This window comes from Plectropomus leopardus, chromosome 16 (genome assembly GCF_026936395.1).
Source record: "Plectropomus leopardus strain MGB_pleo_1.0 chromosome 16, ASM2693639v1, whole genome shotgun sequence".
In the NCBI taxonomy this organism is placed as follows: domain Eukaryota; kingdom Metazoa; phylum Chordata; class Actinopteri; order Perciformes; family Serranidae; genus Plectropomus; species Plectropomus leopardus.
Genome location: NC_142191.1, coordinates 245,001 through 297,500, shown reverse-complemented (window position 1 = coordinate 297,500; position 52,500 = coordinate 245,001). Strand labels below are relative to the sequence as shown.

At 45.8% G+C, this 52,500-nt stretch overlaps 1 protein-coding gene and 2 long non-coding RNA genes across 6 annotated transcripts in view; all 3 read right to left on the bottom strand.

The window, feature by feature from the left end:
• LOC121955804 (uncharacterized) overlaps nucleotides 1-1,205 on the bottom strand; it is a 10,135-nt gene extending 8,930 nt beyond the window's left edge. For all 4 annotated transcript variants that reach the window (XM_088089830.1, XM_088089831.1, XM_088089832.1 and 1 more), the window contains exons 1-2: nucleotides 948-1,205; nucleotides 1-85 (exon numbers count right to left, since the gene is read on the bottom strand). The exon at nucleotides 1-85 is cut by the window's left edge. In XM_088089830.1, the coding sequence (XP_087945956.1) occupies nucleotides 1-85; nucleotides 948-1,064 (202 nt within the window). In that variant the 5' untranslated portion in view covers nucleotides 1,065-1,205. The remainder of the gene's footprint in view (nucleotides 86-947) is intronic.
• A 2,825-nt stretch (nucleotides 1,206-4,030) lies between these two features.
• On the bottom strand, nucleotides 4,031-13,161 carry LOC148186774 (uncharacterized). The gene is made up of 2 exons (XR_015779160.1): nucleotides 12,356-13,161; nucleotides 4,031-4,312 (listed from the first exon to the last, which is right to left on the bottom strand). It is a non-coding gene; the product is annotated as an uncharacterized LOC148186774 (long non-coding RNA).
• Nucleotides 13,162-17,833: 4,672 nt separating this feature from the next.
• LOC148186773 (uncharacterized) lies at nucleotides 17,834-42,336 on the bottom strand. The gene is made up of 2 exons (XR_015779159.1): nucleotides 42,185-42,336; nucleotides 17,834-21,479 (listed from the first exon to the last, which is right to left on the bottom strand). It is a non-coding gene; the product is annotated as an uncharacterized LOC148186773 (long non-coding RNA).
• Nucleotides 42,337-52,500: the final 10,164 nt, after the last annotated feature.

The window sequence follows — 52,500 nt, the reverse complement described above, 5'->3', positions numbered from 1 at the left end:
CCTCCGGCAGGAAGTGGTCCTCGCAGATGATGTGCTGCTCCGTGGCGTCCTGCCGGTCCGCCTCCCTCAGCGCGGCCAGCCATACCTGCGCAGAGCGTCAGCGTCACTGATGGACTCATCCGTGATGGAGGTTATCACCGTCTTTAAACCCTGACCGGACACTTGAGTCCCCTGAGCCCGAGGGGACGACTCAACATGTCCCGTTCCATCCAAAACACAAAAGATTCAGTTTGCCAAAAAAAACTCAAAAAACTCGCTGCAACCAGATATATGAAACTACTCTGTTTAACTCCTTACATCCCGAATTCCAGAAACACTGTGTGAAACATAGTAACAATATTATGTAAGTTAAAATAAGCAACAATAAGTAGTAAAGGGGATATTTTAAAAAAGAAAATAAATATACAAAAATAAAAAAGATACAACTGAAAATAAAATTAGGCTTCGTAAGTTCTTCAGGTAAAAATAAGAGCTGAAATCTTTAAAACATGCTTCATTTTGAATTAAATACAACATTAAAAACACATTAAAAAATATAGAACCAAAAAGACTAAATATAAGAAAAATAAATATAGTGAAATAAGTAAAAGATATTGTCGATTTAAAATAAAATGATGTGAAATGGACGGGGGGCACTGATCGACGCTAAGCTAACACCCGCAGGTTACTGATGCTAATGTGTTAGCATCGCTATCTGGCACAAAGACACAAAACACACCAGGGACACAGAGAGACAGACACTGAGACACCAGGGACACAGAGAGACAGACACTGAGACACCAGGGACACAGAGAGACAGACACTGAGACACCAGGGACACAGAGAGACAGACACTGAGACACTGGGGACACAGAGAGACAGACACTGAGACACTGGGGACACAGAGAGACAGGCACCGGGGACACGGAGAGACAGCTCGCTGGCCGGGGAGCTGCTCCGGTCGTTACCTTGACGCGGTCCGGGTCTGCGGGGAAGCTGAAGAACCTCTTCGGTTGTCGGCTAAACGCGCTCCGGTTCCCGCTCACGGCGCGGTTCGGACACCCGGAGACCACACACTTCACCATGGTTACCGGCTGTCCTCCGGTCTCTCTCTCACACACACACACGTTAACAAGCGTCAGGATTCACCGCGAGCACACACAAACACATACCTGGCCGGTCTGTTTTGATCGTGTTTCAAGGTGTGTTCACACCGGAAGTAAATGTTTGCGACCCGGATGTACAACAGTGGAGGGAAGGTTGTTTTTTTTTAAACCCGTTTTTTAAAAAAAAGTATGTACATATATATATATATATATATATATATATATATATATATATATATATATATATATATATATATATATATATATGTGTGTATATATATATATATATAAAGTATAATATAATATAGAATTAAGTTTTTTCCTGTAAATCATATTCATCTCATGATGAACATGCTGAACAGCTCCGTTACATTTTTATGTTTCATGCATTTGACGGCTTTTAAACTGTGAGAGAAAAAACTCAGCGTGTCCCCGTGAGAGCGAGCTGGTCTGGATCTGACCGGGCGGGTTCACATGAAGCACACGTTTGATGCGCTCATCCTCCTCTTCCTCATGTTCAGCTCTGCTGTGGTTCTTCATCCTCCTCTTCCTCATTCTTCATCCTCCTCTTCCTCATGTTCAGCTCTGCTGTGGTTCTTCGTCCTCCTCTTCCTCATTCTTCATCCTCCTCTTCCTCATGTTCAGCTCTGCTGTGGTTCTTCGTCCTCCTCTTCCTCATTCTTCATCCTCCTCTTCCTCATGTTCAGCTCTGCTGTGGTTCTTCGTCCTCCTCTTCCTCATTCTTCATCCTCCTCTTCCTCATGTTCAGCTCTGCTGTGGTTCTTCGTCCTCCTCTTCCTCATTCTTCATCCTCCTCTTCCTCAGTGAAGGGAGGAGGTTAATGCTTTCATCACGTCACGGTCTGAATCACACGTTCCAGTTTTTCACTTCACTTTGGTGCTTTTGGGAAATGTGATTCCAGAGTGAATCACTACCGACCGAATCGATGTCGCCACGTTCTTCCTCTCGGACGATGTCATTGTCTGACACTTTTACAGGAACACGCCTGCATGTCTGACTTCTCGGCTTCTCTTTTAAAGTACTCTGTGGGTCAGACATGCTTGAGACGCTCGCTGTGAGCGGGACGGAGTGAAACTGGAGCGAGAGATAAGGTGATGCTGCATCTTCGAGTTAGTTTTTTATAATTATGCATCTTTTATAATGACTTCATATCTCTGTATCTATCTTCATGGTAAAGTGTTCATGGTAAAGTCTTTATTCTTGCAAGTCATGTTGGACATACGGTAACAATACTGAAGGGACATTTGGCCCCGTGTCCCTGTGCTGTATCTGGAAGGTGCCAAAAAGTCTACGACAACATTTCTCATTACTGGGATTCCTGCTGATGTATTGGTAACTGACGGACACCACATGTGTGATCAGTGAGACGCATATGTAGACCTTTGCTTTAGGTTCGGTCTCTGTCGCGCTTTTCTGTCCATGCTGCTGTGCTGACCCGAGCGCTCGTTTTCAACGTTTCCTGATTGAAGCATCAACCAGTGTCTCAGCGCCCAATGAGAGTCAAACTCATCATTTCACCGCAGCTTTTTATCAAAGCCGCACTAAAGCCAAAATCCTCCTGTTCGCTCTGCTGTTTTCTTTAGTTGCGTAAAAACAGACGTAATTATTTACTGGTTGTTACCTGAAAAAGAAAAAGAAAATGAGTCAGAAAGGAAATCTAAAGTGCTTCTGTCTGCTGTTTCCTGCCGGATCTGTTGCTTGTGGTCAGGAAGAGGAAGAAGTCTCTGAGTCTTCTTCTCTGCCTCAGACGCTTTTTGTCCCAAGCCATCATCACAACTTTATTTCCTCCACAGAGGCTCAAGTATTAAATTAGTTAGGACCTGTCATCATTGGATTGATGTTAACCAGTAAACAATAAAACACTAAACTCTGTGTACTGGCTCACATTGATCATTTCTGTTCCTGAATTGTCTCCGGGGTTAAAAACTGAAGCCAGAGGGCTGCAGGAGGTTTTTCTGCCGGCAAACACGAAGGCATACGTCGCCCTGGTTCCCTCGTCAAAAAGCTGACTGTATTTTTTTGTTGGATTTCTTTCGGATCACTGCAGAAAATAAGCTCTGCGGCTAGGCTGTAAACACACTGAAGCGCAGTCACGTGACTGAAGCACGGCCATGTGACTGAACTGTGGTCACGTGACTGAAGCGCGGTCACGTGACTGAACTGTGGTCACGTGACTGAAGCGCGGTCACGTGACTGAATGTCTCCACCACAGCGAGGCTGTAAAGCGTGTTTGGTGTGATGGCGTTCTGTGGTCTCATTTAGACACGTGTCAGTAATTAATAATTCTCCATTATTATCATCTATAGCTCATTTATGAATTATTCATTTATTTACCAGGTTTAGTCTTGTTGGTTTTTCAGTGAGGTACAGAGTCTCTGGGCTGCTGATAAAAAGTCGTGCCGTGTTGGAGTCCGTCATATTCCATCTATTGTGTGACAGTGATGAAGTTCTGTAATCGGGCCGTGAGTGAGGAGGCAGCTCATTGTGGCGCTGCAGGTGCAGACCGGAGGTTTATTAAAAACTATGAGTGCTCAGCGTGCTTCCCATTGTGTCCGGGTTTTTAAGATTTGGCATAAACAATAGAACAACGAGCCAAACGGCGCAGCCAGCCTGATGGCTGCACTCAGATTTTTAATGAAACACAATCACATCCAGTCAGGCACATTTCCTCTCCGCGCTGTCATCGCAGCCTCCCGCTCCTCCGCTGACTAATGTTCAGAGCTCTCCATCATTGTGACGGATTTCTGAGTGGCAGGTTTGGATATTGTTGCAGAGCGGTGAGGAGGGGGTTAATCCCTCAGAAACATCACCACACTTTTTAACAGCAGCCATGTGAAGCTCTGCCAGCTCCGACAGGCTGCCGACACAGAGATTACAGTGTAAACCGGAGCTCATTTTCCTGTTAAAGACATGAAGACACGCAAGAGCGTACAGATTATTTATTCACATCAATAAAGGAACGGTGTTAGCTGTAAGCTCAGCTTTTTTCATTTGTGCATGTTTGTCAGCAGCCACGGTGACAACACCTCATGCAAAAATGCATGAAAAAAGAAAAACATGGTCTTTGAGTCATTTTTGGTAATTTTCCACGTCTGTCCAGCCTGCTCTCATTCCAAAGTCATCACATACAGCCACTTTCCCAGTGCCTTCGGCGTAAGATGCGGACGATAAAAGCGACCTTTCACGGCTGCATGATATGGCGTTGGCTGAGAAAACAAAAAACAAAAGAGAAATAAGACGTAATCAATTCCATCCACAAACTGCATCCATTTACAGTATAAACCCTTCATTACATCATTAAATTTAATCATCATTAAGTCATCAAAAACACGTAGAAATGCAAGGTTTGTCATACATTTACCGACGTACACATACACTCACCGACAGAGCATCAGAATAATAATAATAATGGATGGATGGGCACTTTCACTCATGTTTTTGTGAAATTTCCATCTGTGTTTGAGCTATAAAACCAGGTATTTTTTAACAAAATGTCACAACATTTTCAGCCATGTCTCCAGCACCACAGCTGTTTTTTTTTTCAATGAGCTGCGCCTGTGCAATAAAACTGGATTTTTTTCAGCCATGATTTTCGAAACAAAATCTGGAATTTTTTACCAAGTGGTTGGGACATTTTTATTCGTTTTCATTCGTGGCAACAAAACTGGATATTTTAGGCCAAAACATGTTGTCCTCGCCCTGAAAAAATGTTTTTGGTGCCTACCCTGTCTGCACGCTGACCACAGCGCTGTTACAACATAAAAATGAAAACTGAAACTTTCAGAATGTAAAGTTTCAACATCTCCGCCTCATGTCAAATGTAGAAATTTAACCCATCATGTAGTGCCAGCAGGTACTGAACAGTTTTCACCTGGTCTGATCTGAAAACTGGACTGCTGAGATGAAGACAAAATGATGATGCAGGCACACACGCACACACACACACACTCACTCCGGGTCAACAGTGTCAGCTCTAATATTGACAGGTGGTGCAGCAGTACAAATAGCCCCTGGAGTCTTTGTTGTGGAGGACAATCTTCTCTCTGATTGGTTTGTCCTCAGCTGCTCTCTGAACGCCTGTTGAAGAGTCTCCAGCAAATGAATCCCCTCAGAGCTTTTTAAAGTGCGGCGTACTGAAGATACGACTCTGAGCCGCAGTGACCCCGACAGACAGACCCACGAGCGCCGAGGTCTCACCGCTCTCAGCAGGTTTTAACCCTCGTAATGTCCTCGCGATTGCCATACACCTTTTGTCCTCTGGGGTCGTTCTGGCCCCACCCTGTTTTGACTGTTATTTGAAGCACATTGTATTAATTGTCAATCAACTCTGTGATACACCTTTAGGGCCGATAGACCTTGTTTACAGAAGTATAAAAAATATATTTTGATAGTAAAGATTTCATTTGGGGTCAGATTGACGTCAAGGACAACACGAGGGTTAAAGCGCCTCACGTCTCGGTGCAGAGACTCTTAGTGGATTTTTGGGCTCATCGGGGTCACTGAGACCCACTGAAACCCACTCGAATCTGTCTTTTGTCTTTAGTTGGAAAAGTTACCGTCTGCGTTCGTTCCCGGGACTCTGCAGAAGTCTCAGGTCTTTATTGGCTCTTCTTCCTATCAGCCCTGATCAGCAGCGATGGAAACATGGCGTCTAGGTGGACACGGGCCACCACGGACTGCGTCCGTCTCTGTCCACGCACCACTCCAACAATGTCCCAAATTAGTCAGCACCAAGTTGGTAGCAGACGCTGAATCAGTTGCAGATATTAAAAATAACTATGGTAGCATTTTAACTGGCCTCCATGCTGCTTTTTGTTCTTCACTGACTGGTTTTCTGGAGCGTTTTAAACCTCAGACACATCAGAAAAAAACAGAAAGGTACACTCGTCTGTTGGCAATGAGAGAGGAGTCTTTTTCTTGCCTCCGAAAACCTGATTTTACTTGGTAATGTTGGTGGAAAAGAGCCTAAAGTGTCTGGAGTCAAATAACAAAAAGTTCATGTGTTCTGAAGCACAATCATAAAACCACAAACAGCAAACTAATGATGGTAAACTGCACTATGTTTTCGACTGGTGCTCGTGTGTTCCCTCTTCTACTGTGCAGGCTGTCATTTATTTTATTGATGAGTAGTGAACAAAGATATGATGGAGTTTTGCCTATAAGGGTTTTAAATATGAACAGAAACCAGTGTGTCTGTGTGCGACAGTGAACCAGGGCGTACAGACCGCGGTGGTGAGCAGTAAAGAGGGCGCCGCTGACAAAACGGATGGCAGCGTGGAACTTAGTGTCCGGTTTATGGAGGAGGGATTTGGAAGCAGATCTGTAAAGTTTGTCACCATAGTCAATAATCGGAAGGACTGTCATTGGGACCAGAAGGTGTTTTGCGAAGTATGTAAATGAAGATTCATCGCGCTAAAAAAATACAATTCTGATTTTAACACACATATGCTCCCACTTTAAATAGCATGTCAACAGGATAGCATACGTGCTTTACTGGCTCGTTTGGTTGAATTCTTTGTGTTGAATTAGCATTTTTTCCCCCTAAATCTCAGACTTTTTTCTGTGAGATTTCTTCGTACGAGTGCTCCAAGTTAAATTCACCAAACACACAAATAATTTCACAAAGTAAACGGCTCATTTCAGTGGTGTTCCCCTTCATTAAATCCCTGGATATCAGTAAAAGTGCGTGTCAGATGTGATTTGTTTCCCTTCAGACTTGCGCGCATGATGAGTCATGTTGTGTGACGTTGCTCTTTTGTTACTGATTTTTTTTCGACATGCACCAATATTCAAATCTCGTATAAGAGCTGATAATGGCGGCGACGACCTCAGCAAGCGTGACGGCTGCGCGCTGACGTATGCACACAAATGAGAAAATGAGGCAGCCGATTTGTGGACGCTGCGCCTGAGAGTGGAGTCTGCAGACAAATCGACCTCGATCTGAGCGTAATGGGGAGAAGATTGATGTGAGCGGTGAGGAGACGGACGCTCGCCTGTTTCTGTGTGAAAATGCTGATGAACTAATGAAAACACAGCAAACGCTGCTGTACCGCGGTTTGTGTATGTGTGTGTGTGTTGAGCTGATTTCGAGTCTGGTTCCAGGTGATCAGGTCAGCGGTCGCACTGATCCATCGACCCAAAGTGAAGGTATTTTCTAACCCGAGAACGAGGCAGCAATCAGCCGTCTTCCTCCAGAGCTGCAGACTGCACCCTCAGCCCTCCACATCGCCGTACGTCAGGATGACGTTCAGCTAATTTCACACATTTTCTAACAGTTCTCCATTAATTTAGGAAGCAGGTATTTCCTGTTTGACACATAAAGTGTGCCCACAAATCACACCCCATACCCCTCACCCCATACCAAAAGCATAAAGAGAGAAAATGCTCATCATTGTCTTCCAAAATGACACAAATGAGCCAGAGGACCATTAAAAAAATTACTCATATCCCCATTTTCCAGTCAATGTCCATTCATCACTCTGCAGCAAAAGGTTGCACAAATAAATGCAAGTTGTAGTTCTTTTCTACACAAGAAATAAAACGCAACTGGAATTACAGTCTCACAGCTGCTCCTGTTATTGACAAAACTTCCCGTCCCTTTATCTGTCTTCAGCTGACCGTTGACACTGAGGACGTGTGAGTGCAGGACGAAGACACTCGGACACAAAGACATTAACCAGCTCACGTTAGCTGGAGGACGTTTGAAGCTTTGACTCTTGGTATCAAAAAAGAGGCTGTTTGTCCTGAATAACGTCCTCATCACTTTGTCTTCATGAGGGGACAACAGCACCAAAGCTTCAGCGCAGACTCGGACTGTAACATCCTCACAGCCAATAAAACGTCTTTATTCTGCCGAGTGAGCAGCAGTTAAACTGATTGATAACCAGTTTTTCGCTGCTGCAGTTAAGTCAAAGTCAGCTGTCGCCTGACTTTATGTCCACCGTATTTAAGGTGATTGAGAATGAATGTTTTTATCTCCAGACCGTCAGAAAGGTGATAAAACAACTCAGTCTGACGCAGTTTCAGCTTTTCTCATTTGACCAAACAGTCACTGATTTTACACGACACAAAGTTTTCATTATCATTTCAGAATCATTTCATTCATCACATTTTCAGCTTCGTTTCTGGGAAACGTCCATCTTTGAATGTTTCTGAGTGAAAAAATAGCTTTACATTCATATTTCAGGTAAAACATAAATGTTAGTAGAAATAGAAATATAAAAACATAAAAAAACAAACATTTTTCAGAAGCATCCAAACATTTCTGCTAAATACAGCCAAAGTGATTCTTTGATTACAGACCTTTTCGCTGTCAGCGTCATCAGAAATAAGCGTGCAGGTTAGCAGGAAACGTGGCGTTCGGCTGCAGCCGTCCGGAGGAGCCACTTCACCCTTCACCTCAGCTCAGTCTGTGTTTTCTGTCCAACAGTGGACTCGTGTCCCATTACGCTCAGATACAATCGTTCTCTTTAAGGTTATCTTTTTCATATCGTATTCATAGTAGTATACTTTCATAAAATCAGCTTTTACACAGTATTCATTCACTTCTGCCTCCTGCAGCCGTCAGTGTGTGTGGCTGTGAACGTCGGCTCATTTCCACAGAGGTGAGAAGACGGCGTTACACCTTTAAAACACAGCTGTGACATCACACTCACACCTGGTCACTTCCTCCGTCTCAGAGGCTCAAAAGCTCACGCCAAGTAAACTCTCGGTCAGTGGCCATATTTGGGTGAGAGGGCGGAGCTGTGGCAGAGCGACGGCGGATCTGAGCGGTGGATGTATTATAAATCTGGATACAGCATGGATGTATTATAAATCTGGATACAGCATGGATGTATTATAAATCTGGATACAGCATGGATGTATTATTGAATCTGGATACAGCATGGATGTATTATAAATCTGGATACAGCATGGATGTATTATTGGATCTGGATACAGCATGGATGTATTATTAATCTGGATACAGCATGGATGTATTATAAATCTGGATACAGCATGGATGTATTATTAATCTGGATACAGCATGGATGTATTATAAATCTGGATACAGCATGGATGTATTATAAATCTGGATACAGCATGGATGTATTATTAATCTGGATACAGCATGGATGTATTATAAATCTGGATACAGCATGGATGTATTATTGAATCTGGATACAGCATGGATGTATTATAAATCTGGATACAGCATAGATGTATTATAAATCTGGATACAGCATGGATGTATTATTAATCTGGATACAGCCGTGGGGGCGGGGCCTCGTTCATTCCTATGAGAGCTGCTCATTGGCGCATGAAGCAAAGAAAACTCTTTTTCGGGGTTTAGAAAAGTGTAAAATACCTGGATCTACTGGCCCATAGAGCAGCGTGGAAGTGATTAAGTGTAACAGGGTCAGTTATACACTAGCAATGTGTGTATTCTAAATGTATTATTGTCATAATTACACAAAAACTGTGTATGTGTAAGTTTGTTTTATTTATGTTTGGTTTTAGTTAATACCTGACCATTTAATCTTCCGGGTCGGTAAGTGGAACCTTTGTTCCAGGTTGTACCCCTACGGGCACATTATGGTGTAACGCCGCCTTTACAAGTAGCGTTTTCGCGCCAATTCGCTTCCCTTTTGTTACCGATCTCCGTGGGAGAGGTAAGCGAATCCGCAGTCCGAGGAAATGTCTTCCTTAACATGTGCTAATTACATTTTCAAGTTCACTGGCTAGCTTGAACACATTGCGAGACACTTACTTTGCACTGAAACATATGTTTGTGTTGTTTGATTCGTGTAGGGGCGTGTTTTGTGGTGATTGACCGGAGGATTTGTGTGTTTTGCGCTGTTTCGTCAGGTATGTTATGTTCTTTTTTTTTAATTATTTAATCTATAATTTGTGTGTCGTGCCCTTTTGTTACCGATCTCCGTGGGAGAGGGGCGTGTTTTGTGGTGATTGACCGGAGGATTTGTGTGTTTTGCGCTGTTTCGTCAGGAGCCATGTAAGAATAAATGGAGACTGCCTCCAAAAAGATCGACGTATGAGTCTTTTCTTCAACACAACGCAGAGTCAGACACGCCGGTCACACTTGGTGCAGTAACCACCGGTTACATAAGGACAGCCGAACGCGGCCGAGTGTACCCGAGTGTACCCGAGTGAACCCGAGCATTGACTGACTCACTCACTCAGATGACCCGAGTGCTCGAAGCGAACAGCGCCGGTGCACGAGCATGTCTCTCGTAGTAGCTTAGCTTATTAGCAACAGCAGCTAATCTGCAGTATAAGGACAGCGCTGTCGGTTTGAATATTTATGTGATTATTATTATATCAGATAATGGTATATTTATCTCTCTCTCTCTACACACACACACACACACACACACACATATATACATACAACTCATCAGGGAATCATATCGTAATCTCAACCGGAGAAATCAAATTAACAGAATCGTTAGGTGTTGTGCTCATAAAAAGGTAATAAAAGGTGCTGCTTGTAATATTGCCCTGTGTTTTATTACACAGCTCAACGTTTAAAAATACTACGTCCAGTACCTCTCAGTAACTGTCTCTAGAGCTCCGCTGCTCACTGATAACCGGTAGTTTGAATACAGACCGTAGACTGTATATACGTCTGACACAGACACGGTAAGACGTCCATATTACAGCTTTACAGCCAGCAGCGTATGGATGTGATGTAAAATGGTAAAAATGATGAATTGTGATTAAAAACTGATGAATTGTGATTAAAAACTGATGAATTACAGCAAAAATATCCGCCACTACAGCTGGTACGAAGCCTGTGCTGTCAGAAACGCTTAGAGTCACATGCGCGTTCACGCGGTAGAGTCCCGCGGGTCCGATGCGCGTTCATGTTATGTCTGGAGAAATGTCCGACTTCAAAATCTTGATTTGGGAAATTTTACGTCTTTAGGCCTAATGTTTTTAATAATGGCTAAAAAAAATGCGTTCTGAAAAGTCAACAGGTCTCAAAAAAATGATGTAGTGATTGAAGGAGGTCTCTTTCCCGATGTTAACAAACGGGGAAAAGTCTCTGTGGGCCTTGACCCTGCTGCAGTCAGGGGTCAGATCAAGTTTCCAAGAGTGATGAGCTCTGAGGGCGTAAAGTGTGAACAACATGAAGCTACAGAGATGAGCTAACTTTTGATGCCGAGAGCATTTAAACACTTTATGTATTAATGTAAATAATGTCTCGCTCTCTGTCTTAGTCTGTCTCTCTGTCTTTCTCTCTGTCTTTGTCTGTCTCTCTCTGTGTCTCTCTTTGCTGTGATCCAGTTTTCCTGTTCCCCGTCTCTCCGTCATCATTAAGCTGACGTCTCTGCAGTAACATTTCATAACAAGCCTTAATGACACAATACAGACCTCGGCCCACACACAGCGCGATATAATGACTGATGGACACTGATGGACACTGATGGACACTGATGGAGCGGGAAACAAGCTTAGAGAAGTTTGAACAGATACGAGATGTCCGCTCGTGTCTCAGTTGTGTCGTTATCTCTAAGAGGTGATGCGGTTTTGTCCTGGAGCTCATTATGATGTGATGGATCTGTGTGTGTGTTCATCCTGGTAATGTGAGGGATAAATGTGAGTTATTAGCAGTTAGTTTAATTATGTGACACTAGCTTTGACTGAAATATAAAGAATTTAAAATATCTTAATGTAACTGCTGTAATAAGGTTATGAGGAAAAGTGCAGGTGGACGTTTTTAACAGTCAGGAGAGAAACTGGTTAGGGCTGACTGATATTAAACATTCAATCACTGCGGTAATTATTGGAAATGTTGTCAGTCTTAAAGCTCTTTGTTGGGGAGGAAAGCCTCCTGCTGACCAGCAGAGAAACATTCAAAAGCTAAAAGCTAACCGTCTTCACTGGGATAGGGACGCGGGTTTGTGTTCCCGCCATCCTCCTCTCTCTGCGGTCGCTCTGCAGCAGAAACACGCGCAGACCGCGGAAACGTTAGTCTGGGATTTACAGCTCCGTCGCTGTCCGGCTCAGCTCTCCACGGTGCTGAAACTGACTCAGTCGAGTTATTTCTGCTATTTTTTATTGACATATAAGTGAAATTATTTCTGTGGTAAAGCATAGATGTTGCTTTTGTGTGCAGGAAGAAAAAGGAGAAGTGAAGCGACAGCTGCTGACCGAGGACGTGCAGAGTCATTCCCCCACACTGGATGAAGACGGACTTTAAAGGCGACAGTGTCACGTCTGCTCCTCTGCCGCCGCACGTCACTCACCTGTCCGTTAATGACGCTGATTTCCCGCCTGTGCTTCCCCGTCTCTCCCTCTGGCTGCAGCCGCATCGGCGGTGATGTCGCGCACCTGTTGCCAGTCCCCGCTCCTGCACTTAACCTGTCCTGTGTCTCATCCTCACTGCCAGATTGTTCTTTGCCATGCGAGACTCTGGTCCTGTCTGCCCTCCTGTTGCCGAATCTGCTCGTCCCGGACCAACCCGCTCTGTCTCCGTCCCGGTGATCTTCTTCTGTCTTCTGTCCCCTGATTCTGAGCTCGTCTGTGTTTTCCTGATCCCTGGTCACAGAAAAGAGGTGGGATTCTGCGAGCCCGCCCGTCTGTGAGATCCGCCACCGCTGGGGTGAGATCGGCCTGTCTCCTGTCTCACCTGCTCCGCTGGCCCGGTGGGTTTCCCGCCTGAGCCTCAGCGTTGGTTCGATTCGGTTCGGGGATCGTTCCGGTGGATCAGCGGCGTTGACATTCAGCTCTGTGGACTTATGGAACTGTGATTTATTCTGCCTTTGTTATTAAAGACTCTGTAAGACTCCTACCGATCTGTGTGTTGCCTTTGGGTCCTGGTACCAGCCGTGACAGACAGATTTAAGAGCTCTGCAGCTCTGCAGTGGTGCAATAAATAACTCAAAAGTATATGTTCCCCCGCACTCCTAATGAGCAATCCAGGACCTTCTGGCCAGAGAAAAAACACAGTTTAGCCCTTTGAAACGGGAAAATTACCTCAAAATTAGTGATTAAAAAAAGAACACTAAAAACATTTTTAAAAAAAAGAAATAAAGAAATTAAAACTTTGAAGTATTAAATAATGAGAGTTCTGAACATGGGTCTTCCCCTAACATGATCTCTAGCTTTATAGAATTCATTTTCTAAATCTGTTCCATGCAGTTGGTGGAACATTTCTTCGTTACTCATTGCTTTTTTTTCTGTGTTTTTGATGAAAAAGCAGAAGTTTGCTCAGGGTTCAAACGATTAAAGACTTGTGCAAGGTGTCTAAAAGCGGCAAAAGTAAAGTGATGTTGCTCCAGGTTTCAAAGGGTTAAGTGACAACATTTTGATAAAACATTCTGCAAAGCCAAACTGGACTGAATACACTGTTTTAGTTGAAATAGCAACAAAGTCCAATAAATCTGGAGACACCTTTGCCTGTAAGCGATTCATTAAACCTTCTGGATGAAAAAAAAAAACGTTTAATTTTCTTAAACTATAAATCCCGCTCCTCCGTGTTGGTAGAATTAAATACAGCTGGATGCTGAGAGATGAGCACGAGACAGCGGCTCATCCATCTGAGTATATATTTCTGCTCTGCAACATTTATAATGTCCTGACTCAGTGAACTAGCTGAGAATAAATCAGCCGCCGTCTCGGAAGTGGAGCGAGCAGAATCCATTTTCATAATTTGAACAAAAAGTGCTTTGGCTTGGAAACAGTTTGAGGGTCAAACTCCCCATCAGTGCTTTCACACAGCGAACGGGCCGGAGCATTTCTCAAGGCTGTTAACTCCCGAGAACAGGACACCACCACTGAGAGGGAGACGGATAAAACGCACCTCCTGATTCATGTCTCTACCACTAACCTCCTCCTCCTCTGAAACCTCTACCGATGAAGGCCCCAAGCCACAGTTTGATCCATCATTACCACAGATTAACTGGCTCTCCCGGTTAGGGATGCTGTCTCTGCAGGCTGACTGCCTCCTGCCTGCAACATGACGCGCGTCTTTTATCTCCGACCACAGACGCAGGAGGTCAAGCGAAACTGAATCTAAAAACAGCCGAGTGCTTTAATTACACGACTAAATGTATGCACAGCGAAAATTAGTGAGGAAAATGAAAATGAACATGGAGGCACTTTAGAGGTTACATAAGACATGATTTGTAATGAATTTGAGTGTTATCCCCCCGAGAATTAATTTTCTGTTTGTAATGAGTGCAGTTAAATCCATTCTGACCCATTTACACAGTGTGGGTAGCTCACTTCAAATACACTAGATGGAAGAAAAAGGACTTGACAACTTTTGTTTTTGCAGGAGGGAATAACGGTACAACTAACAGAATACAAACACAACACGTGTGAACAACCAGCAAACTGTCGGTGAGCACCTTTTGAAAGTGTCATGTTTCACTGATCAAGGAGCCTGCAGCTCCGCGGAAACATGGGAAAGTATTTATTCATCATAACTCATTAAAGATAAGACTAGCAATGACTATCTCCAGACCTCCTTCAAAAGATTTACTAAAACATGTGTGCAGCATCATCCCGCCATGTGCTTGTGTTGATGTCATGGTAGAAGCATCCTAGAACGTTAACCATTGACGCAGACGGATACCGAGAGCGTAACATGTAGACGCAAAAGGATACCGAGAACGTAACATGTAGACGCAGAAGGATACCTAGTGCGTAACATGTAGACGCAGAAGGATACCGAGAACGTAACATGTAGACGCAGAAGGATACCTACTGCGTAACATGTAGACGCAGAAGGATACCTACTGCGTAACATGTAGACGCAGAAGGATGCCTAGAATGTAATAAGCAGACACAGAAGTCCTCTGACAGAGCAGCAACATGTGACAATATGTGATGAGAGCATGTTGGATATGACCCTCTGTATTCTGTTTCGTCACTGCTGGCTTCAACACTCACCCAGCCTTTGAAACAATGTCTGGCCTTCTGTTTTCAGGCTGTGCAGACTCTCTCAGGTCGTGGAGTGGAGGGAAAATGCACCAGCGATGTGAGAGGAGGGAAAAGTTTGCTGAAGTGATGCTGCAGAGGCTGTTGGCTGCACAAGATTTAATCAGAGTAACAACGGTGGATCTTCTCTGCGTGATTGCACATGGACAGTGAGCACTGATTTGATTAGAGGCAGCAGATGGAGCAGGTGCCTGCTGTACTCCCGTCCACATGTTACGGTAATCAGGTAATATGGAAGATGGCCTTTTTAAGGGGGAGCTGCAGTGGATGTGATATTGTGTTAAGAATGCAACATTAATCTTTATTCTGCTTTTCCGGCACGGCTGCCATCACTGTAATGAGATGGCATTTTTATGAGAGTACAAGAATGTCTAATGAGAGTGAATCAGGCAGGTAAACGGTCCATGTGGGTTCATCTCCACCAATTAAAGTCATGAAAATGCCACTGAGCGCTGACCTGGTCATTGACCTGGTCATTAACACGTTTTATTTTCAACATTTTTTAAAACATTGTTTTTGCTAATTTTCAGATAAATTCTTGTAAATATTTCTGATGTCTTGCTCAGTTTGGAGTCACATCTTGTAAAATTGTTCGCTGCCAGTTTTGGCTCAGGTTTTCAGGGGTTAAACACTGATGCACTTCGGTTCGATTTGTAACCTCGAAGCCAGGCTTTGAGGAGGTATTGTTCTGGTGTGAGCAGGTTTTTCAGGTTTTCCGGTAAAATCACAGGAAGATTTGTCTCAGTGTTGCAGCTCTCAGACTCTCCGAGCACTCAGCAGGAGAGGAAACTTGAGCTCACCACACAGGAACTGCACACCGTCCCTGTCTACCTGTGCTGGACTCCGATCAGAAAGGTGTGACGGACTGAATCGGACAGGGAGACGATGAGCGGCTGCAGCTGCTGCAGGAGAAGTGACGGACGGCTGAGGGTCAACACGGGAAAGTCTTCACACTGCCGGGCTGCTGGATTCGAGCTCCAGAGCCTCCCTAACCAAACAAACACTTGTATAAGTATTTTATATACTTTATAAATTTAGATGTATTCATGCTCTTTTAAAAGCACAGTAAACCATGAACTATCAGTCCATGTTGAACTGAAAGCTCTGCTCACTTTCTGACTCACTGGGACGTGAAAACGTCACATTTATTTATAGTGATGTAAATTAATCTGAGTAAATTCTCAAGGCATCTGCACAATCCCCCACTTTTTGATTATTAAACACGCTGAGAAATGTTTTAATTCATCTAAATCTGTATCAACGTTTATTCTGATCAGCCGACGGCCCTCGATCCTGTCTGTAAATTTAAGGTTTAAGATGAGTTGTTCAAAAAAAAAAAAAAAAAAGGCTACTGAGATATTTAAATCAACTGTGACTCTATAGTGAAAATCATATAGCAGTAAGTTATTAAATCTATATCACATAGAGAACAGTGAGGAGTGAACGGTTTAAAACGTAGTTTCTCCGTCGGTTCATCCAGCAAAAGTCGATTCTATGACGAGATGTTTCTCTAAATGAAAAGCGGCGTGTTGACAGTTGACTGATTGCAGCTCTGCTTAAATCCAGTCTGTGATGTAGAAGCTGATGTCTGCGTCCAGTGGATCCGTCTGAAACCTGAATGTCCAGAAACAGCTGAGCGTTCTTCTGGATGTTTTTCTGCTGTTTTTAGACGTGCAGGAAACCTTTGAATCTGTGACCTTGTTGTACCTCCGTCCTGTGAACACGGCAGCAAGGAAGTGTTTTTATTTCCACCTTGTTTTCGAGCAGCTGAGTGACTCTGCGACCCTGCTGCTGCTCCGTGCTCTGCAGAGCAGCTTTGGATTAAAAAGGGTCCAAACTGCTTCAGGCCACTAAGTCACTGCCTGAGTGGAAACCATGAAACCACTGCACTTACTTCTGTCTGTCGTGCTTCTGTCTGTCTGCGACCGCTGCGTCTCTGCAGTAATCACTGAGTTTCTCAGCTCCACCAGGTTATTGCAGTTATTCTGATTTATCCTCCATCCACTCTTTTTTCTTGGCATGGCGTTCATGGCTTCGTCATCATCATCCTCGTTCCTGCCAAAGTAAACTCCTAAAGTGGCGTCGGTCATCTTCTGAACCAGCTTTCATTCCTCTTCCCAGTGTTTGGAGAGGCTCTGTTCTGCTATTTAATGATAGATTCTCTTTTGTATCTATGGACAAAAAGTTGAGACACAAAAGATGAAAGCAGTGGCCAATCGATACCCGTCCATCAGTCCAATAACACACAGGTGCATTATGTGATGATTTAGTAGAAGTTAATTCATGGATCAATAGAAATACTCAGCAACTTTTTTTTACAGAAACAATTCACTGTTTCTTGGTTCAAATAGGATGATTTAGTTTTTTTTTTTGTCATTGAGAAGTTTCATATTTTGGGTTTTGAATTGAAACATATCAAGAATTATGGCGTCACTTTGGGAAACTGTGATGAGCATTTTTCTCAAATTTCTGACATTAAAGTCCACAGGTTCGTTTATAAATCTATACACAGAGTAAACTGACCCTCTGCTCACAAGTCTTAAACCAAACTTTATTTCAGTCGTTTCATCTGAAAGACGTTCCTTTGCATTTTACATCATGTGTAGGATTACTGATAATCATTCTTTGATTGATCTTTGAGAATTTATACACAATCAAAGTTGCTTCATTACAGATGGCCATGTAACTGTGAAAATGTTCCAATATTGGAATGATCAGCTGTTAACTCGTTATAACTGCTTCCAAAGTTTTCTTCTGGTACAGATAAGCCACGCTCCAACTCATGTTTGACCAGCATTTATTCTCCTCTTTGCACAGCAAACACCATGAAAAACTGTGTAAAATAAACAATACAAACACAAGCATTTTGTCAGCACAAATAAATCCTCAACTTAAATAAACCATCTGTTCAAAATAAATTATAAAAACATACCGTGTGCGCCTTCTGACCAAAATTTAGGAGTTGTTACAGTCCTTTAGTGTCCATTTTCTTGTTTTCACCGACCAGCGTCTGTTTCCTGGCAGCACCTTTCCCTTTTTTTTTTGATCATGTGACGCTGCATGCTGACTATTAAGCGCAATACACAATGTGACCAGTAGGAGGTAGTAACACACCAAAGAACTTGTAGACATTTAAACAAGACATTTTCTCTGCAGTAACATGGAACTCTGTACAAAAGAAACATATCTTTCTGTGACAGTTACACTCGTTCTCACGTTGACTCACACAAGTTGCTGCTCTGTCAGTGGACTTCTGCGTCTACATGTTACGCTCTAGGTATCCTTCTGCGTCTACATGTTACGCTCTAGGTATCCTCCTGCATCTGCTGTTGATGTTCCAGGATGCTGCTGCCATGATGTCAACACGAGCACATGGTTGGATGATGCTGCACGTGGTTATGTTTAGGCTACAACAGCACATGGCAACCAACACTGGGACGTCAACAAACACACGTGCTGACACGGATGATTAGGGTTAGAGGAAGGAAGCACGTGGTAAGGTGGAGAAAAAAAAACATCACATTCAGACAGGAAGTGAACACCAGACTGCTGCAGGAAAGTCCAGGGTTTGTTGGATCCATCCACCATCCTATAGGGATGACATTAGTGTTTTAGCCTGATGTTGTCAAGTGGTGTATCATGCAGACATGACAGGTTCAGGCGCATACTAAAGTGATGCACAGTTTTGCACATTAGTATGTGGTGGACTCACTGAAAGTTAACTCTTCAGCAATGCTGTGGTTAACGGGTGGTTAGGTTTAGGCACTAGAACTACTTGGTTATGGTTGGAAAAAAGATTGTGATTTGTCATAATATTCCTGGCTTTGATGACACAATCCCTGCTCGGAAAGCAGTGATATCTCGGTAAAATAACTGTGCCATCTGTAAGCATGATTCCTGTCACCATTCACTAAGAATATACATGTTTGTTGGCTAAAAATCAGAACTACAGCACTTTAGAAACGTGACTGGGATGTGTATGAATATGATGGGTATGAATAGGACGTATCCTTGGAGGGCAGAAAAGTACACCGCCAACATTTAGTTGTGGCGTCTGGGCCGAGCTCAGAGTCTGAAACTGATGAAGCCTCTTGCATGATGAAAGTCTGCGTGACAGATTAATACTAACTAGACTTCCGTCCTTGTGTTGTGCAGAGTCCTTGAAATGCAAATCAGGGTGCAAGTTGGCAAAAAAAACTTTCACCATATTCAAACTGAGTTAAACCTTAAAATCAACACTTCATTTTTACTCTCTGCTTGAATTCTTTCAAGGGCAAAGGAGCAAAGTTACTCTGCAGAGAGCTGCTGAAAATATCAACTTTCTGTCCGTTTTTTCTTGCTGTAACATTGAGTAATCCGTCGTTCTATGGAGACCTGCAGCTCAACAATCAAATGCATTTCAATTACTTCAATATACAAAACACAGAGTTGTTGAGCAGTTGATTAGAGACCAGACTGAGTCCGTTCAACACTGCCGACCATAAAATTTAACCATCTGCTTTCAGCTGACATTTTATGCTCTGATTATGATTTAAATGTTGTTTCAGAGACGTTCTGATCATGAAATTCAGGAGACGGTCGAATGTTGTCCTAGTTCAGTGTGTGCAGTCCAACCACGGGTCAACTTCAGACCACAAAAACAGTTTTTGGTCAAATCAAAGTCAGTTGTTTTTTGTCCAGTGTGTGTGTGTGTGTGTGTGTGTGTGTGTGTGTGTGTGTGTGTGTGTGTGTGTGTGTGTGTGTGTGTGTGTGCATGACACTGTGCGACCTCTCCAGGTTGATGCTGCTCTCCCTCCATCTCTCGGTATATTTTAATAATCCTCACTGTGTTTGCCACCGTCTCCATCTTTTATTCATGCAGCAGATCCTCCACTCGTCCTGAGCCATGTCAGCTGGCTCGCTGCCACACACCTCCTGTCAGAGACACCAGGAGCTGGAGAGGGAGATGACTTTACAAAGTTAGGTGGAGAGAGGAGAGAGGAGAAGAGAGACAGAGGGAGGATGATAAGAAAGGACAGAGTGGCAGAATATTTGAGGGCTCAGTGACAGAAAACCAACCGAATATGGACCCGTTTAACCAAAAGTCCCCGACAGACTGAACAGAGTCACTAAGTCTGTTTCCATCATGCTTGAAAAAGTGAAATTATTGTGTCAGTCCGACTAAAAAATAACTGACGTTTCTTTAAAAAGTACCCAGGTTTGTTGCTGGAAACAAGGCTGAAAATGCCTTCACATTTCTTTAAAACTCATCTGGTTTTACAGCTCAAACACAGCTGGAAATGTCCCAGTGTCTCGTTAAAAATGTCCCAGCTTTGTTGCTACAAACAAAGCTGGAAACGTCCGGGCATTTTGTTTCAAATACCTCAGCTGATATACATCTAATCTAAACTGCACTATTTTAATAATGTTGTTATGATGAATATATGATGAATGAAAGATACAAATGAAACACAGCAGGGATTTGCAGAGCTGTATAATGCCAACATTGGATTGTGTTGAGCTGCAGGGGCTGTGTGTTTTTACAGTCTTGGATCAGGTTTTATCTCCCTGGTCTGTTTTGTTGTTTTGCTGCTCGTCTCTCAGCGGCCTGTTTTTGAGGAAATGTCACTGCAGTAATTCTCAATGTGCCAATTTGAGTGTCCAACAAACAGCCGCCTGCAGCTTTCATCTCTTCTATCACAGGTACTTTTCGCTGATTTACCTCCAGTGTTACCTCATACCTGTTGGTTTCTGTTTTGTGGCTGTACGTGGGCTCAGCGACGTTATTCAAAAACTAATTTGCAACAAACAGAAAAGCTGAAATGAGAAACTTGACACTTGTTGATACTGAAGTAGTACATGTTTCTCTGCTTTGCTGTGTAACCACTACTGCAGTTGTGCCTCCTTTATTTCAGTGAAAGTTGCTCTCACTGGGCACATGAGCCACAATATTTTACGGTGACAGGTCTCTCTGTCACTGATACTCCATGAAAAGGTTGCTTCTGTTACCATTTGTAGTAATATAGTAATAATATTGACAGGAGGGTTTGACGCTGGCAAAATCTTGACCACAAGGAAAAAAGCTGCGTTAGAAAACCTACATGATCACATGTGGAAACATACTCAGCTGCTGGAATAGTCAGCATCAGTTGCTGCCAGTTGCATGCCTATGATACGCTGTTGGACAGCGTCAGCTTGAAACGCTGCCGGTAAACGAAGTAACGGGAACATGAAGGTCCGGCGTTCTCTCACAGTCTGCATGTGACGTTTTGTTCTTTTTTTCTCCACCTTACCATGTGCCTCCTTCCTCTAACCCTAATCATCCGTGTCAGCATGTATGTTTGTTGACGTCCCAGTGTTGGTTGCCATGTCCTGTTGTAGCCCAAACATAACCACGTGCAGCATCATCCAACCATGTGCTCGTGTTGACATCATGGCAGCATCATCCTGGAGCAAAAACGCAGAAGAATACTTAGAGTGTAATATGTAGACGCAGATTGTCCTTGACAGAGCTGCTGTATGTGACAACTTGGGATGACAACGTGTTGCCATGTCTGGACATATTTGATGTACAAATGAATAAATATATGTTTCAGGGCTCTATGAGTACAAAAGCAACCGGGTGAATATTTCTTTGTTGGACACAATAACAGAAAACAATATTATCCCAAAGTTGTTTCCCTCCTGCCTGAGAGATGATTAATTTCCCCTCTCTCCAAGGTCTTCTCGGTAACGCTGATTTCAGATCCTATCTGGAGTTTTTGATGAATCCAAAAGGTGTGAAATTTCATTTGACATGCAGAGCTTCATCAGCCCTGCTCCGCTCTGTCTGATGAATGCATATTAGCCTGAGAGAGGCGGAGAGATGTGTCCCTCACCGCCTGAGGACAGGGTCAGCGCAGAAAGAGACGGAGAGCGAGTCTCCAGACAAACACAACAACACTTTAACGGTGTTTGTAGGCGCCGTTAACTGCATGTGTCCCAACTGGACGAGCAGTGACAAAGAGGAGTGGCTGTTATTCTGTCGGCCATCACAATCACCTGTTGTGACTAATAACAATAATGCATGAAGCCCAGGTGGAGAACACAGTTGTGCTTATTTCCACGTGAGCAGTCTCTCTGGGGGTGCTGCTCGGTCCAGCTTTGGCACAGTGTGAAATATCCACTACTGTTAAAAATGACAATGACATTTGGTGCAGACATTCATGTCCTGCCATTACTGCATCAATTTCTAGTCACTGAATGGTATCATATTGTATTGCTCTAAATGAGCCCATGTCATTATTAGTAATATAATAGTAACGTCTAGCCAACCATGAATTGTAAGACGCACAGTGTCGTTATTAAAACATTTCATGAGTACAAACAGGACAAACTGGCTTCAGACACTGATGGTGAGACACAGCAGATCTGTCCTCACTGTGAGGTTCATCTTTTTGGGTTTTATTTAAAAAATTCTGTTTTCACCCAACAGTTTTAGTTGTCCTCACATGTAGAACTGAACACACACACACACACACACACACACACACACACACACACACACACACGCGCGTGCTCTTCACACAGTCAGGTAAAAACATCACTAATGGACCTGAGAGAGTTCCTGTGGCTGGTCACAGTTTTTCAACAGCAGCAGATAAAGTGAAGTATTTCTCACTTCAGCTAGACTTCTGGGGACATTGTGGACACTGTGGACACTGGGAACAATAAGGACAACTGAGGACATGTCAGCTTATTGCCTGTAAAGCCCTACAGGTGACCATGGTGACAGAAACATGATAATGTGTTTGGTTGTGGCTCTAAAACAAATGTTAGGTTTTGGTTTTGTTGGACCTCAAAGCGGAGCCTGATGCTGGTCTGAAGACAAAGAGTTTATTGTACAAAATTAAAAAACAAAGGAGCAGGTGGGGGATGCAGGGAGCTGTGGTGAAGGCTGAGCATGTGGAAAAAACGTAGGCACGGAAGACTAAGGCTTGAGCGACGCATCAACGTAATCAACGTAATTGATTACGTGAATACGTTGATTCACGTAACGTGCGTCGACACGTTGCACCTTTTAACACAGCGTGAGAGCATGAGAGGAATCTGTGCTTATAAAAATGAAAAAACAGCTCTCATATTGGCAGGCAGCGGCATGCCTTAAGGCCCAGTTAAGACTGGGCTATTTTTTGTTGGGGAATAATGCCCTGCAGTGTATGACAAGTTTTAAAATGTTATTTTCAGTAAATTCATGTTATATTTATTGAGTAATAAAAAAATGATAGTTAGATCAATTTAAAAAATAATCGATGTGAAGCTTATAGCAGAGTTTCAGGAGCAGGACCACAGCTCTACTGCACCTCAACTGCGCCTCTTCCGGCTTAAATATCCTCCTAACCCTATCTCCTCCTTTGGTCTCGTTATTCTGCACGAGCGCGTACCGACACACCTCGTGGCGTTCCGCTCTCGTTCCACTGCGATTCGCTCACTCACCCGTTCCATAACATGGATTCCATCTCTCTGTCCCCGTTGGATGATGATCTGTTCGGTCATAGCCGTGATGATCGCCCTCACCTTCTCCATCTGGCGCCGTTGGCGTACTTGGGGTCCGACGCCGACAACTTCTCCGCCGCATCCGTGCCGGAGACGCCAGCCTCGGCGGTGCAGCCGGCCGCCGGCCCCTCGGTTCCCTCCATGGTCCACGTTCCGCCTGGCTCTTCTCTGCTCACCATCCAAGCGTACTGCTCGGCCGACGATTCCTCTGCTTCGCCTGGTCCGCCTCCCTCGTCAGAAAGGAGAGGACGCGGCCGCCCCCCGTGCCGCCCAGCGATGCCGCGGTTCTCCCACCCCAGCGCCGGGGAGGATGGCGACGGCCTCCCGCCGTTGTCCCGACTTGGCCGGCTCGGCGGCTCACCGTCGGTCGCAGTGTCACCACGCTCCGGCGAGGGTTCCCGATGGCTATCTGCCTTCGAAGATGTCCGACTGGACGGTGGCCACCCTTCAATGGGCTCTGAGGGACCGGGGACTTCCGTTTCACAGAACTGACAACAAAGCAAGACTTTTTGACATTCTGACGTCCGAGTGCACTGGCCGCTCAGTCGACGCCGGCGCGCTTCCGGATGACGTCATCGCGGCGGCTCCCGCCGTGCGCTTTGACGTCAGCACCTCTGTTAAAGGGCCAGTCCGTCCTCAACCTCCCTCGCGCGATCTGCGGACCGTGCTTGATGGGAGGCAGGAACGAGCTGCCTCGGGCGCTTCGAGGAGCGCGGGGGCCGCGGCGGTCGCTTCACCCCGGCCCCGCCGGCCATGGCGGTCGGGTTTGCCTGGGGCTTCGGCGCCCTCCCACTCCCTCCACCTCGCCTCTCCCAGGATTCTCGACGCAGCGTTGCCTGCGCCCTCGACCACTCTCCCTCCTCAACGCGTGCAGCCCCCTCACGTCGGTCTACCCGGCTCCGGGGTGCTGGCGCCCTTTCCTGATCTTTCGGGCCTTCCGCAGCAGCCCCGTCCCCCAGGGGTTTCCGGCATCGGGCTGCCGGCGCTCTCTACTGCTCAGCCTCAACAACTGCAGCATTTATTTCGAGATGGGGTCTACGGCACCGGGACGTCGGCGTCCCCGGCCGCGCATGCTCGGCAACCGCACCCCTTCGCGTTCACTGGGGCACCCTGCACCGAGATGCCGTTGTCCTCAGTCGTGCATCCGCAGCTTCCCTGTCAGTCGGCCCTCGTCGGGGCGCCTGACACCGGGATGTCGGCGCCCCCAGCCATGCCATCCCAGCCGCTGCACCCGTTTGTTCCCGCCGGGGCACCTGGCACCGGGATGTTGGTGCCCCCCACTATTCCTCCGCACGACCTGCAGCAGCCAGCCTCAGTTGAGACTCCCGCCTACGCCTCTCACTCTTTCTCGGTCGGGGTCGTTGGCACCGGGTTGCCGCCGACTTTTCCCTCCCATCCCGTGCACCACGTCGTTCCATCCCTCAGTTCTGGTCTCCCTCCTGATCGTTTTCCGTCGCTGCGGGCTCCGCCCGCTTTCACCCTGGCCACGGCTAATCCTCCCGTCCGTCCTCCTGGCGCTTTCATCTCCCGTCCGTCCCTGGTTCCCTCAAATCTTCGTACCCAGATTCTAGACGGTAATTACGTTGATCTGGCTCTTCTTTTGTTGCCTTCTCTCCGTCAGCCTCCCGGGGACCGCTTTCTCGAAAGCCATGAGGAGCTCCCCCTATGGCGCAGGCGGTCGACCGCCCGTTCCAGGGAGCTTACACCCACAGAATTCGCGTACGCCTTCTCTCTCTTTCGGGACGTTCTGTGTTCCTGTTATCCCAGCCGTCGGCAGGAGTTCGACAGCTATTTAGCCGTTATTCTCAATCTGGCGCTCTGCTTTGGTGGCAATGGTTTCTACCAGTATCATGTTCACTTTGCCCGTCTTCAGCAGTTCAATGAGGACACTTACTGGGGCGGTCTGGACAACGAGATATACTGCCGCATTTTTGCAGCTCGCGTGGCTCTGCAGTGCTCCCTCTCACCCAGCCTCCTCTTATTCGATTCCCGCCCACGCCGCGCCTTGCACTCCCTCAGCACGACCCGCGTCCTTCTCCCGTTCGTCGGCTGCGGCCCCCCCGGTGCCCGTCCGTCCGAAGTCGGTGTCGGCCTCTCCTGCTATCTTTCCTGCATCCAATGGTGTGGACAAGAAGGGCAGGCCTGTTATGCACCTAGGGGGTCATGCCATTTGCAACAACTTCAATGATGCCGGTTGCAACATGTCCCAGTGCCGCTTCGTCCACGTCTGCTCCTTCTGTGGAGGTGCCCACGCCCACAACCCTCACAACCCTACTTTGCCGGCTCTTGGTGAGTACCTCTCAACGCCCGTTAATGTTCCAGCCTTAGCGGCCGCGCTCAAGGGCCACCCCGACGCCGATTTCGTGCAGTTCCTCGTTAAGGGCTTCACGGATGGTTTCCATCCCGGCCTTTTGGTCTCTCCGTCTTCGTCGTTCGAATGCCGGAACCTCCGGTCTGCGATCGACGACCCTGGCTCTGTCGATGACCTGCTTGCTAAGGAAGTAAGGGACGGCTTCATGATTGGTCCGTTTGCCCGTCCCCCTTTTCCGACGTTCCGCGTCAGCCCGCTTGGCGTAGCTACTCGAAAATATTCTAGCAAGAAACGCATTATCATGGCTCTCTCTGCCCCGCATGGTTGCGCCGTCCCTAGCATTAATAGCTTGATCCCCAGCGAGGAGTTTTCCCTCCACTACGCTACCGTCAACCATGCCATGGCCCTCATCAAACGTGCTGGGAAAGGTTCCTGGCTCTCTAAAGCGGACATCACCAGCGCTTTCAAGGTTCTCCCCCTGTGCCCTGACTTCTGGCGTTTCTTTGGTGTCCGCTGGCGTGGTGCTTATTACTTTGCTGTCAGGCTTACGTTCGGGTGTAAGAGTAGTCCGAAACTCTTTGACACCTTAGCAGAAAGCTTTGCTGGATCCTGTCGAACAATCATAGCCTTCCATTCCTGGTTCATCTTTTGGATGACTTCCTTGTCATCACCCCTCCCACTTCGCCGCCGGCTTCTGGTCTCGCTGCTCTCACGGCGGTTTTCTCGGACCTCGGCGTCCCTTTGTCCGCCGAAAAGACGCTGGGCCCTGCCACCTCCCTTGAATTCCTCGGTATCACCCTTGATACCGAACTGTTTCAAGCCTCGCTTCCGGCTGAGAAGCTCGGCCGTGTATGCCTCTTGATCTCTAATTTTCTCCGCTCTCTTTGAGATCCACCCCATCATTGCCGCCGATATGCTATGGGGCCATGAATGGAGTCGCAAATCCGTCCTCATTCACTCAGACAATTTCGCAGTAGTCGATATCATAAATAAAGATCGCTCCAACTCCCCATCTATCATGCCTTTCCTGCGTCGTTTAACCTGGCACTCTTTCAATCACCACTACATCCTCCGTGCTGCTCACGTCCCAGGCCATTTCAACGCCATAGCTGACTCACTGTCTCGTTTCTCTTTTCAGAAGTTCAGAAGCTTGGCTCCTCACGCAGACACACACCCGACTCCGGTTCCTCCATATTCGGCATTGACTTTCAACATCTAAACCCAGCTTTCATACCCCTGATCTTAGAATCCCAGAAAACCATCATCAATAGCCTGTCCCCCTCAACTTTGTCGTCATATTGGTCTGCTTGGAATTGTTTCCACAACTTTCATGCTATGCATAACATACTTTTTCCTTCCTTCGATCTCATCACTTTAACCTGCTTCATCACCCACGCCCATTCCGTCTTGGGAATTAAAACCCAGACAATCAAAGTCTATCTCAGCGGCATTTCATTCTTTTCTAAACTCCTAACTGGTAGTCCCGGCCCTGCTCATGGTCATCCCCAGATCACCTCACTGCTCAGAGGCCTCTCACGCCAAGAACCAGCACAAAATCCTCGTAGACTCCCATTAACCACAGATCTTCTGTCACGCTGCATCCACACCATCCGCTCCGGATATAGTATACCCCAAGTCAATCAAACACTAGAGGCCATGTTCATTCTCGCTTTCTTCGGTTTCCTCAGATGCTCTGAATTCACTGCTTCGACTCTTCAATACGATCCACGTCAGCATGCCTGCCTCTCAGACCTTTCGTTTTTCTCGAACAACACCATAGTCTATTATTTAAAAAGAACCAAAACCGACCAATCTACCCAACCCACTCCCGTCTTCTACTTCAACATCCAATCAGATCTAAACCCCTTCCTCATTCTCTCTAACTACTTACATTTCCGGACATCACAAAGCAAATCCCAATATGACCCCCTGTTTGCATCCGAATCCGGCCAGGTGGTTACACGTTTCTGGTTCCACCAACACTTCCGTCAGGTCCCGTCATTGTCAGGCATCTCTCCCATGCATTACTCCGGACATTCCTTCAGAATCGGAGCCGCCACCTCGGCTTCCCGCAGCGGCATACCAGAACACCTCATTCAGATCATGGGCAGATGGTCCTCCCAAGCATATCACCGTTACATCCGTTCCGACCTAAGGGATCTCAAATCAGCTTTTTCCTCTCTCATATAGCATACTGTTTTTGGGGGTCCGTCGTGCCCGGGAGCCACGGCAAATTCCCACCGAAGCTTCCCCACACCGCACTCAACCATCCATTCCAATATTCAGAATCTATGTTTATACCAAATTTACATTCATGTCAATAAATTGTCAAAATCAATTCACGTTGAGGTGTGGTCCTTGCTAGTGAAGTGAAGCTTATAGCAGAGTTTCAGGAGCAGGACCACACCTCTACTGCACCTCAACCGCGCCTCTTCCGGCTTAAATATCCTCCTAACCCGATCTCCCCCTTTCGTCTCGTTATTCTGCACCCCTCCCCCCCTCCCTCGATCTCTTTCTTTTTCTTCCTTCTCTCCGTAGGGTCCTAGGGGTCCGTCGTGCCCAGGAGCCACGGCGAATTCCCACCGAAGCTTCCCCACACCGCACTCAACCATTCATTCCAATATTCAGAATCTATGTTTATACCAAATTTACATTCATGTCAATAAATTGTCAAAATCAATTCACGTTGAGGTGTGGTCCTTGCTAGTGAAACATTCATTGATAAAAACATAATCGTTAGGTGCAGCACTACTGAGCACAAAGGCTGGCCACACAGTGAGGCACGCAGAAAAAACTAAGAAGAAACCCTGCAAAACTATAAAGGCCACCAGAACATAAACCACCCAAAAAATCCCTGATGGAACACTTGAAAGAGCAGCAAGCGCTACAGAAATATGTATGTGGCGGCGCAGTGGAGTGAAGACAAAGCTTTTGCAGGCAAGACGATGAGCTGAGAGGACACAGGTGTGTCTCGTCTGCTGCTGGAGGAGGAGCCTCCACTCTCAGTGAACAGCTCTGCATCTCTGAAAGTCAACAGCCTCAGATTTCATGAATCTTCAAAGAGTTTGGATTTCACACACAAACAGAAGTGAGACTCCCCGTTGTCACAGCGTCATCACAGATGGTGCTCGATTATTTCTGACGGAGACTGAGCTCAGTCACAACACCACCGAACATACTCTCTCCCTCTGTACCTGTGACCGGTCCAACATTATTTTCCTTTCCTAAACTCAAGGAAGCTGCCGACTCCAAAACCAAACAGCAATCAGTGGACGTCAGTCTGCCAAAAACAAGATCATTTAGGAGGAAATGACTCCTGAAAATGTGTCTCCTGCTGTTCATCATGACCTCTCTGTCAGAGTCTATTTCCTCTGATTCAAGCTGACAAAAATGAGTTCAAGAGAAGATTCTGTGTGCACAGTGATGCTCATCGTCAAGCAGACTGAGATTCTGTTTATCACAAGACACACACACACACACACACACACACACACACACACACCTCAATTCCTACAAAATAATGATTTTGTAAGATTTATTAGTAAAACAACTGCCACAATAAATGTTGGCATTGCACATTTCTGCAAACCTTAGATATTTAAAATTTGCACATTTCGTACAGCATGATGTGAAAATATTTATCATTGAATATTTAGTCTGCTGCCGTTCGCCTCACGCTCCTTAAATCACGTCATTACAGAGAGCTTTTCAGCCTGACACTGTCCTGCCATGTTTCATGCTGAGGCGACAGGTTCTTCCTTTACGTTCTCATGTGACGCGGCAGGTGCCCTCTGGTGGAAAACAACACTGTTACCAGATCTGTCGGACCTCGTTCTCGACTGAGGCGATTCAGCAGCATTTCATGCAGATGCAGATGGTGGCTTTTGGCACTGCAGTCTTGCGCTAAAAGTGCGCTGTCAAAGCGGCAGTATTTGACGAGTTCAGAATGAAATAGCTGAAGTTGTCCCCGCTGGTGTGAAGAGGTCTGATCTGTGAAAAGCTGGCGGTTAAATCTGCTGCTGTTTGACCCTTCAGTGCTCTGATGCTGCTTGTGTTCGCAGCTCTGTTTGTCCTCAATATTCCTTCAGTGTAAATAGCTTCACTGCTCCTGATATGTTGAATTAACTTATAGATTTATGTAGTGTTGCATTTCCAGTTCAAGAAAGTAAAAAATAACCAGCCGAAGAAACGTCCTGTCTGCTTCACTTCATAGCTTCATTCTTCTTCTCCCTCTCTTACTGAAACCACCTGTGTATCACCTTAACATGCTCAGTAGCGCCTTCTGGCGACAGCCTAATATAATTACAGGACACAACATTTTCCCCTTTTCTTGAAGGCATCATCCTGTACACTGATCAGTAAAATGAAGCATTTTGTTTGAAACAGCATCTTGTAACACCAACACATGTAAAATAACCATGTCAGTCAGGAATAACATCATGTAGCAGAATTTGCATGAAATAACTATTACAACTCAACTGAATCCCATATCAGGTAGTAACTATTTGAAACTCAAATATGGCATAAATCCTGTAATATGATGTAAACATTGCACTATGTACTGAAATATGAAGTCACATTCTCCTTGTATCTTTCGTTTTATCTCACAAAACCTGTCAGCCACTGAGGTGGGTTTCTCACTCTCAGGGTCCTTCTTGGGCCTGGGTTAGGTACATTATGTTGCACAATTTCAGGTACTGTTAGTTCATCAAACACATTCTCGTTGTCTTTAATGATGGAAGCTTGAGCCTCTTTTGGGAAGTGTGCGTGCTTGGATGCATTCCATTTTCGACCATCACTGAGCAGATAAGTGCTCGGTCCTAACTTCTTAACAACAGTCCGAGGTTCTGTGAATCTGGATGATCCCTTTGGAACATGTTCAGGTCTCCGGACCCGTACAGTGTCGTTTACTTTGAACATGGGAACTTTTGCCCTTGTCTTCATGTCTGTATACTCCTTGCTCCTCTGTTGTCTTTGTCTCGCAGTCTCTTTCACTTGTTTGTGTGTCTTGGTTTTGTGTGAAACAGGAAGGATATTTAGTTTTGTGCGCATCTTCCTGTTTCTCAGCAACTCAAATGGAGTAGCTCCTGTTGTAGCATGGGGTGTGGCTCGATAGTTCAGCAAGAACTCTGTAACTGCTTGTTTCCATGGTCTGTGCATTCTTTCAGCAGTCTGTATACACTCTTTAAGTACCCTATTGAATCTTTCAATGGCTCCGTTGGCTCTTGGATAGTAGACGCTGGAGCGCAGGTGTTTTATCTCTCTCTCCCTGAGAAAGTTAGCAAACGCAGTGGAGGTGAACTGACATCCGTTGTCAGAAACCAGGAATGAAGGGTTTCCCTCTCGACTGAACACAGAAGTTAAAAACTGAATAATGACCTCTGTTGTTATGTTTGAGACAAATGCCACTTCTGGCCACTTACTGTAATAGTCAGTGAGAGTAATGGCATAACGACAGTCCCATGTGGCCTGCTCAAAAGGACCTGTAATGTCAATGGCCACCTTTTCCCATGGACCATCTGGGAGTTCCACTGGTGTAAGTGGTGCAGGTGCAGTTCTTGCTGTTTTGTCATTGTACTGACATGACACACATGAAGCTATCAAAGTCCGTACACAATTGTCCATCCTTGGCCACCAGTATAGCTCACGTAGTCTCTGCTTAGTTCGTACTATTCCTGGTGCCCTTCATGTGCTAAATCTACCACTCTGGACCGGAGTGAAGTGGGAACAAGCACACGATTGGAGCCTCTCATAATAAGTGCGTTATCTACAGCCAGTTCATCTCGCATGTTAAAGTAAGGAGCAAGTTCAGGCGCCACATTCTTTTTGCATTTTGGCCAACCTGTCTGTATCTGATGTCTCAGCTGTGTCAGCTCAGGACATGTCTCACACGCAGCGGTGAACTCTGATAAAGACATGGCATGGGAAGACTCCATGAAGACGGCAGCCACCATGTCTGGTCTCTCAGCAGTGTCTCCTGTAGTGGGAAGTGGAAGTCTGGATAAACAGTCAGCAGTGACATTTTGTTTCCCTGGACGGTAAGTAACCTCATATGTAAAGCAAAGCAGTCGAGCAGACCATCGGGCTACTCTCAATCCAGCACGATTTGTACCTTTAGATGTGAGGAGAGTTGTGAGTGCTTGGTGATCTGTACGCAGTACAAAGTGACGTCCCCACAGATAGGTCCTCCATCTTTCTACTGCCCAAACACAGGCAAGTGCTTCACGTTCCACAGTAGAGTACTTTCTCTCAGCAAGGGAAAGTGTCCTGGAAGCAAAAGCTACTATCTTCTCTGAGTTGTCAGGGTTAAGTTGAGTGAGCACAGCTCCGAGTCCATAGTCAGAAGCATCAGTAGTCACTTGTGTAGGCAAAGCAGGGTCATAGAGTGCTAAAGCTGGACTGTTTAGAATGAGTCTCTTAATGTCTGCAAAACTAGAGTCAGCCTCAGCAGTCCATTTGAATTGTGTGTCTGTAGAGGCACGTAGTGTCGCTCGTAGTGGTTCAACAACAGTAGCAAAGTTGGGAATTAATTTATTGTACCACGATGCAAGACCAAGAAATGAGCGCAGGGAAGGCATGTCATGTGGGGCAGGTGCATCAGCCACTGCTCTGACCCTGTCTTGGTCGGGGTAAAGACCATCTTTTGATATAGTGTGGCCTAAAAAACACAAAGACGTCTGATTAAACTTACACTTGTGCATGTTCAGTTTGAGTCCGGCCTCATTCAAGGCATGTAGCACTCTCTGTAGGTTAGCATCGTGTTCCGATCGAGTAGCACCATAACATATGACATCATCAAGGTAGGCTTGCACTCCTGGTAAGCCTGCAAGTACAACTGACATCATTTTTTGAAAGGCTGATGGAGCTGAAGCAAGGCCAAATGGAACTCTGCAGAAACGAAGACCTTCGTGAGTGATGAAGGCGGTCAGGTCACGGCTGTCTGGGTGTAGCATCATCTGATGATAAGCAGAGGCTAGGTCAATGGTAGAGAAGACTGTGGCTCCTCGCAGGTTAGTGAACAGCTCATCCATGTGTGGTAAGGGATGACAGTCGCTAACAATGGACTTGTTTGGCTCCCTGAGGTCAACACACCTATGAGGCTTTCCTCCCTCTTTTCTCTGGGTCACAACTATGGGAGAGACCCATGGAGATGCATCAATGCGTTCTATTATGCCCTTTTCTTCTAGATCTTTGAGCTCATCAGTAGCAGCCTATCTCACAGTAAATGGAAGCCTCCTCAGCTTCTGTTGTACTGGTACTGCATCTGGTTTCAGTTTGATTTTATGTACGAATCCTTTTGCACACCCAACTTCCTGCACTGGTATCTCTGGTGTAGTCAGAGGTGCTGTATTTAGTACTGTAGGTGCATTCTGTGGAGCAGGGGGATCTTTGGGGCTCGTAGCAGGAAGGATTTTGTTCCCCTCAATAGACATATTTAGGGCAACAAATAAGTCTAGCCCTAGCAAAGCAGCACCTGATTCAACCACCATAAATGAGCCTGTAGTTGAATGTCCAGCATGAATCACTGTAGCATGCAAAGATCCCATAACTGGTATTAACTGTTTTGAATACGTGAGCAGAGTCACAGTAGGCTTAGCAAGTTCACAGGTAGGAAAGAGAGTCTTATACATGCTCACTGGAATAATGGAAACAAATGAACCTGTATCTACTATCAGCTCGATGTCATGAAAATGCCCACTTGCATTGACATGCACAGTACAGAGGATTTTATCCTGCACAGCATCATTCATGTAGAGCACAGTCAGTTCACTTATCCGTACCTCACGTACCTCCCTCTGGGTGGATCGACAAACTTTAGAAAAATGTCCAACTTTTCCACACGAATTGCACGTAGCTTTAGCTGCAGGGCATGAAGGCTTATTGGCCAGATGGCTGGTGGATCCGCATCGGTAGCAGGAGCGGCGTTTAGCGGCAGTGTGAGCTGTAGCAGGGGTCGTCTTTGAAGCTGGTTTGCCGTTTTCCCGCCAGCGGTTGCCCCGTGGCTGGGTGTGTATGGCTCTTACCGGTGCAGCTGCAGTAGTGTCGGAAAGGACATCAGCGTTTCGTAGTCCGCTTTCAATCTGTAAAGCCAGCGTAGTAGCCTTAGCTAAAGTCAAATCCGGTTCCAGCAACAATCTGTCCCGTATGCGTGTATTAGCAACACACTCTATCAGTTGATCACGAAGCATTTGGTCCTCCATATCTCCAAACTCACATGCTGCTGCCAGCTCACGTAGTGAAGCCAGGAACTGGTTAATAGTCTCGTCGTGTCTCTGTGCCCTTTTACGAAACTTGTGGCGTTCTGCAACTACATTCACTTTGGGAACAAAGTGCTTTTTCAGTCCGTCCACAGCAGAAGTGTAGGTAGTACCTGTATCGTGCAAAGAGTAAAACAGTCTCTGTCCTTCCGTACCCAGCGCATGGAGAAGAACGGCGCGTTTTCGTTCGTCAGGCCAGCTATCCCCCGTAGCATCGATAACTAGCATGTAGTTCTCAAACATTTTTAGCCAAGTAGGAAAAGCAATAGCAGGTTCGCCTGGGCATGGCAAGAACGGTGCAGGTCGAGGTACAGAAACTGCCATCCTCGTCGCCAAAATGTTGTATTTCCAGTTCAAGAAAGTAAAAAATAACCAGCCGAAGAAACGTCCTGTCTGCTTCACTTCATAGCTTTATTCTTCTTCTCCCTCTCTTACTGAAACCACCTGTGTATCACCTTAACATGCTCAGTAGCGCCTTCTGGCGACAGCCTAATATAACTACAGGACACAACATGTAGTCAAGTCAATTTTATTTATAGAGCCCATTATCACAAAACATGGTTTTCCTCAGAGGTCTTTACAGTGTACGACATCCCTCTGCCCTCAGACCCTCACAACACCCCGAGGAGAAACTCCCGAAAAAGAACCCCTGAACGGGGAAAAAGGAAGAAACCTCAGGAAGAGCAGCAGAGGATGATGAGGGATCCCTCTTCAGGACGGACAGACGAGCGATAGATGTCGTAAATAAGCTAAGATGCTAAGATGGCGCCGTGAGAGTGGCAGCCTGTTGCAGCAGCTCTTTGAACGTGTCTTTTTTTTAAATTGTTTTGATAGTGTTTTATAGTGTTTTATAGTGTTTTATTGTATATTGTATATTGTTCTGCGCATCTGGGCACTCCACAACGCCAAGATGTTTTCTTGGAAATTCGGACATTTACTACTACTTTTCACACTCGGGTTACTCCTGACGACTGGAAGCGACGCCTGTAACACCGCCGGCATTGTTTACTCACGCGACCAGCTGTTGGCCCTGAGGGCACCGGCCCCCTTGGCCGGAGAGAGACCCACAGTACCAGAGGAGCTGAGGCGGCGACGGCGAGGCTGCAGAGCGGGGGTTAAACGAAAGATGAAGAAGAGGAAGTTTAAACCCTGCATCCCTGCAGTCATCACTGGGAACGTACGGTCCTTGGCTAACAAAACGGACGAACTGGAAGCGCTCGCCAGGACGCAGAGGGAGTACAGAGAGTGCAGCATCATGTGTTTCACCGAGACCTGGCTGCACGACCAGATCCCGGACTCCAACGTGACCATCCCTGGCTTCCACACAGTCCGAGCGGACAGAGACACCACCTCGACCGGTAAGAAGAAAGGAGGGGGGCTTGCCGTGCTTGTGAACTCCAGGTGGTGTCACACTGGACACATCTCTGTCAAAGAGCGTGTCTGCAGCCCGGACATCGAGCTCATTGCCGTTGGACTTCGTCCTTATTATCTGCCGAGGGAGTTTACCAGTGTAGTAGCCATCGTCGTTTACATTCCTCCGTCCGGGAACGCAGACGCCGCATGTGAAGTCATCCACGCTGTGACTGCCCATCTCCAAACCAAGCACCCTGGTGCCTTCATCACAATCACCGGTGACTTCAATCATGTTTCTCTCTCAGCCACTCTTCCTACCTTCTACCAGTTTGTTAAATGCTCCACACGTGAAAATAAAACTTTGGACTTGCTGTATGCAAACGTGAAGGATGCATACAGCTCCACTGCCCTCCCCCCACTGGGCAGGTCAGACCATAATCTAGTCCTGCTCACACCATCATACAAGCCTGTTGTTCAGCGGCAACCAGTAACAGTGAGGACAGTGAGGAAATGGTCTCATGAGGCCACAGAGACACTGCGTGGTGCGCTGGAGTCCACTGACTGGAATGCCCTGTGTGAGCCTCACGGTGAGGATATTGATGGCTTGACTGACTGTGTCTCTGAATACATTGGGTTCTGTATGGACAACTCCATCCCCACTAAAGAGGTTCGCTGTTACCCAAACAACAAACCCTGGGTTACCAGCGAACTGAAGGCTCTCCTCAACAAAAAAAAGAGGGCATTTAGATCAGGGGACCGTACAGAACTCAAGCAGGTACAACGAGAGCTAAAGCACAGGTCAAGGTGAGCAAGGACGCCTACAGGAAGAAATTAGAAAACAAACTGGAGCAGAACAAGGCCAGGGATGTTTGGAGTGGGATGAGAGAGATCACCGAATTCCAAAGGAAAGGTGGGGGTGCTGCTGAGGGGGACGAACAACGAGCAAACGAGTTAAACCAGTGCTTCAACAGGTTTGACTCCAGCCCCCCTGCTGCTCCTCTGCCACCACAGCCCCTCAGCAACACCTACAGCAGACACCTCTCTGCTCCACCCCCGTCATCACCAACCCCAGCCCCCAGCTTGTCACACACCACAGAACTTTTTCACACCCCACTGCCGTCTCCCACCGCACCCTCCCCCCAGACTGGACTACACCTCACAGCCGACCAGGTGATGAGAGAGCTGGAGAGGCTCAACCAGAGGAAGGCTGCAGGACCTGATGGCATCAGCCCCCGGGTGCTGAAGGCGTGTGCCAGCCAGCTGTGTGGTGTACTCCAGCACCTCTTCAACCTGAGCCTGCACCTTCAGAGAGTCCCAGTGCTATGGAAAACATCCTGCCTGGTCCCAGTGCCCAAGAAGAGACATCCTGTAGCACTGAACGACTTCAGGCCAATAGCACTGACCTCTCATGTCATGAAGGTCATGGAGAGACTGGTTCTAGCACATCTCAGACCACTGGTGTGCTCATCACAAGACCCCCTGCAGTTTGCATACCAGCCCCGAGTTGGTGTGGACGACGCAGTGCTGTATCTGCTGCAGAAGGCCTACTCCTCCCTGGACAGACCCAACACCTCAGTCCGCGTCCTGTTCTTCGACTTCTCCAGTGCCTTTAATACCATCCAGCCCAGACTGTTGAAGGCCAAACTGGAGGACATGCAGGTGGACGCTCCCCTGGTCACATGGATCGGTGACTACCTGACAGGCAGACCGCAGTTTGTGAAACTGCAGAGCTGCGTGTCTGAGCGACTGACCAGCAACGTCGGGGCCCCCCAGGGAACGGTGCTGTCCCCCTTCCTCTTCACCACCTACACTACTGACTTCAAGTACTGTACAGAGTCGTGTCATCTCCAGAAGTTTTCAGATGACATGGCCATCGTGAGCAGTGTAGAGAATGGACGGGAGGACGAGTACAGGGACCTGGTGGACCGCTTTGTCAGGTGGTGTGGGGAGAATCACCTGCAGCTGAATGTGACAAAGACTAAAGAGATGGTGGTGGACTTCAGGAGGAACAGGCCCCCACCCTCTCCTGTCTGCATCAGTGGGACTGATGTGGAAATTGTCACATCATACAAGTACCTGGGCGTCCTTCTGGACAACAAACTGGAGTGGTCCACCAACACTGAGGCAGCCTACAAGAAGGGCCTGAGTCGGCTTTACTTCCTGAGGAGACTCAGGTCCTTCAGTGTCTGCAACAGGATGCTCCTGATGTTTTATCAGTCTGTTGTTGCGAGCACCATCTTCTTTGCTGTGGTGTGCTGGGGGGCAGGCATCAAGGCAAAGGATGCAAACAGACTGAACAAACTGATCAGGAAGGCAGAGTCTGTTGTTGGCTCTAAGCTTGTCTCCCTGGAGGAGGTGGCTGAGGACAGAATGCTGGCAAAACTGCTGGCAATAACGGACAATGTCACCCATCACCTCCATAAGACACTGGACAAGCTGAAGAGTAGCTTCAGCAACAGACTCCTCCAACCCCGCTGTCTGAGGGAGCGATACAGGAAATCATTCCTGCCTGCTGCCATCAGACTGTTCAACACATCCACCTCTGTCAGACCTGCGGTCACTGTCACTGAACTGGACTAAACTCTGTCACTCCACATCCAAACAGTACAGACTGCAGTATGTGTGTATGCATATCATGTATATATATGTACAAATATATAACATCGGATCGTCGCCTGTATTGTATTATAAATATTATATTATACATCACTATATATATATATATATATATACATACCATTATTATTATTCTATCATTATTATTATATTATATTATACATAACATTGGTCATCAGACATAAAAATGTCAAGTGCTAATGTCATGTTGCTGATACTATTATTAATATTAGTATTATGGATATTATTACTACTATTATTATTATTATTACTACTATTATTAATACTATCACTACTATTATGTGTGCGATGCCTTCAAACTGATGTTATTACCATTATTAGTATTATATGTACACCTCTACATATTCCCCTTATTCTGCTGTCATCATTACCATGCTCATGTGTATCCTTACCATCATCAGATTGCACCTTACCACTGCATTGCACTACCTCAGTACTCTTTTGCACTACCTCAGTACTCTTTTGCACTACCTCAGTACTCTTTTGCACTACCTCAACATTCTATTTATTCTATTTTTATATATTTATGTTTATTTCTATCTTCTATTATTCTTCTTATTTTTCTGTGTATGTCTCTGTATGTCTTACGTGCCAAGCTGCTGTGACAACTAAATTTCCCTCCGGGGATCAATAAAGTCGTCTAAGTCTAAGTCTAAGTCTAAATAACAAATGAAATACAATCATGACAAAAAGGAAAAAGAAAGAGAGAGGGGGAGAGAGGGGAGGAGAGGGTGAGAGAGGCACAGCAATAATGGAAACAAACGCATGTCATAATACAATAATTATCGGTGTAAAATTACTAAATGCACTCTATGATAGCATTTTATATTATGTGCAAATATTGTGGGTGTTGATAAGAGTCTCATGCGTATATTGATAGCGGAGGTGTGACTCATAATAATGGCAGTCGAAAGTTGCGTCAAGCAGGATCACGGAATGGGCGCAACCAGGACCCACAACACAGGCGTAGCTTCAGACAGGACCACAGCAACAGGAAAAAACCAAGACCACGATCAGGGCGAGGCGGGGGTACGGTATCAGTGCAGCCGCAGCACGAGCACGACCAAAGGCAGGATCACAACACCAGCACAGCTATCATCACAGTAAGGCACAGCCAAGACTGCAGCCAGGATCCAGGAAAACTAGGAGACAAGGGAGCAGGAGCGCTCCGGAGAGGCAGCGGAGTTAGCGTAATGCAGTAAACAGACATAAGCGTTTTCAGATGGAGGGAGCAAGAGAAGGAAAACGAACTCAGTGTATCCTAGAGAGTCCTCCGGCAGATTAAACTTATGTCAGCCTAACTAGGGGCTGGTCCAGGCAACCTGAGGTGTACCGTGGGCTTCAGCCTGCCGCTATGCTTCCCTCGGACAGTCACCCAGCCTCCCGGCTGCATGGGGGTTGCCGGGGGGACGGCTAGCAGAGGCTACGCTATGTTGGTCCACACCGGCTACAGGAAGCTTGCTAACTACCACAGCTACAGAGGGACTTTCCACGGTGCGGAGCCACGCTTTGGCTTTTCCACCTGCTGGTTCCACATACTGAAAAGTTATTTTCTGCAGGCAGCAGAATGTGTGAACAAATGGTTTCATATCAACACTTTTTCCAGCACAGTCATCTGAGCAGCAAACAGCTGGACTCTGTCTCCTGTGTGATGTCCTGCTGCTGTTTCCATATGTTGAGCGTGTGCGGCTGTGAGGTGTAAAGACATTTCAGTTATAATACGTTATCTTTGTTCCGAGCTGTGAACCGTCGAGTAGTAGTATTCTTTGTACTTCCACCTGTTGAGAGCGCAGGAGGCTTTACAGCCTCTGAAATGAGTCCAAAACAAGTATTGACCCACCAGGCTGTTAATATTTGGCCGGGCGGCCGAGTAAATAAACTGCACGAGGATCTGTGCTGCAGTGTGTCCGAGCACTTTATCACCGTTGAGGCTTGTGTGTCCATCGGGGGATCAGTTAAATCCAGGGGACAGCTGAGGTACATCGCACTGCCAAAAAACACCCAAAACTTTGATATTCAGGACACAAGACGAGCAGAAAGAAAGCAGCTGTGGAGACTCTGAAATGTGAGGAGCCTACTTTTGTTTGTTTGTTTTTGTTTGTTTTTTTATTTAAAAAAAAGTAATTCATTCATTCATTCACATTTTCATTAAAAAAATCTTGTGTAATCTCTAAACATTCATCGTTTGTTCTCATGTAACACCGTGGGAACGTTTTATAAAGACCGTTCTCTGATCTGTCACCTGTCAACATCATCAAAACATCTTCAGTGCTGCAGTTTAAACGTTGTGTCTTTGTCAGTATTTAACCTCAGAAACTTTATTTGAAACGATAAACATCCTTAAAACGCTCTTTGAGCGTTAGATTAAAATGTTTTCTTTAAAACACTATTACAACCTGCAGGTAATGTTAGCCAGTGTTGTGGGAACGTTTCCTGCTAACTGGGATGTATGTATTTTTATATAGGTGCTTCTGGCGACGTTTTTCGTTTTTTTATAGCACTGTGGTTGCATGCTGAGGTCCAATCAGGTTAAAGATGTAACATACTACAGACACGTCTCAGTGCGATCAGACTCAGCGTGAGAGCTGCTACATGTCACAGGTTTTCACACTCTCTCTCTCTCTCTGTCTTTTACAAACACACAGTGACACACACATTTCACAGATATATACACACTACCACAGGAAAGTCCTAGGTGACAGCGACATGTCCCAGCAAGAGGCCTTTTAATTGCTCGTACAGGGACAGTTGGACGGCAACGTGCAAAAGCTTGGCTGGGAGCTGTCACGCAGCTTCTCTGTGCACGCTGGCGTTATGATCCGCGGCTCCTCCTGCCTCCGGTTAGGAAGGGCAGAAGAACAATTTACAGATTCAACGTGTCGGCCACATTCACCGCTTTGAAATTTAGTTTATGTGAGTCCATGTGAGAAGTTTCGGGGAGAAATGTCTGGAAATGTACATTTTTATGCTCCAACGGCGGTTGCAGATGAGGCCGGAGGCATTATGTTTGCATGTCGTGCATACATACGTCTGTCCGTACGTCTGTCTGTGCGGCCCATTTGTGTGAACGCAGATCTCAAGGACACCTTGAGGAAATATCTTTAAATCAGCAACGTCCACCTGGACTTAAAGACAAATGATTCCATGCTGGTGGTCATGGGTCACAGATCGAGGTCACTGTGAGCTCATCCTTCACAGTCTTTCGATCGTCTTATCTCATAAACATCTTGAAGGAGTTCCTCAAATCTGGCACAATCTTTTGACTGACTCAAGGATGAACTGGTAAGATTTTGGCGGTCAAAGGTTAAGATCATTGCATGTGGATGCTCCTTGTGCGTGGCAGCCGTCTGCCAGCATACAATAACAACGCCGCCGATTTCGTCTCACCGCGTTCTCGTGTGAGACTGTCCATGCACATTGCGTGTGGACGTGAAAAGGTTGCTTTTGGCGTCACACTCATACGCTGAAGGCACTGACAGAGCAGAGCTATGTGACAGGTTCAGAGTGAGAAGGGGCTGCACATTTTATATCCGAGAGGTCAACTGAGACATTAAATGTTGTGCAAAAATATTTTTCCATGACTCGGCGTCGTATCTCAGGAGCAGAAGGGGAGACATTTGGTCAGATCCTGAATTGGGGACACTAATCTGTAAACTGTGCTGACTGTAGAGATTTTCAGTGTGTGAAGCATCTGTGTTTTCACTGACACAGATGGAAACTGTCAGAGAAACTTGACTGGTGCACGCAGGCAAACAACCACATGGCAGTATTTTGAGTTTCAAAGGCTGAAAAGTAATCAGTAACTATATGACAGAAACATGCAGTGGTTTCAAAGTATAAAGGAGCATCAAATTAAAAGGCTCCAGTACAAGTAAGACCCAATGTAACATCCAGCTATATTCAGCAGTGACAGAAATCTAATGAGGCATTTAAAATATTTTGCAGCATAAATGCAATATTTTCGGCAGTGATCAGACAGCTCCATGTCACATGAAAAACAACGACACTTCAAAGTGACTCATTTCTGAATGTAAAATGTAAAACAGAAGTGCATGTACCTGCAGGTGGCTTCATGCTGGTCTGCTTTGTTCTGCACAGCGTGAAATCTGATCAAAGTATCAACATGATTACAGCTCTGTCCACCTTTATTAGCTGTGAAATCACAACAAGAAGCTGAAGTGTGTGCAGCGTGCGCTCACTCTCTGCTGATCTAGCCGCTCTCCGTCTGCCTGCCGAAGTGGACTTTAATCGGTCATCATCCACATGAGAGACCACAGACACAAACACAAACACGTCTCAACAAGGAAAGATAGTGCAAAGTCTGTTTACAATGCGTGCTCACTGTACTGTGCACGTCTTTATTTGTCATGATTGCACTTCATCTTTAATAGTGTGATTTGAAAAACAACCAATAGGCGACACAAAAAACACAAAAAATAAGTGTCATATTTTCTGTCCACACTGTGCCGGAGGTCCAAACCAAAGTGTGTGACAGTGATCTGTGTGAGTCACAGTGTTTCACTTGGCTTCTGTGAAGCTTTTTACACAACGAGCCAACTGGGATTATCTCTAAAAGATAAAGCCTTCAGTGTAACCACAGCTGATTGGTATTTCAGGGAGGTGAGTCGGTGAAATGAGAGCGAGGGCGAAGCAGAGAAACACGGAGGCAGAAATCAATACAAGAAAAAAAATCTTTTACAGAGCCAGAGCCAGTTCATGGTCTGAAATATCTCAGATCTATTTCACATCTTCTAAACTCCCGAGAAATTTATCGATGTACTGCCCTGGATATTAAGGGTAAGTGAGGCGGGAGGTTAACGGTATGTGATCAATCTTTAAGATGTAGGACACAATCACATGACCTGTTAATGACTGGCGAGATAGGCTGAGGGCCAACCTGTTGATGGATCGTATAAAATCCTGTTGTGTTGATGGCAGGGTCAGCTGGTGCTATGTGACGGGTCGGGATAAACGTGTTGGATCTTTCCAATGAAGACACGAGCAGCAAGCAGTAAAGAGGAGCCAAGGAAACATGCTTGTTCCTCCTAGGCGTCCTCTGAAGTCCGAATCAGTTTCATGTCAACTTAGTCTTTTTTTCTTGTCCTAAAATTTTTCGGTTTCTTTAGTTTCAGCGTCCCGCTCGCTGCTGCCCTTCAAACAACCAAAAGCAGAGATCAGAGGGAGAATATCTGAAGAGTGGCAGACAGATTGCAGCAGTTACAGCGAGCAGCTGAGAATCTGAGTGTATGAAGTGCAGCAGTGAGGAAAAGTCTTATATTTGCACAGTGAAGCTCTGCTTGAGTAAACATAAAGGAAAGTGATGGTTTGAATTTACATTAAAAGCTGTTGATGCAGAAGCACCTCTCAGTTTGTTCTCTTGTGTATTGTATGTACAGCTGGTGGGAATACATGCGTGATCATGTATATAAGCATGTCTGATTCTACCTGTGTGTTTTCTCCACGGTGCCCCAGGGAGCCGGCGCCGCTGAGACTCTCTGCACGTACCACTCCTCTCGTCTCCAGACAGCAGCCGCGACCTTACAAGATGTCAGAGTGGATTCATATTAACGCTCCAGCGGCTCCCGTTAATCCCACTGACGGCAGCACACACAGCCAGCGTCACCGCCAACATCGGTAAGTAACCAGCGCTGCAGGACAAACTGTACGGTCACTGCAAACATCCACCTGTTCAGAAACACGAGCTCCGTCTCACTGATCAACATTTCATTTCATTTCTCACACAGAGCTGCTCTCAGATTTTTTATTTAACATGATGGCACAAACTAGAATCTGTTCTCTGCTCATACAGTGATTTATTTTCAGGGAAAGACAAAGACGCAATATCCAAAGACAATGTAGAGTGGAGAAAAGAACCTGAAAACCCGTCTCTCTTACTCCTAATAAAGATATTATGTATGCCAACTCTTTTTGGCTGAAAAATGAAGCCAAAGTGCCAGAATCTGCAGTTTCTCTGATGTCCGCTAGAGGCTGGCTCCAAAAACAGAGTCAGTCCCCTCAGACCCCCACGTTACAAACTGAGGTGAATTTTTCTACAACTCACTCGTTTATATTTTATTAGGGCTTCAAGTTACGATTATTTAAAGTCTGCCCAAAGTTCCCTCGGCAGTCAAATCAGTCATTCATGGCGGCTGCTCTGAATAACCAAAACTCAGATTGTTCAGCAGCAGCTGCTACAAATAAATACAGACGCTATTTTAGGAGGATCAATAAAAAACTATTAGCTTAGGAGTGGAGATAATCAAGGAGTGTTGCTTGAAAATGAGATATCGACTGTTTGCAAAAAGCTGCATCTCCTGAGATAAAACCAACACGAGGATCACAAAAACACAGACCCTGTTGAATACATTTTAAATGAGTTATTCCTCTGATAACGAATCTCATCTGTACAGTCACATCTGTCCAGCGCTTCACTATTTCACTGCTGCCGATTTAATGTTTTCTCTCAGTGAAGTTTGTGCTTTCATCAGCAGGAGACGCTCAGGCGCTCTGTTTCTGCATCTTTCCTGTGACAACCTTCTGCTGCTTTTCTCTCCTCACATTTACTCTAGGGGGGTTTCCATCACAGATTTGGGCTAAACGTCATTGATGTTTAGTAAATGTGATAAAACTCAACATGGAGCTGACTGTGTTTCCACCGAGTGATGCCATGTGACTTCTCCTCTGGTGATAACATCCCAGTAACCATGGCGATGGATGTTCAAAGCATCAGCAGCTTTATTTCTGTTGCAGCCACTGCACTAGCCGTCATTATTTCCAATCCAAGGTCACAAGGCCACAAACAAAAAAAGCACCCCAAAACAAATCTTAAACTCAAAAAGGAAGAAACATGATCCACAGAAACAACTCAGTCAGCTTCAACGGGCTCAAACTGATTCACATCTCAATCGGCTGCAGAGGGCGTTTTAACCTTTTCATGAAGCCATCAAAAAACAATCTGAGCATCATGTGTCATGTAAACGATGAAGCTGATTCATCTCTGGCTGCGTTCTTTCTGAGCATGCTCAGACCTCACGTAAGGTGACGTGACCACGTTCATTTCTCCACTTCCAAAGTCAGAAAATTCAAAGAGTCCGATTCTCTGCTGCCAATCTTGGCTGCGGACTTTCATCCACTGGTCTCTGGTGGTAGGAGGAGGCGTGGGCAGTAAGGTCACACACTCCAACCAGCGCAAATCATCAAACCATCAGCAAAAAGGCAAAAAAATGCAGGTCGCTGCGTCTCCAGCCATGACTGTGCCATGAAAACTCGGTTAATCCAACACATGATCTTTGTACCTGAACGTAAGCGCGTTAACCACAGCGCTGCTGAAAGGAAAAGTTTAATGTTTCCCTGACAGAATAAAGTCCAGAAGAAACACATCTGTGATTTACAGAAATGTACGATGTCATCATTTATTCTGAAGATGGACTCGGCGGATCAAACGTTCGACTGTCTCAGCTGATGCTCATTGTCATTCAGAGCCTCCCTCTCTGCCGCGGAGGGCTGTCACTGGGCTGATATCAGGACCTGAACGTGGCGTTGCTGAGCGCTCCGGTGTTTAGTCGTCCTCACCTGCTGCTGGAGCGCTGCTCTCCATTATCACACCCCAACCGGTAAAATGCACGACTGGCTGAGGCGCTAACAGAGAAGTTATTTTTCTCTCGTCTGTCTCTGTTGTCAGCAGACGTCAGAAGACCTTCAGGCAGCAGCTGCTCATTTTCAGCAGCTCACCATCAATTTCATAAGTTCATTAATGTCAATTTTGTGAGTAACTTGATCAAAGTCCAAAACCTGGAGTTCGGCCAAACACAGTCTTTTACCTCAGCGCCAACGGAAAGAGACGTCTCCTTCTCGAGTACAAACAGTTCATCACAGCACATATTAAACACGTCAACAGCTGCAGTGCAGATCACTTAACTGAACACAGAGCACCTTCAGCTCCAGCATTCACACGCTGTCGGCTCTGTCTGGAGCGTTAACCGGGCGGCTGTTATTCGGGCGAATCTGGGTGTTAGATCAGATTAACTATCAGCAGACCATCAATTCCTCAAGGACTCAGAATGGGATCAAAGTTAGATGGCTGCAAAAACATTAGAGGTTGGAAACAAAAAAAGAATATTTTACTGAAAAACTTTTGCATTCTGCATTCAAAGCCTTAAAGTCCTAAAAGGCGATTTTTTTTAAATCCACAAATATCATAACTATCATTACAGTATAAGGACCTGGGGGGCATTGTAATAGAAAAAGGACTGAATGAATAAGTCAAGAACCTGTTGAAGAAAATACTTCTAAAAGTAATATTCATTAGGGCACTGACAATGGACAGATGAAAGAAGAAAAAATTCAAATCAGTACAGACTAATGGTACATGTATTGCTCAGGCCTGTGATTCAGTCCGTATGTGATGTGACGAGCAGCTCCTCAGGATCACCAACAGCCTCTCTTCAGGTTTTCCTGTTTCCAGCTGAACTTTGCAGACAGGAAGATGGACAGATGAGTCATGCTGGTGTTTTGGCCCCCGAGCCCTGGAGCCATCCGAACAGACGCCTCCTCATCCACCTCCAAACACATCCGTCTCCTCTGATGACTTTACCCACTCTGACTGGTTTCCAGCGGGCGAGCTGCTCCAAGGGCTGAGGACAGAGTCGGGACTGTCAGCCAACTGGAGGAGGAGACAAAGACGAGGATTCAATCAGAACAAGTGATGGAGAGGAGGGAGCTTTAACATGTAGACGCAGAAGGATACCTAGAGCGTAAATTGTAGACGCAGAAGGATACCTAGAGCGTAAATTGTAGACGCAGAAGGATACCTAGAGCATAACACACATCCACCGTCCCCTCCGTCTCCTGATGACACTCAGCTCAGATATGACGTCACTTCAAAATAACCTTGATATTTGGCTGAATTCCTTCAGGGGCTGCAGTTACACAGTGGAGAGCAGTAGCCTCATTTGGTCAGCAGGGGGCGCTGAAGCCTGGGCAGTTGCCTTATTGCCACATTGTCAGTTTAGAGACCACATGTGCTTCCTCAGTCGATGGGCGATTAAAGAGTGTGGACACTCTGTGTGCGGTCGTGGAGGCTGTAAGTTATGTTTCAGTGTTTCTCACGTTGGGTCAGCCTGATTTATGTTCTGTTCAGTCAGTATCAGCCGTTGTACGTTGGGATGTTACAGCACTGTTCTGTGCAATATCCGCTAAGTGTTATTTAGACCACACGTCTCGTTTAATCTGCTAAATAATTTGCATGTGTGGCGAATATAGCATAGAATATAGCAGCATATTTGTATTGTCAGGCCTGCATATATGTATATTGTGGCTGTGTATATGGAACACGTTTATGCCTACGTATTTTTGTATTGTTTTCCATGTTTGAGATACCACACATACAAACACACCCACAAACCACTTGTGCCCTCTCAAACTGCTCATAAAAGCCGCAGAACTGCCGTCCTGCCTCTGTGTCAGCTCCTTTACTCCTAATGTCTGGAGCCCCAACAGGTGTTCACGCCCAGTTTAAACCTGAATAGATATGATGTGTGTGAAAAATGCAAATGTTACATATGTGAGGTTGTCAGAAATGGTTAATGATTGTCTTCTGGCTCTTAGCTGCCTGCAGATGTAAATGATGGATAAGAACATGACAAAGTAGAAGACATTCAAAACAGTTTCTCTTTGCTGAAAAAAGCAAAAAAGACATTAAAACAAGTAAACACACAACCGAGATTTCAAGAGAAGAAGTTTGTTTTTCAGCTGAATGAAGTGAATCCCATGTGGCAGCTCATTTTACCACCAAACAAACACTTAGCTGCTTCGCCATAAAAAACAAGCACATATGGGCTCCATTCCCTCCTAAATCCTCTTTTATCCACGACGATCTGTCGGCCCTCCGCCGGACGCTGTGCCATCACCTTCAGTTCTTCTTCTCTCCGACACAAAGAACATCCTCACTTTGTTTTACAGCCTGCTGGAGTTTCTGAGGATGAGTCACAGACACGTTCAGCTTCCCCTGAATAACACATGGAAAGTTCTGGATCCGGTCAGAGACGGCGTGTGAAAGGTGTCGCAGTGATTCATCACGGACGCCGTCGACACGCTCACATCAGGACTTTGACCACCAAGTAAATTTCTTACATCACTTCAGATCCTGTGCTGTTAATAAAGGTAGGAACACAAAAATAAATGATCGGTAATAAATACGGAAAACTAAGTCGACCCAATCACTAGAAAAAAAGGTTGGCATTGTACATTTCTGTGTGTTAACCCTTTGAAAGCTGCACAAATGGACTTCATTTCTCTCCTAAAAATGGGAGAAGGTAACGAGCAACTTAAGAAGGAAGAAATGAAATGAGTACAAAGTTACAAGAAAATTACCAGTAAAATAGCAAAAACAGAGAAAAGAGACATTTAAAAAACACACTTGTTCTGGTGACTTAGCCGACGTCCAGAGTCCAAACTTCGGGATCAGACTCGATATTCCAGAGATGATTGTGATGAACTGATCTCAGGAAACTCTTTGGACATGAAAACATTCAGAGTTTTGTTGTCATGAGCTCTTTGACGTCACTGTCAAGACTTTAGTTATTTAATCTTTATTTGTGAATCTAACAATTTATTTTAAGAGTTTGCACTCCGCTTTTATTTTGAAAAAGTCCGCATGACTGCAGTCATACTGAGTCTTCGGACAGAAGCACAGGCCCATTGGTAAGCTGTAGCCAAAGAAACAGCCTGCTAACTATGTGTAACATGTAAATATAATGTGTTGGCATTTATTTCGTTGCTAGGCAGTCGTAGAAGAGTGATATGAGACTGTTGAGTGTGAGATAATGTGGTTGACTACTCCCGATTAGCGCCGCTAGCTCGCGGTTAGCATCGCCGGTTAGCATTTAAGCTAACGCCGTTAGCCTTCTAAGCTAGCGTTTGGCTGGCCGTTGTTAGCATTTAGCCTAAAATGTTAGTTGCTAATGTTTATACTGTGATTAATCGTTTGGGTTTGATGTGTGTATTTCAGTTCATGACTTTAATTCATAGAAGTATATTTGATTGATAAATATTAAAAAGTCTATGTTTGCTTACGTTAAAAGGTATTGGTAAAAGGTAAAAAAAAATAGTTATTTAAATAAATAAACACTGCCATATGTAACATGTTATATTTGATTAACCATTCCAGGTTTATGACCTGTGTTGCCTGTGACAACTGTGTCGCCTGAGGTCCCTTTGTAATAAAATAAAAGAAGACAAAGGATAACACGTGTTGTACCCACTGTGTGCTTCCTGTCAAGCCTTTTCGGAGGGCTAAGAACTTAAAAGTCCGAACAGTCACGGAGGAGTTTCATTTCTGAACACACTCAACCATGCCGCCCCAGTGCATTATGGGCCATGTGTGTCCCCTCTGTGACCGTCAGTGATTGTGCTGATCAGACCAGCTGAGATAAACAACATGTCTCCGGTACGGAGGCACGACCGCAAACACGTCTGCGTGAGTGTAGCCTGTCCTTTGTGTGTGTGTGTGTGCACGCGCGCATGTGTTCGTGTGTGTGCGCACGCATGTGTTTGTTTTGTGTGTGCGCGCGTGTGTGTTTGTTTTGTGTGTGTGCGCGCATGTTTGTTTGTGTGTGTGTACCCAGTGACTGCTGATGGGTGAAATGATGGACGGAGACAGAAGGACGGAGACAGAAGGACGGAGACAGAAGGACGGATGGTGAGAAAAGAAGGAGGCTTTTCACGTGTGGAACTGAAGACGCCGTGCAGCTGCAGCTCATCACGTGTCGATAAAAACACCACCAATGATATCAAAATGTTTTATTCACATACAAACATGATTTAAACTTTTCACCTAAATTTCCTTTTCATCATGTCGCCCTCACGTTTCCTCTCGTGCTCCAGCTCTCCCACGGGATCGGTCTAACGTCGTTTCCTCTCTCAGGCTGGATTTACGCCGCGTGCTTCCTGTGACTCACAGATCGGAGACGGATCGTGAACATGCGAGCAGGAATAAAAGCACAAAATCCGACATTCTCACTTCAGTTAAATACCTGAATAAAGTGGATCAATCAGATGTGATTTGGACATCAGCAGATGAGCGTGTAGTCTGAGCAGACAGGTCAGATAATGTATGATTGAAAAGGTGACGGTGGTGCATTTTAATGACGTGAAAAGCGGGAGAGCGCGGTTTGTTCTCAGCCACAATGAGGAGGAAAATCATGCTGCGCTCATGTGACGTCTGAAGGTCGTAAGTTCCGGAAGTCGTTCTTCAGACTTGGTTGTGTTGATGATCTCTGAGGTGGAACAACATGAAGATACAAAGAAGATTGTTTTATTGGTTTAATTTGAATGCTGAGAGCGTTTAAAGAAGAGGCTGAAAACTGTTTACACTTTATCTATAGCAGTGATCATCAACTGGCGGCCCGCGGGCCAAATCCGGCTCGCCGAACCGTCCAATCCGGCCCGCGACTGGATTCCAAAATTGTGAGGATCGAAGAGAAAATATCACGTGGTCCTCACTGTTAAAGCAACTGAAAACAGCAACAACTGAGACTCTTAACTATCAGTAATCCCCACCGTTTATGACTCTATTTAGGCTACATTCTGAAATGAGGACAGACTCGCTGCACCTTTTAACATTTATGTTTCACACAGTCCTTTTTTTAACAGAACTTTTCCTCAAGCCCTTACTTAACATTTGGTTTTCATTTCAAAGTCTCAGCAACAAGCTTCAAACTAGTAGACTTCTCAGGACAAAAAAGGAGGAAAAACCAGCTGGCAAACTTAAAATAGCATGGTAAATAAATACTAACCTGGTACCAGAACAAAAGGTCACATCAAATAAAACGTTAAGTGGGCTATAGCGATTTCAGACCACAAGGCCGAAATGGGCTACTCACACTGCTCAAAGGCTCAAGTTACATTTCCCCTCTGACACCAACTTTTTCACATCAGGCTTGGCCGCTGTCAGACTTCTGCACAAACAGTCCTCCAAAGACTGGTTTGACAGTCGGTTCCTCTCGTGTGTTTTTATCGAGTTCATCTTGGTGTAGGTTGAACCGAACGTGGCGAGCACATACATAGCCAGCGTCTTCAATGTGCCATCGTCCTCGGGACAAGACACCCAAAATGCGCTCCGGCTTTCAGCACCACGGAGAGCAGCCTTCATGCCGCCTGCGGCCTGGATTTCAGCCAGCTCGCTCTGAATGGCCGCCTCGTCCAACGGCATCATTTTCAGCGCGTTTGTGGAGAATTCTCCGCTTCGGCTGATGGTGAACGGGTCAAGCACGAATCCAATGACGAATCTAGCAGAGAAGTTGTCTTTGTCAGAGGGCCAGCGGGCCGCCAGTTGATGATCACTGCCTTATAAACAAAGTAAAAAACAACAACACACACACACACACACACACACACAGTATATACTGTATGTTACTAATTCAGTGTCTGTACTTTGTGAAGCAGCCTAATCTTAGATAATCTCTGGCTTGACACTTGACCGTCTGTCTGCTGAATAAAGTGACAAACACTCCACACACACACATGTCTGAACACACACACGTCTGAACACACACATCAACACAGTGCTTTATTGAAATATGTAAAACATGTCTGACCACAGATGTGAATCCCGAACCTCCAGAGGAACCATCTGTGCTGCTGCTGAGCCAAAGATTGTCGCCTCGTTCAGACGCTGCGGCGGGTTCTCGGAGAGTAAACACTCGAGAGCCGATGTTTGGACGCTCAGACTGAAGGAGCCGCCGGGACAAAAATACCAGCCGACAGATGTCTGGTGAAGAGGTGGAGTTTGATATCGGCTGTACAAAACGACGCTCTGCTCTCATTCATGTTTCCTGTGTTTCTGTCGTGTGTTCCACTTTCAGAGAGTCCAAACCCACGAGAGGCTCCATAACACGCCTACGTGGCCTCGGATTGAAATAATGACGGCTAGTGCGGTGGCTGCGATAGAAATAAAGCTGCTGATGTTTTGAACATCCGTCGCCATGGTTACTGGGATGTTATCACCAGAGGAGAAGTCACATGACATCACTCAGCGGAAACACAGTCAGCTCCACGTTGGGTTTTACACACATTTACTAAATATCGATAGAGTTTATCACTAATCTGTGATGGAAACCAGCCCACTGACTGCCTGGCCCCGCCCACAGCAACATTAACCCCGCCTGCTCCTGCAGGATCCAGGATCTGGGCTGGGTCCCATAAACTATGGGATCCCAGTCCTCATGCACGGCTCTAACAGTGTCATCAGCATATGAATGAGACTGTTTGAGCCTACTTGAAGTAAAAATAGAAAAAAAGAAGAGGATCCGAAGTGGATCCTTGTGGAACAACAGTGAAGAGGTCAGACTGAGAACCTGACAGAAGACACTGCTGT